This window comes from Hordeum vulgare, chromosome 1H, assembly GCF_904849725.1.
Source record: "Hordeum vulgare subsp. vulgare chromosome 1H, MorexV3_pseudomolecules_assembly, whole genome shotgun sequence".
Taxonomy (NCBI): domain Eukaryota; kingdom Viridiplantae; phylum Streptophyta; class Magnoliopsida; order Poales; family Poaceae; genus Hordeum; species Hordeum vulgare.
In genome coordinates this window covers 503,809,643-503,881,731 of record NC_058518.1, presented here as the reverse complement: position 1 = coordinate 503,881,731, position 72,089 = coordinate 503,809,643, and the positions used below count along the sequence as shown (strand labels likewise).

The 72,089-nt window shown below is 43.6% G+C and overlaps 4 pseudogenes; all 4 read right to left on the bottom strand.

Moving 5' to 3' along the window:
- Window positions 1–13,069: 13,069 nt before the first annotated feature.
- LOC123402397 lies at window positions 13,070–16,414 on the bottom strand (annotated as a pseudogene).
- A 321-nt stretch (window positions 16,415–16,735) lies between these two features.
- Window positions 16,736–24,312, bottom strand: LOC123402390 (annotated as a pseudogene).
- A 10,271-nt stretch (window positions 24,313–34,583) lies between these two features.
- LOC123402379 lies at window positions 34,584–53,170 on the bottom strand (annotated as a pseudogene).
- A 3,859-nt stretch (window positions 53,171–57,029) lies between these two features.
- Window positions 57,030–61,251, bottom strand: LOC123402370 (annotated as a pseudogene).
- Between the last annotated feature and the right edge of the window lie 10,838 nt (window positions 61,252–72,089).

The window sequence follows — 72,089 nt, the reverse complement described above, 5'->3', positions numbered from 1 at the left end:
AGAAGAAGAAGAAATCAAGAAGAAGGAGGAGGAGGAGGAGGAGGAGGAGGAGGAGAAGGCCAGGGGCCTTCTCCTCCTCCTCCGCCTCCTCCTCCTCCTCCTTCTCTTCTTCTTCATCTCTTCTTCTTCTTTCTTTTCATTTTTCCTATTTCTTCTCCTCTTCTCCTCTTGTTGGAGCTAAATTACCTAATTATGTCTTTTTTGAGCTAAATATTCCAATTATGTCCTTTTAGAGGAAAAGAAGCTAAGTATATAATATTCATGAGCTAACCAAGGTTCTTATGCCATTTTGAGGTTATTACGGTATTTTGGAGCTAAATGGGCTAACTATGTCATTGTTGGGTTAATTAAAGCAAGGATAATATGAAATAGGAGAAGAAAGAGGAGGAGGAGGAGGAGAAGAAGAAGAAATCAAGAAGAAGGAGGAGGAGGAGGAGGAGGAGGAGGAGAAGGATAGAAGGTCCTTGGCCTTCTCCTCCTCCTCCTCCTCCTCCTCCTCCTCCTCCTTCTCCTTCTTCTCTTCTTCTTCATCTCTTCTTCTTCTTTCTTTTCATTTTGAGCTTATTATGGTAGAAGAAGAAGAAGAAAGAGGAGGAGAAGAAGAAGAAAGAGGAGGAAGAGGAGAAGAAGAAGAAATCAAGAAGGAGGAGGAGGAGGAGGAGGAGGAGAAGAAGAAGAAAGAGGAGGAGCTTATTATGGCATATTTTCTAATGTTTCTAATCTTCAAGTGCATTGCATTCATCTTGATCTTGTGATCGTCACGCACCTCGGCAACATCCAACTCCAATATCATCTTCTCCTCATCAAGGCTTTTACGGACCTTCGACAACTTATATATAAGCTAATAATAGATCTTTTGCGTCTTTCGATATGCGAAGAGAAGTAAGAAGGTTTACTATTGGGATAACGAAGATATGACCATATTTCTGATCAATTGAACAGACGAGATCGGATAGTAGAATAGAGAGAAGGATCTTCTACTTTCTGAAAATGATAGAGAGTCAGGAGAGGGTCTATGTTAATAGTGCTCTTTAGATAGGGAGAGGAAAGACGTAACTAGACCGTGAAAATAATATAATCTTTTACCGCTACATCCGCTGGAGAAGAAAACTCAGCAAAGGATATTTCTATCCTTTCTCTAGTTGAAGACTAATCTGGATATTCCCTAACATGCTTGACTTCGAGTTCTTGGAGTGACAACTTTCTTTGTACACAAGGGTCCCTTACTTTATTACTTTTCCACTTCATTGATCTGAAAGAAGTCACAGAAGAAAGCTACATGCATATACCCCTGCCCTGGGGGAACAAGTGCCACCTCAACAGTTATATTCTAAATTGTTAAGCCTTGCAACCCTTTCTTTTGTATCAGACCTTTCCCGATTTCCTTACTTTCCTTGTTCACTCAAAGTTCAAAAATTCCTTCCATGAATCTAGGGACGGAAAACCACCTGTGACTTCGCCAAGTCTCCCTTTCTTTGGTCGAAGGCCTGAGGTCAAGATCCTTTTTCCTATCTATTGAAAATGCATAGAGAGATGCTTCTTCCTCTTCAAGTTGGAAGTGTAAGAAGAAATGCGGTAAATAGGAGTTCCATCTACCACGCACTCGACCCACACTCCAGCTAACTTCAGCATCCATACTCAGCTATGAGGAAGGTGCCGGGGACACTATGAACACACACGTACTTGGTTGACTTGACGTCCCGTCTCACAACCGTGTAAGATCTAATAAACAAACAACTTGCTTGCCCAATCCCTATTGAGAGGATTTCTTGAGCTTGAACTTCCTTTTGTAGCTCCGCACAAAAGGACTTCTTTTCATCCGCAATGAAGCTTATACCACCACTTGGTGAGTAAGGCCTGATTTCGTCCCGTCCATAGCACTTCAGAAGTCACTTTGGCGTGGCGCTGCTGGATACTTCTGTTCAATAGGAATAGGAGGAAAAAAAGCTATTGATGAGCATCTATTGGAGTCGATCATTTCCAAGATCTAATTCTAGTTTCTTATTATGTAGTTGAAATACCTCACAATCTTCAGTTTTACGCTTACGCTTAAGGGATGAAATGTTCTTGGTGGATGCAGGACCTAGTACTACAAAAATTTGCATGCAAGATGAGCTTACATGAGTGCCAATCAAGGGAGCCACCAGGCTTGAGAATAAGGTGGTATCAAAGAATTAGTGGCTGGTGAATGACTCATCAAAAAGCGGATTTCTGAGAGGTTCTTTATCGATCTAGTGGCCAATGAATCACTTATCAAAGAGCGAGCAGCCGCCAGGTTTAATGATTTTGTGGACCCTGGATGTACCGGCTGGTGAACCGCGTCTTCTTCCACAAAGATTCAGACAAAACCAAGCTTGGATAGAACTAAAGAAGATTTGGCGAACGAAGAAAAATGTCAAAGGGTTTAGTATAAAAAAATCAAAGGAGGTTATTCAGTAGCCATCGCGGGTTTCATTACTTTTCTTCCATTCAAAAAAGCTCTTCACAAAAAAAGGATAGCGAATGATCGATTCACCATTGATAGCATTAAGCCTACAAGGAGGGATATTGTGATAATAGTGACCTCCGGACTACCATGTCAATTGTAAAAAGTAGTTGATTCGTGTCTTGCAGGAGCAATAATAGTGAAGTGAGGACGTAAGCCCCCTAGGTCTTCCTCTTCCTTCTAAACTAATTGCTTTCGCTTGACTCTTCCAGGAGAAAAGTATAATAAGTGGTTGAAGAAAAGCGAAAAGGAATGGCTTTTTCATGTACCAGATCCGTGATCTAGACATCAAGCAAAAATGTACATACAATCAAAGAGAGCAGTTATTTGTAGTGACTGGTGTATTGGTTAGAGATGCAAGGAGAGACTCGGTTATGGTGTGGTAAAGATCCCGTGTGTGCTCTGATCGGATGATTGCCGCTTGTGTGAATTTCATTGTTGTGGGTCCCGTGTGTGCTCGAATAATATTATTTTAGGATTCGATTTAGTTGAATTTCTTGACTCCGCGGTGCTGGTTATCGAGTTTATGGCGCCGCCGACCATCCAAAAAGTCAAAGATGGCGCCGGCATTTACTTATTATGGTCTCTTCTAATAGTGGTCCCTTGGTATTCAGGTTGTAAAATCCTCATAGGAACGTCGATTGTTATACCTTGTTTTTGTAATGGTCTATCTTATTTAAAAAGCCGAAAGATAAACAAGCTCTTGGAACCGAAGGTATGTCTGAGCATTCTGGGCAGGTCGCAAGAAGCCGCTTTTAGAAGGTTTGGAGCAACCGCAATTTTTCACCATATTACCCGCTTCCAATTTTTCACCATGCCACCGTGGGACCGCTTTCGCGAGCTCTGCCTTCTCCGGTTTGGCCCCCCCATCCGTGGCAGCCGACTGGCAGCCCTCGGCCGCTTACCGATTACCTCAATGGTCCAGGACTACGCCGACTGATTCCAAGCCCTGGCATGCCACGCGCCAGGCATATCCGGGACTTCGACGCCCTCACGATAACATTCTGGCGGCTGGGACGCCAAATTGGCCTTGGCCTCCTCCTCCTCCTCCTCCTCCTCTTTATGTCTTTTTTGAGCTAAATTACCTAATTATGTCTTTTTTGAGCTAAATTACCTAATTATGTCTTCTTGGAGCTAAATTGGCTAATTATCTCATTTTAGAGGAAAACAAGCTAAGTTTGGAGGAGAAACTTACCGTAGTGGTCATCAAGGAGGAGAAACACCACGGTTGCTCGCGCCGGCTTCGTTTGGAGACGGTTGCCTTGGAGAAGGGTCGTGCGATGCCGCTCGGGAGTTATTCTGCAGAAAAGATATTTTGCAATGCCTCAGTTAGCATGATGACACTCAATTATTAATACTAGTTTATAATGAAACTCACCGTGCCAATCGAAGAGAAGACGGGCATCGGCGGAGGGACTTGACCGCTCTTCTCGCACAGACCCTGAAGAGTGGGTCGTATTAGTTAGTATTGAAACAGACATTACACACATGATTTGGCTAATGTGAAAAAAAAACATACCACAAAAAGCTCGTACAGGGCCCGTTGACCCGCCTCATTCCGGGCCCTCTCCTCCTCAAGCAATCGTGCCGTGCTCTGGTCCCTCTCATCAAGAGCAGCCTGAAGAGCATCCTGGCTTGCCAATCTCTCTTTCTCAAGAGCAGCCTGGTTTGCCGCTCTCTCTTTCTGAAGAGCAGCCTGAAAAACCATTCCTCGTTACCACAGTAATGATCTATGGTGACACACATAATGAAATGGATGAAAGTGTTCTTAGTCCGTACAACTAACCTCGATGGCAAGTTCGACTGGCCGTGGACGACGCGTTATCTTAGGACAGTTGCTCGACTAGCGTGCCTTGATCTCCGGAAGAGTGAGTGGACAACGTATTATCCCATCTCCAATGGCTATCGAGCCATGGGGCCTCCCGCCACCAGATATCATCACCAGCTCTGGATCCAAAGGTTCCTGGCTAGGGTTAAAGTCATCTCCTTTTGTAGCCTTCCCCGCGTCCCTGTATGCCACGAGCTTCTGGTGGGATGATATGTTAGTGAAGTTACTGGGATCATCCAGGTCAGACTCAGAGAATGCCTTCGCTTCTTGTACGAGGCAGTATGGGCCATGCCATAAACGTCGTACAAGTGTGGCATCTCAGTCTTATTGTGATGCGCCTAAAAGAGAGGAACAAAATATTAGCATAAGAATGAATTGCATGAATCATGAAGCAAATCACATACCCAGTTTCGTCCAAACTGAAGTAAGTTGGCGCTGCCTTGATGGTGTGGCACACCAACCATTTGGCTACGCCGATCCTTCGCATTATCGTGGACGGCTCGCCAGCTGCCTGTGCACCACTCATCAACCAACGCCTCCCAACAATCCATCTTATCCGCACACCATCTCGGGGGCACCTGTAAGTTATTAGAAAGAATTTTCAGCGCTACGCCTATGAATGAAATCAAGAAAACTACGTAGAAGGACTTAAGAATAGGTAATTACCTTCATGTATTGCTCCTTCTTCAGAAACTTTCCGCGGCAATCCTTCTTCTCCTTCTTAATACCACGCGTGGCGTAGTAATCTCGAATAGCCTGCGGCCGAGCCTCGTTACGCAAGTTCTGTAGTAACCGCCTACACTCGACCTCGAGAACCCTGGCCGCCGCCTCCTCATATCCATCCTCACACCTATAGAAGGTCTGCAATCAAACGTGAAAACACCGATTAGTACAATAATGAGGTATATGCTTAATTTTAGATTCTGTAAAAGGATAATTTACCCAAAAGCTCCTGATCACCATCTCGGCCCTCGTGTGGCACAAGACACCATCTATAATCTCCTCCGGCGGGGCCTGCGCAGCCTGGTAGTGCTCCCAGGTAAATCCTAGTGTAGGAACCTGACCCTCACCAGGCAACGTGACAAACCCCGGGAAATTTGTCCGGCAAAGCACACCAAGGACGGAGTTCGGCCTGCGGACTCCAAGAGGGTGCACCCATCCCCTGTAGTATGATAAGGTCAGCGCATTAGATATTTGAACAAACTTGAAGGCAAAAGCTAAAAAAAGGGTAAATGTACTTACCTATCTCCTTCAGGTTTTTCACCGGCCTCTGCTCGCGGGTAGCCGGGGCGATCGGGAGACGTGTACTACCACGCTTGTACACGGTAGCCGGGGCCCCGTCCACCTACACATTGCCCTCGCTATCCGTAAGCTCATCCCCACCATCCCCGCACCCTGAGCCACCCAGACCCTCGGTCCAATCCGGCAACTCGGTACGATCCGGCCAAGGCTCCCATCCGGACCTCTCCACGTCGGGTGAAGCCTCCGGAACCGTAGTCTCCTCCGGCTGCTCCTGGGCTGAATGCACCTCGACCCGAGGCTGCTCCTGGACCGGAGTCTCATGGGACGAATGCCCGTGAACACCAGGCTCCTGGACCGGAGTCCCCGTAGCCTGCTCCGCAAACGGGTCGACCATACTAGTCCTATGCTCGGGTGAATGAGCTGGTGGTGGTGGCGACGACGGCTCAACAGTCCTCCTGGATCTTCCGCAGCCACCACCTCTCCATGTACCCTTCCCCTTCTTCCCTACCCGACCAGCGCCTCTACCAGCGGGCAATGCCGCCGACGAAGAAGAACCCCCGGCTGGTGTCGAAAGACTGTCTGCCAAGGCTCTACGGAGAGATAGGGATGGAAGGGAAGTACCACCCCTCGTGCGGGGCGCCTGGGAAGAACCCGTCGAGCGCTCTGGACCCGCGCCCACCATCTTTCAACACCCGCGCCCACCATAAAAAAATTGAATGACTGACATGAATAATAATATGTACATGAATAATAAATATTAAAATATATAGATATTATCTTTTGTTGCCCGGCTCTCCAAGGAGCCGGAACCCTAGCCTCCGCCGCACCTAACCCTAGCCGCGACGGCGCCATCTCACCGGCGCGTCCGCTCCAACCCTCGCTCCCCTCCTCCCTGCCCTTACAACCTACGGCGGAGGCCCGGTAGGAACCCTAGTCCTACCAATTTGGTATCCACAGATTCCAGGCTGATCATGTCGCTCCCTCCACCACCGCCGCCGCTCAACACCACCACCGCCCCACTGCCGCAAACCACCACCACCGCCTCGCTGGGACCCAACCCCCGCCGACGAGCGTCGCCCCCACTACCTACGGGCCGCCGTCGCTGCCGTGGGCCACCCCGGCCTTCCAGCCACTCCACGGAGGGGCGCCGCCACTGCCGCCGCAGCTGCTGCTGCAGCACTACCACGCCGTGGGCACTCCCTGGCCGGTGTGGCCGGCCACCACCGCGCCGCTGGGGGGGCTGCCCCAACAGTCGCTACCGGCCACCACGGCGCAGGCGTCGGGGATCGGGGTAGGGGGTTGGGGGTCGAGGGTGAGTGTTGTCGGGGGTCGGGGGTCGGGGGTCGAGGTTACCTATAAAACTTTCTAGGTTACCTATAAAACTTTCCAGGTTACCTATACTACTTTATAAAACTTTCCAGGTTCCATAAAAAAATATTTCATGCCGGGGTGTCGTCGAGATGTCGTGTCGGGGCGTCGTGTCGGGGTTTCGGGGCATCGTGTCGGGTGTCAGGGGTGTCGTCGAGATGTCGTGTCGGGGCGTCGTGTCGGGGTTTCGGGGCATCGTGACGGGTGTCAGGGGTGTCGTCGAGATGTCGTGTCGGTGCGACAACTACTATTGCGAGCTGTTGTAATATCCTCGGTGTTGAAGTCGAATATCACCGGTGCCTGAAGGGGGTGGTCCCAACAGTAATGTTTCTGCACCGACCTGCATGGGGGTGGTTGCAGCAGCATCGTTGTTGCAGCACGTGAGCTCGATGGCATAGTAGCCATGGCAGGTGCGTGACAAGCTCACCGACGTTCCCCAACGTTGTGGCTAGTGCAAGCATAGGCGGCGACCGGAGGGCTCTACACGGTCAACTACAAACCTAACAACTAACCTAACACACAGTAGGTAATTAACAACTAACCTAACAACTAACCTAGCTCGAGGGGTAATACCACTAACAACTAACCTAATTACCACTAACAACTAACAAGTAACCTAATAACCTAATTACCAGTACGTAACCACTAACAACTAACCTAACTAACCTAACTAACAATAGGTAATTAACAACTAACCTAACTAACCTAATTAATGAATTAAACGAAAAAAGGAAAAAAGGACTCACCGAGCTCCGGCGGTGGAGGAGAGGGCGGTGGAGGGGGGGGCGCAGGGCGGCGGTGGGGTGTGTAGGTGGGGAGGTGGGGGGGGGAGGCGGCGGCGGTGCGGCGGCGGCGGCGGTGGGGCGGCGGCGGCGCTGGGGGCGCAGGGAGGAGGAGGAGGCCCGCAGGGGGGGGGGGTCGCAGGGCGGCGATGGGGAGGTGGGGGGGAGGCGGCGGCGGTGGGGCGGCGGCGCTGGGGGCGCATGGAGGAGGAGGAGGCCCGCAGGAGGGGGGGCGCAGGGCGTGCGTGGGAGAGAGAGAGAGCGCGTGGGAGAGAGAGAGAGTGCGTGGGAGAGAGGAGAGAGGTAGGCGCGCGGCGACCGTTAACTTTTCGGGGGTCCATCTCCTTTGCCGTATGCCACTGATCCCCTTTGCCGTCAGCCACGGACGACAAAGCTACTCAGGCAGACGGCAAAGGGGTGGGTGGGGCCGGGGTGGGATGGGGAGAGAGGAGGGGAGGGGTGGGACAGCAATGCCGTCGGCCATCCGTACCTTTGCCGTCTGTCAGCAGACGGCAAAGAGGTGGCTGATGGCAAATATTTATTTTGCCATCAGCCTCCTCTTTACCGTCTGTTTTTTGCCAACACACGGTAAAGAGGTTCTTCGCCGTCCGCTGGCTGACGGCAAAGATTTGGCGGACGGCAAATATAGGAATTCCAGTAGTGACATGTGACCTGAATTGTCTACCAAAAGATATAAGTGAAGCTCGACAAAATCACGGTGTGTGCATGTCTCTCTCTAGGTGTGCACCAAGGATGATTGTGACACAACAAAAATAAAATACTCCTACTATACAAGACGCTCCAAGCAAAAACACATAACATGTGGTGAATAAAAATATAGCCCCAAGTAACGTTATCGATGGATTGAAGACGAGAGAGGGGATGCCTTCCCGGGGCATCCCCAAGCTTAGGCTTTTAAGGCATCCTTGAATCTCTTGGGGTGCCTTGGGCATCCCCAATCTTGAGCTCTTTCCACTCTTTATCTCTTTGTCCATAAGAACTTCACCCAAAACTTGAAAACTTGACAACACGAAACTTAAACAGAAACTCGTGATAACATTAGTATGAGAAAGAAAACCACCACTTCCTTTAGGTACTGTAGCAAACTTAAATTCTACTTGTGTTGATGTTGATCCAGCTTGGCTTTCTCTCGGGCAGCAACTCTCGTGTTACCCGTCTGCTTGAGAAGCAGCTCTTGAATATGAGGGTCCTGCACCCAGCCCATCGATGGTCCATCGTCGTCTGCTCCGGCATCTTCATCTTCATGATCATGCCCTTTGTCTTGATCTTCCTCATCATCATGTCCGACATCTTCTACATGATAACTGTGTCCTGCATCTACTTCGTGATCATGTCCTGGAGATTCTTCGTCTTCTCGCCCGCCCTCGCCCCTATTGTATTGCAGCCCTTCCTTTTTTCTTGCCCGGCCCCCATGGACGACTTCATAATCATCTTCATCACCTTGCCACCGATAGCCATCCATGAAACCACGCACGAGGAGGTGGTCCCGCACCTATCTGGAATCCGGGTCCATAAGGCTCTTCAGCTTGCAACTTCAACACGAACATCTTATCTCCGTCTCGTTCTTTTGAAGCATCTCGGCCTTAGCGGAGCTCAAAAACCTATTCACGATGCCTTCGGTCATCGTGTGGAGCATGGTCTCCTGCGGGGTAGAGAAAAACGATATGTTAGAACCAAAATAAAATTTCGCATGACTTTGCCTAAAAATAAAACCAAGAAGAAAGCATAGTGCCAAATTCTCGCCGAAACGGAAATGAATCAACATTCCGGCAAAATATTGGCAACTATCGCATTTCAAATACCGGTACGTGCAAACACAAACATATGCAACACCACAAACATAGTACACTACTAAAATTCAAAAATTTGTCGTCTGCCATGGCGGACGGCAAAGGGGGGAACCACTGACGGCAAAGGTTTTGCCATCGGTCAGCAGACAGCAAACTAGACAGCAAAAAAAATCCGGTGAAGAGGTTCTTTGTCGTCTGCTTTTTTAAAGCGGACGACAAAGAATCTTTGCCACGAGGGGGCAGACGGCAAATTAAATGGGACGGCACATACACCAACGGCCCCGTTAAGTGTTAATAGGAGGCCTCCTCCCTTTGCCGTCTGCCATCCCCCCTTTGCCATGTGGGGGCAGACGGCAAAGGGGGGAACCAGCCCCCTCTCTCTCCCCTCTTTGTCGTCTGCCATCCCACCTTTGCCATGTGGGGGCAGACGGCAAAGAGGGGAGAGAGAGGGGGTTGGTTCCCCCCTTTGCCATGTGGGGCAGACGGCAAATAGGGGGAACCAGCCCCTCTCTCTCCCCTCTTTGTCGTCTGCCCCACATGGCAAAGAGGGGGAACCAGCCCCACTCTCTCCCCTCTTTGTCGTCTGTCGTCCCCCCTTTGCCATGTGGGGGCAGGCGGCAAAGGGGGGAACCAGCCCCCTCTCTCCCCCCTTTGTCGTCTGCCATCCCACCTTTGCCATGTGGGGGCAGACGGCAAAGGGGGGAACGAGCCCCTTTTTAATTTATTTCTTATTATATCCAGCATTTTTCACAATAATCAGGATATATATATATATATTTGACATAAATAAATTTCTTTCCGTACTCATAACCATATTAAAATAACTTTCATCCATAGTACATACATATTATGCAAGTTGCATCCGTACCAAACCATATATTACACCAGTTCCATCCACATGCATACAATTATATATCCATATACTATAATAGTTTCAATACAAGCTTCCGTGAAGCCATGGTACAAGAAATCATCTTCAAGCATTCCATCAATATAATCCAAGCTTCCCATGAAGTGAATGTAATCTGCAAAATGACAAATAAGAAAGTTAGAAGAATAATACTAGATGAAGAAGTATATAGGTTATTCGGAGAGAAATTAGCTAAGTATAGGCCATTTAATAGCTAAGTTAGGTGGAATATGTCATCTTGGAGCTACATAGCGTTACTATGTCATTTAGGAGAGAACTTAGCTAAGTATAGGTCATTCTAGAGCGAACTTGGATAAAATATGTCATTTTGTAGCCAACTATGATTATTAATCCATTTTGACCTTATTATGTCATTTTGGAGCTAAATTAGTCATTTTAACGAGCTAACCAAGGTTCTTATGATGTTTTTACTTAACTATGCTAATTATGTCATTTTGGAGGATAATTAGCTAAGTATGTCTTTGTTGGGGAAAATAACCTACGTAGAGGAAGAAAGAGAAGAAGCAAGAAGAGAAGAAGCAAGAAGAGAAGAAGAATGAGAAGAAAAAGAAGAATAAGGAGCAGGAGGAGGAGAAGGAGGAGGAGAAGGAGAAGAAGAAGAAAAGAAGAAGGACAAGAAGAAGGAGAAGGAGCTTCTCTCCTCCTTCTCCTTCTCCTTCTTCTTCCTCCTTCTCCTACTTCTTCTCTTCTTCTTCTTCTTCTTCTTCCTTCCTTCCATTTTTCCTCTTTCTTCTCCTCTTGTCCCCTTCTTCGGGCTAACTTAGCTAAGAATGCCTTTTTGGAGCTAATTATGTAATTTCGAGGATAATTAGCTAACTATAGGTCATGTTTCATTAAATAGACCATTTTGGAGCTAACTAAGCTAATTATGTCATTTAGGTGGAAGCCTAGCTAACTATAGGTCATTTCAGAGCTAACTTGGGTAAAATAGGTCATTCCGGAGCAAACGATGCTTATTAAGCCATTTTGGAGCTACCTAGGCTAATTATAGGCCATTTAATACCTAAGTTAGGGGGAATAGGTCATCTTGCAGCTACGTCAGCCTTATTATGTCATTTAGGAGAGAACTTAACTAACTATAGGTCATTTTTTATTAAATAGGTCATTTTGGAGCTAACTAAGCTAATTATGTCATTTTGTAGGATAATTAGCCAATTTAGTCTTTCTTGGATGAGTCTAAGCTACGTAGAAGAAGAGAAGGAGAAGAAGCAAGAAGAGAAGAAGAAGTAAAAGAAGTAGGAGGAGGAGGAGGAGAAGGAGAAGGAAGAGGAGAAAAGAAGAAAAGAAGAAGGAGAAGGAGAAGGAGGAAGAAGGAGGAAGAAGAAGCAGGAGGAGGAACTCCTTCTCCTTCTTCTACTCCTTCTTCTCCTTCTTCTTATCCTCCTCCTTCTCTTCTTCTTCTTCTTCTTCCTTCCTTTCATTTTTCCTCTTTCTTCTCCTCTTGTCCCCTTCTTCGGGCTAAATTAGCTAAGAATACCTTTTTGGAGCTAATTATGTCATTTCGAGGATAATTAGCTACGTATAGGTCATGTTTTATTAAATAGACCATTTTGGAGATAACTAAGCTAATTATGTCATTTAGGTGGAAGCCTAGCTAACTATAGGTCGTTTCGGAGCTAACTTGGGAAAAATAGGTTATTCCGGAGCAAACTATGCTTATTAAGCCATTTTGGAGCTACCTAGGCTAATTATAGGTCATTTAATACCTAACTTACGGGGAATAGGTCATCTTGCAGCTACGTAAGCCTTATTATGTCATTTAGGAGAGAACTTAGCTAACAATAGGTCATTTTTTATTAAATAGGCCATCTTGGAGCTAACTAAGATAATTATGTCATTTTGTAGGATAATTAGCCAATTTAGTCTTTCTTGGATGAGTCTAAGATACGTAGAAGAAGAGAAAGAGAAGAAGCAAGAATAGAAGAAGAAGTAAAAGAAGGAGGAGGAGGAGGAAGAGGAGAAGGAGAAGGAAGAGGAGAAGAAGAAGAAAAGAAGAAGGAGAAGGAGGAAGAAGGAGGAAGAAGAAGGAGAAGGAGAAGCTCCTTCTCCTTCTTCTAATCCTTCTTCTCCTTCTTCTTATCCTCCTCCTTCTCTTCTTCTTCTTCTCTTCTTCTTCTTCTTCCTTCCTTTCATTTTTCCTCTTTCTTCTCCTCTTGTCCCCTTCTTCGGGCTAAATTAGCTAAGAATGCCTTTTTGGAGCTAATTATGTCATTTTGAGGATAATTAGTTAAGTACAGGTCATGTTTTATTAAATAGACCATTTTGGAGCTAACTAAGCTAATTATGTCATTTAGGTGGAAGCCTAGCTAACTATAGGTCGTTTCGGAGCTAACTTGGGTAAAATAGGTCATTCGGGAGCAAACTATGCTTATTAAGCCATTTTGGAGCTACCTAGGCTAATTATAGGCCATTTAATACCTAAGTTACCCTACAGGAATCGAGCATTTTGCCGTCAAGACGCTACAGACGGCAAAGAGCGAATTACAGTCGGCAAAAATTTTGCCGTGAGCCCATGTCGGCAAATAATGTCGTCAGACCATGTGCCCGCAAAGGGTATCTTTGCCGTCAGCGTCCGGCAGTGCAGACGGCAAAATGTTTGCCGTCAGTGAAACTATTTTGCCGTCAGCTTGTCTGGTAGACGGTAAAAAATGGTCAGAAGACGGAACGGCCTAACTAACGGTCGATGTTAGCCCTGTTGCCGTCTTCCTCACCCGTACATGACAGCAAAATATGGAGTATTTTTTGCCGTCTTCTGAAGTTACACCAGACGGCAAACCACATGTTGAGGGCGCCACATTTTTTTGCGGTCATGAACATGACAGCAAAGAGCATAAATATACAATGTATATATATAACATAATCCATACAACATATATATATATATAACATAATTCATACAGCATATATATACATATATAACATAATCCATACAACATATATATAAATATAACATAATCCATACAACATATATATAACATCCGTAATCCATACAGTACATAACACATCCGTAATCCATACATCATATATATAACATCCTTAATCCATACATCATAATCCATAGCACATCCATGTATATAAGGAGCGACTGTGTGGTATTGTCAACCTCAGATAAAGCATCTACATGAAGTGTCTGCCCATCCAGTAGAAAACAATCCCAGTCAGTCCGGTAGCTGCAGTCTGTCTAAAGCAAATAAGGGAAAGTTGAAGAATCAAATAGAACCTGGCCCAGGTCGAGTGTTCGGATTTTTGAGAACTCAAGCAGGTCGTCTTCTGTAGCCTCCTCTACTTCAGCCTTGCAAAGGGGCATCGAAAATCAAACACCCTGCAACAATGCAGCCACATGGTCACACAATATGATTGTAAGTGACAATGATATTTTAACCTAGTACAAAGATTTAAATCAACACAGCTTGGATTAGCTTGGAGCAATTCAATGCCCTAGAGACCAATATACCAAGTCAATATTTCATTCCTATTATGGTACCAAATAAGGGTAGAAAATTGACTTCAACAACCAAAAAGATATTTCTTTCAGCAAAATGGGCAAAAAATAGAATAAGCATTGGGTTAATCACAAAAGTATTAAAGATGCTTTATTCATATGTGAAACCAATATGATGTTGTAACTCATATGTCGTAAGTCCCCAAAAAATGAAAGAGGGAAATGAAGAAATCTAGAATATACTCTTTTGCATGAAGAAATGAAGAAATGAGTGCTTGTCAACCAATAAGTTTATCTACTTAATTGAAATAATTAGAACTTAGAAGTTGCACGCAGTAATGTACATAATTGTTGGTCCGTAACAGAAATGTGGCACTTTAATAGGGATTTTAAATAGAAATGTGAAAACGATGATGAGGTCGGAAAAACAAAATGAAGGACAGACATGTTTCCGTAGTAGTGACCTCATGCCACGTGTAGATTGTGACAAGTAGGCATTACAGGACTGCTTCTCCAAACAGTTTCCGCTGATAAATAGAGCAACAAATTGTGCCGTATAAACTATAGTAACAAAAGTGATGTTCAGTAAGATGAACGAGGGTGAGTCATAGAATAACAGTCTAGTAAAACCCAAAGATTCAATACTTCCAAGGAAAATGAAATATAACTGCAAGCGAAGGTGATCATGAGACAAATGTGGAATCTTAACGAGTTCAGAATTCTTTGTACATGTACAAAAACAGTTAAATTTTCCACATACTTATCAAATTATTACGAAGGATCGATTTCTGAGGAGCAAGAAGATACCATAGAAGATATTCAACAGATTCTTCCGGAACATGTAGTAAAGATTCTAAAAAGAATCTTCCCAATCCTAATACCTTTTGTCAATGTACTCTCTTTCTACATGCCAGAAGGAGAAAAGGTAAAGAGATACATCCACGAAAGTACGGGGATATTTTATCTTCAAAAGCAAACAATAGTGCAGGTCTAGTAATTACCTCCTTGTGCAGCTGATGACAGCATAGCAGATACGATGGGAGGAGGTAACATGGATTGTGGATATACCCATGACTGCAGTGCCTTTGAGAATAAGAATTCCTTGATGCTCTCTTGCCTCATGCGTCCTGAACTTTGAGGCCTACCATTATAACTTTGAGCAAGGGGCTCGGCAACACTGCCCCTACAACTTGTACTCAAATTGTGACACCTGTTCGAGGCAAGAGTTATTATACTTTGGGCCTTTGAGACAGAAAATCTAAGCAAAACTAAACAAAGAAGAGAGGGTTCAATTTGCAAGTAATTTTCAATTATTTTTCCTAGTGACCGTATGCTATACTAGACATGATATCACTTGGAGCACTGGATCATACAGACATCAATACCTAATTGAAATATCTGGAAAAAAATTGCAGGTGCAGTAAGCATCCAATGAGACTGAATGACTGACTGACACATACCATTTACATATCTGATTTTCAGAGTGTCAATCTAAGTTATGCCACCAAATCAAGATACTCATGAAATTTCTCTGGGAAGGGTGCATTTTCTAAATGAAAACTAGAAAGAAATGTAAGAGAAGCTAATGAATACGGACCACTTCACAGAAGATGATGAAACAAACTGCAGGGTAGTCTTCAAGGTGAGATCCAAAGGAGCTTTTTTTCCTGGTATTGTGATCTTGGAAGGGCACATCTCTGAAGACTTCAAAGGAACATCACCAGCCTGGATGTTAGTGCCACTAGAAGCTCCGGAAGCACGACGAGCTCCGAACCCTTTCAGCACTTTGTCCTACACAAAGCAGTAGACAGATTACAGGATGAGGTAATATATACATATATAGTAGTGCATTAGGTAGATATTCCTTACCATATCGAATTTGCTAGAGCTAGCCAGTTTCTCATCGCCAATGTGAAGCGCTGATACACTCCGCAGAGAATTCTTGCTGTGTTTCTCAGCTTTGCTAAAACCTGGTTTTGCTGCTTCCGCAAGCGATGGAACAGAAGAATCCAACTGGGCAGATTCGCCATCGCTGCTGAATTTTGGAAAAAGAAATGCAAATAAGAGCATGGATAACATAGTAACTAGATAATGCCCCGCGCGTTGCTGCGAGATTTTTTTGTGGGTTTTCAGAGTAACATCCACATGCCAAAGAAGATAACAATATGAATAAATAATATGGCAAATTTCATATTCAAAGATGTTACTACACTATAGATTGCCAGTGTACAATTTGATGAATTGCATTTTTTAATTCTTCTTGGGTATGTTATGTACACAACTCAGATTGCATGGAAGATAAATATTGTATTGCAGAAATTAAAATACAAAGATGCAGCAGAAAAATAGTGGCAATTGTCTTAGAAACATATCAGTTGAAAACATTGGATTTCAAAACCGAACCTGATCTGTGGACTATCTTGTCTTTCATCTTCAACAAAAACCTGGATGGGTGGGGCAGAATCAAGGGACACCTTGAGAAAGTGGTTGCATGGAGAATCTGGTACAGAAAATAGAGGCCACATCGAGGGCTGCAGATCTGTCAGGGCCAACACACACGGTACCAGCAAGCGATATTTGTCAAATATCAAAATCGCTAATGATGGAAGATCACAACACTGAGCTCAGTTGCTCTGCATAGATCCCTTCAGTAGTACTCCAACACTCGAGATATCACTATCACAAACAGGGGATCATCGTTGTTTTGTCGTAACTGAGCGAGCGGCAAGTTACAAAAAATCAAATAATAAGAAAGTGTGCACATATGTCATTCATATATGGTTCCAAGAAGAATGAAAAAAAATCTTATCGATCTTTGCTTTGGGATAACACCACAAAACTTCTGATTACATGATATCAAAAGGATGAATAACTGTTAAAGATCAGTGGCAAACAAATAATTCAAACAAAAATATGTTCAAGCACTGAATTAATCAAACAATGAAGACTACATGCACTTCTACTATAAACAATTGATAAATCACGAGTTCCATTGTTAAATAAGGGAGGTGTAATACAAAAAAAATCAAGAACCACTTTATTGTAAACTAAGATCACTGGCAAAAAACTAAGATCAGTGAGAAAAAAATAACTGAAATAAATGTACCTTCCAGGATTGAACCAATCAACTGAAGACCTGCTACTTGATAAATCATGTGGAGCTTTTCTTGTGGACCTCGGTGCTGGTCAGCCAACGTCTGAAGAACCGATTGGGAAGACGTGCCGTGGTGAACAGCAGAGACCTGGAAGTTATGGAAACGACGGGAACGTTGCACCTCCGATGCTTAATTGGATAGGAACTGCATACCCTGCAGGAGGAATTGGATATAGATCTACCGGTCTCTGTTGCAAGAAAATACTGGAATCTGTTGGAGATTTGGAAAGGTGAAAAGGGGGAGGTGCTGAGGAGGCGGTGATAGGGATCCTTGGGAATCAAACTAGCACTGCCATGGTCCGTGGAGAAGATGGGAATCAAAATAGCACTGCCATGGTCCGTGGTAGGGAGGTCCGACGGCGGCTGGGCACCAACGGCGTCAGCCGGGGAGGGCACTGGCGGTGGTCGAGGGAGGCCCGACCGGAGGTGTGGTGGAGGGAGGCCCGACCGGAGGTGGCCTACCCTCCCACCATGTCGCGTAGACGGACGACGGCGGCCGGGGAGGGCACTGGCGGCGGCGGCCGGGGAGGGCACTGGCGGCGGCGGCCGGGAGGGCCCGACGGCGGCAGCTGGGAGGCTCGCTGTGAACCCTAGAGGCGGGAACCACCAGTCATGAGAGGGAGGGCCTGTTGCGCTCAATTTTTTATCCGGTATGTTCTTTTTCCACTCGCGGGAGGTAGGGCAGCTGTGTTTTTACTCTTTGTCGTCTTCTATACGACGTAACTGACGGCAAAGACTAATTTTTGCCGTCTTCTCTTGCTAACCCAAGACGGCAAAACTGCCTGCCGTTTGGGTCAGTTAACAAGAGCGTGGACATCTTGTTTTGCCGTCATCCGTAGCATAAGTAGATGGCAAAAATCGTGCCTTTGCCGTCATCTACCCAAATAGTTGACGGCAAAACTATTTTTTGCCGTGTGGTTTTTTTTGACGTCTGTTTTTCCTGATTTTTTACGATAGTAACTCTTTGCCGTCTGCCCATGACGGCAAACTTCCCATTTACCGTCTGCCCCGACGATTTGCTGACATCAAAGATTATACCTATCATCAAAATAGCTGATTCCTGTAGTGTTAGGGGGAATAGGTCATCTTGAAGCTTTCTCAGCCTTATTATGTCATTTAGGAGAGAACTTAGCTAACTATAGGTCATTTTTTATTAAATAGGTCATTTTGGAGCTAACTAAGGTAATTATGTCATTTTGTAGGATAATTAGCCAAATTAGTCTTTCTTGGATGAGTCTAAGCTACGTAGAAGAAGAGAAAGAGAAGAAGCAAGAAGAGAAGAAGAAGTAAAAGAATAAGGAGGAGGAGGAGGAGGAGGAGAAGGAGAAGGAAGAGGAGAAGAAGAAGAAAAGGAGAAGGAGAAGGAGAAGGAGGAAGAAGGAAGAAGGAGGAAGAAGAAGGAGAAGGAGGTCCTTCTCCTTCTTCTACTCCTTCTTCTCCTTCTTCTTATCCTCCTCCCTCTCTTCTTCTTCTTCTCTTCTTCTTCTTCTTCTTCTTCCTTCCTTTCATTTTTTCTCTTTCTTCTCCTCTTGTCCCCTTCTTCGGGCTAAATTAGTTAAGAATGCCTTTTTGGAGCTAATTATGTCATTTCAAGGATAATTAGCTAAGTATAGGTCATGTTTTATTAAATAGACCATTTTGGAGCTAACTAAGCTAATTATGTCATTTAGGTGGAAGCCTAGCTAACTATAGGTCGTTTCGGGGCTAACTTGGGTAAAATAGGTCATTCCGGAGCAAACTATGCTTATTAAGCCATTTTGAATCTAGCTAGGCTAATTATAGGCCATTTAATACCTAAGTTAGGGGGAATAGGTCATCTTGCAGCTACGTAAGCCTTATTGTGTCATTTAGGAGAGAACTTAGCGAACTATAGGTCATTTTTTATTAAATAGGTCATTTTGGAGCTAACTAAGCTAATTATGTCATTTTGTCGGATAATTAGCCAATTTAGTCTTTCTTGGATGAGTGTAAGCCACATAGAAGAAGAGAAAGAGAAGAAGAAGTAAAAGAAGAAGGTGGAGGAGGAGGAGGAGGAGAAGGAGAAGGAAGAGGAGAAGAAGAAGAAAATAAGAATGAGAAGGAGAAGGAGGAAGAAGAAGGAGAAGGAGGAGCTCCTTCTCCTTCTTCTCCTCCTTCTTCTCCTTCTTCTTATCCTCCTCCTTCTCTTCTTCTTCTTCTCTTCTTCTTCTTCTTCCTTCCTTTCATTTTTCCTCTTTCTTCTCCTCTTGTCCCCTTCTTCGGGCTAAATTAGCTAAGAATGCCTTTTTGGAGCTAATTATGTCATTTTGAGGATAATTAGCTAAGTACAGGTCATGTTTTATTAAATAGACCATTTTGGAGGTAACTAAGCTAATTATGTCATTTAGGTGGAAGCCTAGCTAATTATAGGTTGTTTCGGAGCTAACTTTGGTAAAATAGGTCATTCCGGAGCAAACTATGCTTATTAAGCCATTTTGGATCTAGCTATGCTAATTATAGGCCATTTAATACCTAAGTTACACTACACGAATCGAGCATTTTGCCGTCAAGACGCTACAAAGGGCAAAGAGAGAATTAGAGTCGGCAAAATTTTTGCCGTGAGCCCATGTTGGCAAATAATGTCATCAGACCATGCGCCCGCAAAGGGTATCTTTGCTGTCAGCGTCCGGCAGTGCACACGGCAAAATGTTTGCCGTGAGTGAAACTATTTTGCCGTCAGCTTGTCTGGTAGACGGCAAAAAATGGTCAGAAGACGGAACGGCCTAACTAACGGTCGACATTAGCCCTTTTGCCGTCTTCCTCACCTGTACATGACAGCAAAATATGGAATATTTTTTGCCGTCTTCTGAAGTTACACAAGACGGCAAACCACATGTTGAGGGCGCCACATTTTTTTGCCGTCCTGAACATGACAGCAAACAGCATAAATATACAATGTATATATATAACATAATCCATACAGCATATATATATATATATATATATAACATAATTCATACAACATATATATACATATATAACATAATCCATACAACATATATATAAATATAACATAATCCATACAACATATATATAACATACGTAATCCATACAGTACATAACACATCCGTAATCCATACATCATATATATAACATCCTTAATCCATACATCATATATATAACATCCTTAGTCCATACAGCATATAACACATCGATAATCCATACATCATATATATAACATCCTTAATCCATAGCACATCCATATATATATATATATAGCATAATACATAGAACATCTATATATATATATATATATATATATATATATATATATATATAATCAATAGCACATCCATGTATATAAGGAGCGACTGTGTGGTATTGTCAACCTCAGATAAAGCATCTACATGAAGTGTCTGCCCATCCAATAGAAAACAATCCCAGTCAGTCCGGTAGCTGCAGTCTGTCTAAAGCAAATAAGGGAAAGTTGAAGAATCAAATAGAACCTGGCCCAGGTCGAGTGTTCGAATTTTTGAGAACTCAAGCAGGTCATCTTCTGTAGCCTCCTCTACTTCAGCCTTGCAAAGGGGCATAGAAAATCAAACACCCTGCAACAATGCAGCCACATGGTCACACAATATGATTTTAAGTGACAATGATATTTTAACCTAGTACAAAGATTTAAATCAACACAGCTTGGATTAGCTTGGAGCAATTCAATGCCCTAGAGACCAATATACCAAGTCAATATTTCATTCCTATTATGGTACCAAATAAAGGTAGAAAATTGACTTCAACAACCAAAAAGATATTTCTTTCAGCAAAATGGGCAAAAAAATAGAATAAGCATTGGGTTAATCACAAAAGTATTAAAGATGCTTTATTCACATGTGAAACCAGTATGATGTTGTAACTCATATGTCGTAAGTCCCCAAAAAATGAAAGAGGGAAATGAAGAAATCTAGAATACACTCTTTTACATCAAGAAATGAAGAAATGAGTGCTTGTCAACCAATAAGTAGATCTACTTAATTGAAATAATTAGAACTTAGAAGTTGCAGGCAGTAATGTACATAATTGTTGGTCCGTAACCGTGATGTGGCACTTTAATAGGGATTTTAAATAGAAATGTGAAAACGATGATGAGGTCGAAAAACAAAATGAAGGACTGACCTGTCTCCGTAGTAGTGACCTCATGCCATGTGTAGATTGTGACAAGTAGGCATTACAGAATGCTTCTCCAAACAGTTTCCGCTGATAAATAGAGCAACAAATTGTGTCGTATAAACTACAGTAACAAAAGTGATGTTCAGTAAGATGAACGAGGGTGAGTCATAGAATAACAGTCTAGTAAAACCCAAAGATTCAATACTTCCAAGGAAAATGAAATATAACTGCAAGCGAAGGTGATCATGAGACAAATGTGGAATCTTAACGTGTTCAGAATTCTTTGTACATGTACAAAAACAGTTAAATTTTCCATATACTTATCAAATTATTACGAAGGATCGATTTCTGAGGAGCAAGAAGATACCATAGAAGATATTCAAGAAATTCTTCCGGAACATGTAGTAAAGATTCTAAAAAGAATCTTCCCAATCCTGATACCTTTTGTCAATGTACTCTCTTTCTACATGCCAGAAGGAGAAAAGGTAAAGAGATACATCCACGAAAGTACGGGGATATTTTATCTTCAAAAGCAAACAATAGTGCAGGTCTAGTAATTACCTCCTTGTGCATCTGATGAGAGCATAGCAGATACGATGGGAGGAGGTAACATGGATTGTGGATATACCCATGACTGCAGTGCCTTTGAGAATAAGAATTCCTTGTTGCTCTCTTGCCTCATGCGTCCTGAACTTTGAGGCCTACCATTATAACTCTGAGCAAGGGGCTCGGCAACACTGCCCCTACAACTTGTACTCAAATTGTGACACCTGTTCCAGGCAAGAGTTATTATACTTTGGGCCTTTGAGACAGAAAATCGAAGCAAAACTAAACAAAGAAGAGAGGGTTCAATTTGCAAGTAATTTTCAATTATTTTTCCTAGTGACCGTATGTTGTACTAGACATCATATCACTTGGAGCACTGGATCATACACACATCAATACCTAATTGAAATATCTGGAAAAAATTTGCAGGTGCAGTAAGCATCCAATGAGACTGAATGACTGACTGACTCATACCATTTACATATCTTATTTTCAGAGTGTCAATCTAAGTTATGGCACCAAATCAAGATACTCATGAAATTTCTCTGGGAAGGGTGCATTTTCTAAATGAAAACTAGAAAGAAATGCAAGAGAAGCTAATGCATACGGACCACTTCACAGAAGATGATGAAACAAACTGCAGGGTAGTCTTCAAGGTGAGATCCAAAGGAGCTTTTTTTCCTGGTATTGTGATCTTGGAAGGGCACATCTCTGAAGACTTCAAAGGTACATCACCAGCCTGGATGTTAGTGCCACTGGAAGCTCCGGAAGCACGACGAGCTCCGAACCCTTTCAGCACTTTGTCCTACACAAAGCAGTAGACAGATTGCAGGATGAGGTAATATATACATATATAGTAGTGCATTAGGTAGATATTCCTTACCATATCGAATTTGCTAGAGCCAGCCAGCTTCTCATCGCCAATGTGAAGCTCTGATACACTCCGCAGAGCATTCTAGCTGTGTTTCTCAGCTTTCCTAAAACCTGGTTTTGCTGCTTCCGCAAGCGATGGAACAGAAGAGTCCAACTGGGGAGAGTCGCCATCGCTGCTGAATTTTGGAAAAAGAAATGCAAATAAGAGCATGTATAACATAGTAACTAGATAATGCCCCGCGCGTTGCTGCGGGATTTTTTTGTGGGTTTTCAGAGTAACATCCACATGCCAAAGAAGATAACAATATGAATAAATAATATGACAAATTTCATATTCAAAGATGTTACTACACTACAGATTGCCAGTGTACAATTTGATGAACTGCATTTTTTAATTCTTCTTGGGTATGTTATGTACACAACTCAGATTGCATGGAAGATAAATATTGTATTGCAAAAATTAAAATAAAAAGATGCAGCAGAAAAATAGTGGCAATTGTCTTAGAAACATATGAGTTGAAAACATTGGATTTCAAAACCGAACCTGATCTGTGGACTATCTTGTCTTTCATCTTCAACAAAACCTGGATGGGTGGGGCAGAATCAAGGGACACCTTGAGAAAGTGGTTGCATGGAGAATCTGGTACAGAAAATAGAGGCCACATCGAGGGCTGCAGATCTGTCAGGGCCAACACACACGGTACCAGCAAGCGATATTTGTCAAATATCAAAATCGCTAATGATGGCAGATCACAACACTGAGCTCAATTGCTCTGCATAGATCCCTTCAGTAGTACTCCAACACTCGAGATATCACTATCACAAACAGGGGATCATCATTGTTTTGTCGTAACTGAGCGAGCGGCAAGTTACAAAAAATCAAATAATAAGAAAGTGTGCACATATGTCATTCATATATGGTTCCAAGAAGAATGAAAAAAAAATCTTATCGATCTTTGCTTTGGGATAACACCACAAAACTTCTGATTACATGATATCAAAAGGATGAATAATTGTTAAAGATCAGTGGCAAACAAATAATTCAAACAAAAATATGTTCAAGCACTGAATTAATCAAACTATGAAGACTACATGCACTTCTACTATAAACAATTGATAAATCACGAGTTCCATTGTTAAATAAGGGAGGTGTAATACGAAAAAAATCAAGAACCAGTTTACTGTAAACTAAGATCACTCGCAAAAAAACTAAGATCAGTGATAAACAAATAACTGAAATAAATGTACCTTGATAAATCAGGTGGAGCTTTTCTTGTGGACCTCAGTGCTGGTCAGCCAACGTCTGAAGAACCGACTGGGAAGACGTGCAGTGGTGAACAGCAGAGACCTGGAAGTTATGGAGACGACGGGAACGTTGCACCTCCGCTGCTTAATTGGATAGGAACTGCATACCCTGCAGGAGGAAGGGGATATAGATCTACCGGTCTCTGTTGCAAGAAAATACTGGAATCTGTTGGAGATTTGGAAAGGTGAAAAGGGGGAGGTGCTGAGGAGGCGGTGATAGGGATCCTTGGGAATCAAGATAGCACTGCCATGGTCCGTGGAGAAGATGGGAATCAAAATAGCACTGCCATGGTCCGTGGTAGGGAGGTCCGACGGCGGCTGGGCACCGGAGGCATCAGCCGGGGAGGGCACTAGCGGTGGTGGAGGGAGGCCCGACTGGAGGTGTGGTGGAGGGAGACCCGACCGGACGTGGCCTACCATCCCGCCATGTCGCGTAGACGGACGACGCCCGCCGGGGAGGGCACTGGCGGCGGCGGCCGGGGAGGGCCCGACGGCGGCGGCTGGGAGGCTCGCTGTGAACCCTAGAGGAGGGAACCACCAGTCACGAGAGGGAGGGGCTGTTGCGCTCATTTTTTTATCCGGTATGTTCTTTTTCCACTCGCGGGAGGTAGGGCAGGTGTGTTTTTACTCTTTGGCGTCTTCTATACTACGTAACTCACGGCAAAGACTAATTTTTGCCGTCTTCTCTTGCTAATCCAAGACGGCAAAACTGCCTGCCGTTTGGGTCAGTTAACAAGAGCGTGGACATCTTGTTTTGCCGTCATCCGTAGCATAAGTAGATGGCAAAAATCGTGCCTTTGCCGTCATCTACCCAAATAGTTGACGGCAAAACTATTTTTTGCCGTGTGGTTTTTTTTTACGTCTGTTTTTCGTGATTTTTGACGATAGTAACTCTTTGCCGTGTGCCCATGACAGCAAACTTCCCATTTTCCGTCTGCCCCGACGATTTGCTGACGTCAAAGATTATACCTATCATCAAAATAGCTGATTCCTGTAGTGTTAGGGGGAATAGGTCATCTTGAAGCTTCGTCAGCCTTATTATGTCATTAAGGAGAGAACTTAGCTAACTATAGGTCATTTTTTATTAAATAGGTCATTTTGGAGCTAACTAAGCTAATTATGTCATTTTGTAGGATAATTAGCCAAATTAGTCTTTCTTGGATGAGTCTAAGCTACGTAGAAGAAGAGAAAGAGAAGAAGCAAGAAGAGAAGAAGAAGTAAAAGAATAAGGAGGAGGAGGAGAAGGAGAAGGAAGAGGAGAAGAAGAAGAAAAGGAGAAGGAGAAGGAGAAGGAGGAAGAAGGAAGAAGGAGGAATAAGAAGGAGAAGGAGGTCCTTCTCCTTCTTCTACTCCTTCTCCTTCTTCTTATCCTCCTCCTTCTCTTCTTCCTCTTCTCTTCTTCTTCTTCTTCTTCTTCCTTCCTTTCCTTTTTTCTCTTTCTTATCCTCTTGTCCCCTTCTTCGGGCTAAATTAGCTAAGAATGCCTTTTTGGAGCTAATTATGTCATTTCGAGGATAATTAGCTAAGTATAGGTCATGTTTTATTAAATAGACTATTTTGGAGCTAACTAAGCTAATTATGTCATTTAGGTGGAAGCCTAGCTAACTATAGGTCGTTTCGGAGCTAACTTTGGTAAAATAGGTCATTCCGGAGCAAACTATGCTCATTAAGCCATTTTGGATCTAGCTAGGCTAATTATAGGCCATTTAATACCTAAGTTAGGGGGAATAGGTCATCTTGCAGCTACGTAAGCCTTATTATGTCATTTAGGAGAGAACTTAGCGAACTATAGGTCATTTTTTATTAAATAGGTCATTTTGAAGCTAAATAAGCTTATTAAGCCATTTTGGAGCTAACTAAGCTTATTAAGCCATTCCGGAGCAAACTATGCTTATTAAGCCATTTTGGAGCTAACTAAGCTAATTATGCCATTTAGATGGAAATCTATCTAATTTTTATTAAAACACTAGAAATAAAATACCATTGTCGTCCTCACGGCGGTGAAGCACGATGGCTCTCGCTTGTTTCACCTCGAGAAGGCTGCCCTGGAGAAGGCTCCACCGTAGAAGGGTCGTGCGATGCGTTTCCGGAGATATTCTGCACCAAACATCGTTTGCAATGTGTCGTTAGCATGAGGACACTCTTAAGATCACTTCACTGAAATGAAACTCACCGTCCCCACCACGTTAATGACTAGCATCGGCGGAGGGACTTGGTCGCTCTTCTCGCACATAGACTGTACATTTGGTTTCGACAAGTCAAACTTTTTATTTATTAATGAAACGGACATTCAAATGCAAGATTTGAAATAACATGAAGAAGAAACTTACCACGAAGAGCTCATATATGGCCCTGTTAGACGCATCATTCCGTGCCCTCTCCGCCTCCACCACTGAAGTCGTCCTCTCCTCCAGCTCCCTAATCTCCTTATCCTTCTCCGCCATAGCCGCCTGCATTGCCTCTCTCTCTTTCTGAATAGCAGCCTTCACCACAACTCATTGTTAGCAATGTAATCATATTGGTTCCAACGCATAACATAATGCGGACAGATAGTTGAGTCCATTAAACTAACCTCGATGGCGAGCTCGACTGGCCGTGGACGACGTGTTATCTCCGGACAGGAGCTTGTTTGGCGTGCCTTTATCTGCCGGAGAGTGCTAGGACAACGTATAAGGCCGTCTCCAATGGCGATCGAGCCATGGGGCCTCCCGTTGCCAGCTATCATCACCAGCTCTGGATCAATAGGCCCCTCGCTCGGGTTAAAGTCCTCCCCTTTCCTCACCTTCCCGTGATCTCTGGACTTCACGAGCTTGTGATGGGAGGAGATGTTGGTGAAGTTTTCTGGATGCTCAAGGTCAGACTCAGAGAATGCCTTGACCTTCTTGTACGAGGCAGTATGGGCCATCGCATACAGGTTGTACATCTGTGGCACCTCCATCTTATTGTGACGCGCCTAAAAGAGAGAGGGAGGAAAATTGTATTAGTAAAGGGCTCAAGATAGCATTAAGAATGAATTGCATGAGGCATGAAGCAAACCACATACCCAGTTCTCGCCAAATTGGATTAAGTTAACGCTCTCTTGATGGTGTGGCACACCAACCATTTTGCCACGCCTCTCCTTGGCATTGTTGTGGCTGGCCTCCCACGTTTCGGAGCACCACTGATCCACCAAGACCTCCCAACAATCCATCTTATCCACACACTATCTCGGGGGCACCTAAGTTAATAAAGAGAAATTTGAGCGCGTAAGAACCAAATCAAGGAAACTAACCACAAAGCCTTAATAATATGTAATTACCTTCATGTAATGCTCCTTCTCCATCTTAGCATCACGACACTTTGCCTTGTCAATCCTAATACGCCGCGTGGCATAGTAGTCTCGAACAGCCTGCACCCGAGCCTTCTGCCGAAAGTTCTGAAGTAGGCAGCAACATTCGGTTTCGATAACCTTTGCCGCGTCCTCCTCGTATCGCTCCTCACACTTGTAGTAGGTCTGCAAACGAGACAACACCGATTAGTACAATAAATAGCTATGGTTGATTTATAATTGTGTGAAGGACAAATTACCCAGAACTGTCATATCACCATGTCGGCCCTCGTGTGGCACAAAACACCGTCGATCTCCACCTCCGGTGGGGTCGGGGCACCCAAGTAGTGCTCCCAGGTCATTCCTACCTCTCGCTCCCGACCGGGCAACGTAACAAACCCTGGGAAGTATTTACGGCAAAGCACACCAAGGACGTTGTTGGGCTTGCGGACACCCTTGGCAACAATCCAACCCCTACGGTATGACAAATTAAAGCCAAAACATTAGATATTTCAGAAAACGCGAAGGCAAAAGGTTAAATAAGAGTAAATTAACTTACTTGTCCCCATTTGGCCTAATCGACCACCTCTGCTCGGGGGTCGCCGGCACGAGCGGGAGCCCCGAACTACCATGCTTGTAGACGGTAGCCCCCTCACCCAGCTCCTCGTCGCTACCAGCATGACCACTTGGCTCAGCCCAAGTATCCCACTGGGTCTCTTGGGACGTACCCTCATCCCTGCTTTACTCCGGAGTCGCCTGGAACGAAGCCTCTGGGACACGAGTCTCGTGGTTCGAAGGCTCGTCCACCTGAGGCTCGTCGACCCGAGGCTCGTGAACCGGAGACCATGTAGCCTCCACCTCAGACGAATCCACCCTAGAAGTCCTGTGCTGAGGTGAATCAGCTTGGGGTGGTGGCGGAGATCGTGTAGCCTCCACCTTAGAAGGTGTGGCAGCCACCGCCCTACCTCTCCCGTGGCCACGTGTACCTTTAGTACAACATAAATACCAACATGAGTAATAAAATGTATATAAATACCAATGTGCATACAACATGAGTACAACATAAATAACAACATGAATACAACGTGTACCTTTAGTACCTCTCGGCTTCGCGGGGGGTCGACCTCCTCTCACGGGGGGCGCTCCATGCAGAGTAGAGAGAAACGCTCTCCGAAGAGGCAAGGCAGGAATGGAAGTACCTATCCCATCACCCGCAGACGAAGAAGGAGCCACGGAGTGCTCTCGGCCCTTTCCCACCATCTTTCAACACCTGTCATGACAAAGAGTAAATGAAATTAGTACAACATAAATACCAACAGGAGTAATAAAATTTATATAATTTAAGTGTATCATCGTCATAAATGCCAACATGGCTAATAAAAATTGAATACCTAACATGAACTCAAAATTTGTATATAGTATAATAGTTGAATACCTGACATGAACTAATAACAATCGTGCTAGTCTATATATGCTTCGGGGTCAATAAATGCATCATGATCATCACTATCATCAATAAATGCATCATCATCATCACTATCACAAAGAACATGTGGAAGGCCACCATTATTTAATCGGTCAAGAAGTGACAGGTCATCCGCAGCAGTAACCTCTTCTTCTTCCAGCTCTTCCTGTTCGGGCTCAGGGGTTAAGACGGATTCACTGTTGATGTCTACTTCAATGTTCTGGGGTGAAGTAGAGCGGTTCTTGAAACATTTCTTGGACATACGTGTTTCTTGGAAGAATTCTCCTTCATATGTGTCTGGGTTAATATGAGGTTTGTAATCCTCTTCATTGAGGGTAGGTGCTCTAAAATGTGGTGGCACTTCATAAACGACATCCCAACCTTTGAGATTTGGATCAGTTTGGCAGGCACACGATAGATAGAAAACTTGTGTCGCCTATTGAGCCGTAATATAGACATCGGGAACATCTAAGTGGGTGTTTTGGTTGATTTCGACTAGTCCTATATGTTCATGAGTCTTTCTAGTCTCCCTCGGCTCAAACCAATAACATTTGAAGACTACAACGGTCGGTGGGTTTTCACCATAGAATAGAAGTTCATTAATTGCTTCAACTCTTCCATAATACTCGGTGTCTCCTTCGCCGATAGCAGAGACGAAACAATTTGTAGTCTTTAGGTCGGACATAGATAGCTCTTTGCCAAAGGTATGAAAGTGATACCCGTTGATGTTGTATTTGTCAAATGAACGGACCTTATAGTCAAAACCATTAGCGACTTGTCTCAACTCGGCGTCCATAGACTCTGCATCAGCCTACAAGTTTAATACGAAAGAATGGATGAATTAGCCGCAAATTAGACCAAGAAATCAAATGGGCCCTTAATGGTAGTTAATTACCCTTTGTTTGAACCTAGAGATGAAACCGGGATAGTCGCCTCCATGCTTTGCGAGAAGCTCATACTCTTTGACGGAATCCTTTTCGATGACCGCTCCATCCGAGAATTTGGCGATGTATCGACTATATCAAATATTCGGGAATAAAAGTAGTTCAAAGCAATTAGAAGTTGAGGAATAATAAATTACCGAGAACTTACTCGATGTACGGCCGCACTTCTGTTAGGTTGGTGAAGATATACAATGAAATGGTTCGCCATTCTTCGACATCCAATGATTTCCCTTTCGAAGCACCGGATGGTGCGAGCTTACCTTTGAATAGGCTGAGGTTGGATCGAACTTTTTTTGCATCGCCATCATTGTACCGAGGCTTCGGGTTATGCAAATGATGATTTTTGGCTTCGTAGTGTGCTGTGACGAAATTTGTCGCCTCCTCGGTAATGAATGCCTCGGCCATTGATGCTTCAATTCTACGTTTATTTTTACACCTAGCTCGAAGCGTCTTCTGCATGCTCTGAGTTGAGTAGCACCATCGATTTTGAATGGGCCCCCCATTCTTGCCTCGGTCGGGAGATGCAAAATCAAATGTTGCATTGGATTAAAGAAGCCCGGTGGAAAGATCTTTTCTAATTTGCAGATCAACTCCGGCGCCAACTCTTCCATTTCATCTAGCACGCCAGGCGATAGTTCTTTCGCACAAATAGAACAGAAGAAATAGCTCAGCTCTGCCAGTACTAGCCATTCATCCTCAAGGATAAAGCCACGCAGCATCACCGGCATTACCCGCTCAATACATATGTGCCAATCATGACTCTTGAGACCAAATATTTTCAATTTCTCAAGACTCGCTCCCATCTTTAGATTCGCAGCATACCCATCGGGGAACATCAACCACATTTTCACCCACAATAGCATTTCCCTCATAGCTGGCCTTTCAAGATTGAACCATGCCTATGGATTCGCTATGCTTTCCTTTCCTTTCCGTTGTCGCAAGTTTTGCAACGGTCTATCACATAGAGCCTCCAGATCGATTCTAGCCTTAGGATTATCTTTTGACTTCCCCTCTATGCCGAACAATGTACCAAAAATGGCCTCCGCAATATTCTTTTCAGTGTGCATCACGTTGATGTTGTGTGGGAAAAGGAGGTCTTTGAAGTAAGGCAGATCCCATAAGCATGACTTGTGAGTCCAAGCGTGTTCCGTATTATACCCTTTGAAGTATCCTGGACGCAAAGGATCAGGCTCGAGAGCGTTTAACTGATCAAGGGTCTGTTGGCCTGTCAACACAGCTGGTGCAGTGTTTTTGACAACTCTACCTTTGATGAAATTCTTCTTGTCTTTTCTGAACTTATGGTAAGGATCCAGGAATTGTCTATGCATGTCGAAGCAAGAATACTTGCGACCAGCCTGCAGCCAACGGAAGTGAAGAGCTGCCTTGCATGTGGTGCACGGGAACCTTCCATGCACACACCAGCCAGATAGCGCAAACGTCGGATAATCATGCATCGAGTACATGTACCACACATGCATTTTGAAATTTGTTTTGGTAGTCGCGTCGTAGGTCTTGATCCCATTATCCCAGGATTCTTGCAACTCATCCTTAAGCGGCTGCATCTACACATTCATATTCTTCCCCGGATAGTTGGACCCTGGAATTATCAACATCAAGAAAATGTTCTTTCTTTTCCTAATCTCTCCGGGTGGCAAATTTAGTGGAATGACAAATACAGGCCAACAAATGTATTGTGCTGCCGTCATACCATACACATTCAACCCATGCGTGCTGATAGCAACTCTAGGTTGCCTTGGATCTTTTGATTTATCCTTATGTAATGCATCGAAGTGCCTCCACGCAAAACCATCTGAAGTGTGTACCAGCATCTTGTTCCCATCCGCATATAGTTCGGTTCTTTTGCCCAATTTGTGCCATGTCATCTGTCTGGCCGTCTCTTCGACCATGAAAATACGTTGAAGTCTTGGTATGATTGGCAGATACTGAAGAACACTAATGGGGATTTTGGTCTGATTCTTCTCACCCATACCGTTGTCTACCACAATATACCTGGAAAAATTGCAAATGGGGCAATAGTTCAAGGCCCCATACTCAAGCCTAAATAAGGCACATCCATTCTCACAGGCATGTATCTTCTCATAGGGCATCTTAAGTACACGGAGGATTTTCTCTGACTGGTACAGGTTTGCAGGCAGTACATGGCCTTTGGGTAGAAAGTGTCCAAATATCGTCATCATCACGTCGTAGCATTCTCTGTCTAGGTTGAATTGAGCCTTCAGAGCCATTACTTGCGCGCTGGCATCCAGCTGACAAACCTCAGTCTGCTCGTGGAGAGGACGTTTTGAACACTCCAACATTTCATAGAAGGCCTTTGCAGATTCCTCCATCTCATCATCCGAATCCCGAGCATCATCAAAGTCTTGCATCATGTCTTCAATCCCGGTACCTTGCTCGTCGGTGCAACGACGAATCACCTCAGCTCTGGCATGTTGGTCAGACTCACCATGAAAAGTCCACACTGTATAATTAGGCGTTTACCCATTTCAAACTATGTCTTCTTTTTCCAGTTGTCGCAGTTGGGACAGGGGCACCATGTTTTTTGCTGGCCATTTGCAAATGCGGCTCGCACAAACCCCCTGGTTTTTGTTAACCATTCATGGGTCATGTCTTTCTGACTAGGGTGACCAGTGTACATCCAAGCACGACCACTCATGTTGCCTAGCTACCTATGGGGGCACAAGAAGTAAATATATAATTCATCATCTATATTCATACGCTAATCAAGTTTGTCAGTTTTATTACGTCCATGCAACCTACACGCTAATAAGTAAAGATAGGTCCTAATCTCACCGAGTATGTGTAGATTGGGTTCGTTTTCCCATTCTCTGCTCCAGATGCAACGCAGAATTTCGGCAGCACCTCCCCGCTGTTCTCCTGATACACGTCTCAGCAATAAGCAGAGAGGATGTGTACCCGGAGAACAACAGGGAGGCACTAACAAAATTCCGCATTGGATCCGGAGCACAGCATACGGGAAAACAAACCCAATCTACATATACTTGGGTTGTCCATGGATAATGTTGGACAATTCGAAAGGATGGCGGTTATAAATATGCAAAGAAATGCATATTTATAGATGTCGCCCTTTCGAACGGGAGACACATAATGGTCACGCATACTCATGATTGAAGAAACCTATAACTAGCAAGTTTCATCGGCACGAACACCGGGACAAAGCAAATTAAGGGGGTAGGAGGAGAAGTCATTTGTGCTCACCAACAAACGCAAGGGCGGAGCTCGTCCAATGCACGTGGAGGTCGTCAAACAACTGCACATTGAAATTCACACGATCAACACAAATACGATGTTTTTATAATTAACATAATCGAAAAATATGTGACCTAACTCATAATTTACAAAACTATGACCACCGTCGGGGTTTAGTAGCGATGGGAGTCATTGCCGTCGAGGGTCGGCGGTGTCGGGTGTCGGTGGCGTCGGGGGTTGGGGGTTAGTGGCGTCTATGTCGGGGGTCAGTGTCGTCGGGGGTCGAGGGTCACTGGTGTCGGTGGTCGGGGGTCTTTTTTGTTAACAAGAGGCCGAAGAGGTGTCGGGCGTCGGGGGTCGGGGTTTGGGGGTTAGTGGCGTCGGATCGGGGGTTGGGGGTTAGTGGTGTCGGGGGTTGGGGTTAGTGGCGTCGGGGGGTCAGGGGTAGGGTGTCGGGGGTCGGGGTTCGGGGGTTGGGGTTAGTGGCGTCAGGGGTCAGGGGTAGGGGGTCGTGGTTCGGTAAGCAGTATCTACAATTATCAACTAGAGCCCAACTGGAGACCTAGAAAACACAACTAAATCAAATGTCTACACAACCACTACAAGGAATATGCTAATACACGACGCTATATTTGCGTCGCTACATCATCACGGTTTTTAGTTTACGACAATCTCGCGACCAAAAACCAAGCGTCGAAAACGGAGCGTCACAAATGAACAGCAGCGACGTTTTGATCAAAATCGTCGTAACTTTTACGATGATTCATGGATCGTCGTAACCTTTACAACGATCATAAATCGTCGTTGACAATCTAACCCAGTCCTACATGGCAGTCCTACGTGGCAAAATTACGACGAAATCAAAACGTCATAGTTGAAATCAACCCAACCCATTTCAATTTATCACATGGGCTGGTTTTATTTTTTTTGGGCTTCTTTTTGTGCCTTAGCCCATTTATAGCCACTTTTAGTTTTTATTTTTTGAATTTTTTTGGGCCCTGGCCTTTTAGTGACCAAATACATTTGGTCCAGTTTCAGTTTTGGCCTTTTTTCATTTTTGAATTCAACAAAAAAAATTCCAGAACTTGATTTCATTTCTATTTATTGGGCCTTTTCAACCAATTATTTGTCAAATATTAAATGCAGCACTATTTCATATTCAAATCAATAAAACTCCAAGTCAAATTAAAATCATCCATCATATAACATCACATAATACATCTCCAGGTTTACATAATACAATAACTCATCTGATTCACAGTTGACAATCAGATACCAGTTTTCACAGCTGAAGCATCAACCGAGATGAATCTCAAAAGAAAATACAGAAATTAGCACTCGCTGTGAAGAAGTCATCCTGCTCTTGCTTCCCCACTCCTAGTTTTGCATCCCTGATACCAGCTTTTATGGGATCTAGTATACCTCCATACAAACAAAGTAATGTATTGTTGAGGCGCAGGAACTAGATGGCAATGCTAAATTGTAAAACGTCTTTCGAAGAACAAAATATCATCTCAAGTGTAACAATAACAGTGAGTAGCTAGATGAGGTGCAAGCTAGCTGAAACACCATTCGTTAAGTACCAAAACTACTCACTTGGATAATAAGTGACCACCATGAACTACCCATACATATATTCAGCAAGTTTGCATCAGGTAGGCTAGTGTTAGCTAGCATGGTAAGCAGAGAAACGAGCAAACTTTAAAAACAAACAGTGGCATGATGATTATGAAAGGACTCTAGCAGCCTAACCAGACAGCCATGGAACGATGGCCATAGACCCACGCCATGACCGTGGCTCGAAGGCCACGAGGATCATCAGAGCAACCGGGGACAGGAGGCACGGAGCAGAGGAGGGAGAGGAGCTCACCGTGCCGATGCCAAACAGCGTCCCCGGCAGCAGCGGGGCAGTCCAATGGAAGACGCCGAAGCTGAGCCTACCTCCATGCACCTTGCATGTAAGAGATGGTAAAGTAGTTTCAGATATCACATTATTGAATTGCTTGCAGTGTGACATGAGCTAGCCAAAAGTATGTAAGGGACTAAAAAGTTTTAGAAGTGTAGAATCATATATGCCCCTAGCATGCATCTCTCAAATAGTTAATTAATCAGACTTGCACTGTTGTACTAACAAGCATGAGCGTTTAATTTGTACTCAAAACTAAACCTAGAGGATATATATGATAAATCTCACTCACAGCTAGCGAAATCAACAACTAGAAATTGGTGGTGTGCTATTTATAAGGTCAACAATGAAGACATGTTTGTGTCTTTCAAAAGAAACATGTGTGTGGTGTTTTTCCCAACAAAATATAATTAAGCGGTCCAAGTAAATATACTGTAGCAATAATTATCTGAAAAAATGATGTTTTCCTGCTGCACTTAGCCTCATTGTACAAAAAACAAATGTGACTAAGAGAAGTAGGAGCAGTAGGTTGTGATCCTATATGAATGATACTGAGAAAATTTGAGAGAAGTAGGACATCAGCAGCAGCAGGAAAATCTGAAGTAGGACACCAGCAGCAGCAGGAAAATCGTGGGAAAACAGACTGAGAGAAGTAGGACACGAGCAGCAGCAGGAAAATCTGAATTTATACTGAGAAAATTTATTTACAAGCATATGAATAGGTGACTACAACCCCACACATGTCACCCCCTTTGCCCCACAAAAGCATCTCCGGCGAACTACTAGAGAAGCAAACGTGGTTGGATTATTTTGTGCTTTGTTGGAGAAGAGATAAAATTTACTTCAGATATACTAGTGATCGCTACCTTCAACTTTCTTGTCTGCACTTTCTGGCCTCGTACCGAATGGCACAGAGGTATCATTTCAATTATGACAGGAACTGTTCTAAGTTCTGACCTAGCTTTGAAACAATCTCTTGTGTTGCTGTGCATAATTGAGTAGTAGATAGCTAAAGATAACAAGAAAAAGTAAACAAGCATGCCAAAACAAAACCCATGTGTTTCGGAGCTCTAATCGTGTTATACTAAAGGGCTAACATTTACATTCTGTTTTGCTGCATTTTTGGGTTGATGCTATGCTTCAGAAATTAGAGAAAGAAATTTTTAGGTTGATGCGGAAAGGCCCCTCTGATTGTTTGAAGTGGAGAAGAACGTGGCCATCCGATCCTTTTCAGATGCAAATGAAGTCTATCATCAGAAGGGTACCACTATCGACGCTTGGGAAGGTTCAAGTTCTGTCTTGAGTGTGTCGAACTCAAGAAATAGAGGATTGGAAACTGTCACTAAATCCTGCCTACTATTGTCAGAAAAGGATTTCATCTTACTCCTAAATTCAAATCACAGTAGCAAATAGCATAATTAGGCACGACGCGCAAGTGCAACTGTACTGAATTAGGTAGAAGTGTGATATGAGTGGACTAGGCAAGAATAACTGCAAATTCATTCAGAAAATTACAAGAGAAAAGTGGAAGAATTCTACTGCAAGTGAAGTAAATCAAAAGGATGGAATGGATCCAACAGAATTGAAAGCATGCATCTACCTGGGAGAACAAAGTTCAGATCACCATACTTCCTCAACAAACAATCCCTCAGTCTTCTTCCTAAGGTACAACCTGCGTACAAAAAGAAACAGAAGCATTTCCACTCAGCTGATGAAACCAGCATATAATTTTAGGAAAACACCAGTCCAAATCAGTAGTACCTATCAAGAGTCAAAAAAGCCTAACTGGACTAGACTTGACTTGAGAGAAACTAAGAGCAGGCAAAAATATCAGTCACTAGACTACCACTTAGCAATTCAGAGACCGAACTTGTCGAGAATCAGCTAAAACACGAAGCAGCTTATCGAGTTGGTATGGTGTTGTGCTGCTGCACCAGCCAAGGCGCCAACCACAAGTAGGTAAGCAGGAACAGAGAGCTCAACAAGCAAGAAAAGAAGCCACAACCACACCAAGAATCCACACAGAAACACTAAAAGTCACAGTAGCACTATCATCATTATTTTCTGATGGGTGCCACAGCCTGCATGTATTTGGCTATCTGCACATGATAAACCATCTAAACTGCATCAAGATTCATGTTGTTGATGTTGTTTGTTTTGTTGCACTGTAATCGCAACTAAGACTGGAGTATTTGAATTAATAATTTGATTTTGGTTGGTAGCATAATCTGGAATACAGTAGTTAAAGTCCACAAACATGTCCTGATACACAGCAAACTTCTAAAAGGAAAATAAACCTTTTTAAGCGTGAAAAGAAACAATTAAAGTTAAAGAGAACCAGGAGAAACGCGGTGAGATGTTTTCATATGACATATTTCACAAAAGATATGCAGATTCAAAGAATAATCTCCCATACTAGATCCACCAAATTCACTTTTTACTTTTGAGTAGGAAGAAATAAAGGACTCTAGCAGCCTAACCAGACAACCATGGAACGATGGCCATAGACCCACACCATGACCGTGGCTCGAAGGCCACGGGGATCATCAGAGCAACCGGGGACAGAAGGCACGGAGCAGAGGAGGGAGAGGAGCTCACCGTGCCGATGCCAAACAGTGTCGCCGGCAGCAGCGGGGCAGTCTAATGGAAGACGCCGAAGCTGAGCCTACCTCCATGCACCTTGCCTGTAAGAGATGGCAAAGTAGTTTCAGATATCACATTATTGAATTGCTTGCAGTGTGACATGAGCTAGCCAAAAGTATGTAAGGGACTAAAAAGTTTTAGGAGTCTAGAATCATATATGCCCCTAGCATGCATCTCTCAAATAGTTGGCATTCAGCATTAAATTTCAACTTTCATCTGCCTAATATTTAACTTAAACACATAACTAAAAGCAAAACACATAAAAGTGACTCAGACAAATCGTATTATCAGAATTCCACCCATAAAGCCAAGCAGCTGACGTAGATGGGATTACATTAGCTTTGTCTAAATTATTTTCATTTTCATTGTATACTTCAATTTTTCTGCCGAAATAAAGTACATAGTTATGTAACCGAAATTATTCTAACTTCATAGTTTACCTTAAATAATTACAAAGGTAAATAGAGGACGGTGCCCCTGCATTTGGAAAAGAAAAACGCTACAAGCATTATGTTTCTGTGATGACGAAGCACATGGACTACGTGGAGTGTTGCAACTAATTTTGTTGATACCTTATTGCACATCCATCCGAACCGCCGGCAAATGCCACAGACTCATCCTTGAAGCAGCAGTCCAGAAGTGTTGCCTCCGAATTCGCCTCCAGACGGAGAATGGATTTGTGTGCATCGTACAGCCGCAGCCCGTGCAGAACAAAATTCCAATCGAAGCCCTGTCAGCCATCTCTTCCACAAAGATAAAGTGCCCTGGTTTCGTCTCAAATAAATGCAGCTGTGAATGGACTGCAGCATCTCTCGTGGGAACATGCACAGATTAGTCACTAGTCACAGCTATCAAGTCACCCTAAGTTGCTACTAATACAGTATATTATACTTATTAATTTAGGGATGCTACCAGAGTTGATACTCCTAGAAAATGCAGTACTTGTTACGTTATCATTGACGCTATTCCTTGCAGTGTGACGGCTTTACAATGAACGACTCTGAATGGTAGTAGTAGTATATTTTACTAATCAAGACTTAAGACTGAAATGAATGCAGAGGATACGACCAGGGAGGCGAAGCGCTGGTAACAAAGAGAATGAGTGGAGCACATCTGGAGAGCGTGAGATTGGATCTCATACCGAAGATGAAGCCAAGGGCACTCATGAGCGACTTGTTGCAGATGACAATGAAGACCGAGGAGACCACGGAGAGGCTGAGTGCCCCCATTGTTCCCAACTGGAACTTCTCCCCCGCCACCCCCATCTCTGTCGGCCGGGTTTGCTATTGAGCACCCGAAGCAAGAAGCAGCAGCAGCCGACGAGCTTCCAGACGCGGACCCCCACCGGCAGGACCTGCGCAACAGGAAGAACATCACATTTCGATCAAGAAACCGCGACAAGAGACGGGCTTCCCGCTCGTCAAAGCAACCGAGTGGCAGCAGCAGCAGCAGCACCGTGGTGCCACCAACCTCTATGTCGAAAATCTGAGCGCGTGGGGAGATCTGAGGAGGGCGGGCGGTGAGGGATCTGATCGGATCGGGGTCAGCTCCGCCAGGACTGGCGGTTGCACGGTTCAGGGTGCGTTCCTGGATCTGGATCCTGCGGGAGAGGGAGGGAGCTCTCGTGGATCTGGATCCTGCATGAGAAGTAGAAAATGGAGGGGAACGGGGAACGGGGAGGTATGTTGAATGGGGAATGATGGGTGAGGAGGATGGCGAGGTGGGTGATGGGTGGGAGTGGCGGGGAAAGGACATGATTCGAAGGGGGCGGGGACGGGGAGGAGGTGGCGGCGGCGAGGAGATGGGGAGGAGGGAGGGGTCTGAGCTAGGGTTTGGGCTGTGGGTGGGGTTTTCTTTTTTTTCTGTGGGTGGAGCGATGGATGGATGTGAGATGGTGAGATAGATGGATGGATGGATGGATGCGTGCCATGTCATTGATCCGTGGGAAGAGTTCTGATTGGTTGGAACATGTTACGACATTTTTGTAATCGTCGTAAAAGTTATGACGATCTCATCTTATGCGGTTACGACGATTTTGACTCACATCGTCGTAATTTATATGTAGATTTGATCCCCACAAACGGTTTATGATGATTTTGGATGAAATCGTCATGGATTTATGACGAATTCATCAACGACATCTTCAAAAATGTCATGTATGAGCATATTTCTTGTAGTGAACTAGATCCCATTTTCCCAGAGAGAAAATGCAAGCATTCTCTACAATTATCAACAATATGGGGAGTCATGTGCTCATACTTACACCACTTAACATTTTATATCAGCGGCCTACATTAATAAAAACAAGCATAGCAATCATAAGAATGTCAAAACGGACACATACGCAGCCTTTACACATGTTCTATGAAAATGTTGCAAAACAATATTATGCTTAATCCTACAATACACAACAGGACAAAATATGCAAGCCGATAGTTCTACTCCCTATGCTAAAACGATTACTAGTGCCTACATGAACGGACTATTTGATAGTCATTAACAAGTAAAAACCCTATCATAGAGATCCTACTATTAAAGATTGTAGAAAATCTGAGAAAGAGAGAGAGAGCGAGGACTGACCTGAACCAAGGAAGAGGCGGTCACCACTGTCGCAGTTGAGGAGGCGAGGAGCGGGTCTGGCCGGCAATGTGAGGGCTAGGGCGAGGGCGAGGGAGGCGGGGAGGGAGGACGGCGAGGAGGGCAAGGGCGCGGGCGCGGGCTGAGGGTGGACGGCGAGGGAGGCCGAGGGCGACGGCGCGGGCGGAGTGAGGACGGCGAGGAGGGCGAGGGCGTGAGCCGAGGAAGGACGGCGAGGAGGGAAAGGGCGAGGGCGCGGGCGATGCGGGGCAGGCGGCGCGGGGAGGAGGTGGTGCGGGGCAGCGGCGTGGGGTAGGCTGCGACGCGCGCGGTGGGGGATTCGAGCAGGGGTGGGCGGGAAGTGTCGGTTGGAGAGGGGCGGGCTTGAGTGTATTTGGTGGGCCTTTGCCGTCCGCCACGCTCCCAGGCAGACGACAACGGTCCCGGGGTGGAACGGGTGGGGGTTGGGTTGGTGGGTCGTCGTCCCCTTTGCCGTCCGTTGCGCTCCCAGGCGGACGGCAAAGGCCCCCAGGCAGACGGCAAAGGGGAGGGGTGGGTGGGGTGGGGTTTCGGCCGTTTGGGGGGAACTTTGCCGTCCCACCTCCCTTTGCCGTCCGCGCAAGGCTTCTTTGCCGTCCGCTAGCTGACGGCAAAGAGGTGGCCGACGGCAAAATAAAGTTTTGCCATCAGCCACCTCTTTGCCGTCAGAACTGTGTCAGCTGACGGCAAAGAGTACCTTTGCCATGTGTCAGCAGACGGCAAAGGCCAAGCAGACGGCAAAATTCTGAAATCCAGTAGTGGTAGATCTAGGCCATAAAAAGTGTGTACACGTTTGAGGGAGAAAAAAGTAGATCTAGATCAAAAAGAAAGCTTTCCCCTTACTTACCTATGGTGCAAATGAGGTGAGGAGGAGGAGGCAGCCGAGACCAGCAAGGTTAGTAGAGGTGGAGAGAGTGAAGTGGGGGGAAGTGAGTGTGAAGTGGGGCTGTAAAAAATATCTACTACTCACAGGTTACTAATGGCGCACCTTGTAAGAATGCGCCATTAGTAACCAGGGTTACTAATGCACTTGGTAAGAACGCGCCATTATTAGTTTTGAAAAAAACTGAAAACCATTACTAGTTAAAACTAGTAATGGCGCACTTTCCATGGTGCGCCACTGATAAGTGTAGGAATGGGTGTCGGGCCAGGACAAAATAGTAATTGCGCATCACACACAAGGTGCGCCATTAGTAATATGGACATTAATGGCGCACCAGTATGTGGTGCGCCACTGCTATATAGTAGTGGCGCACCACATACATGGTGCGCCATTCATGCGATCTATGATGTCTCTTACCGATTTGTTGTTATCGTTTTGGGGTTATGCATTAGAGACAGTTGCATTCACTTTAAATAGGGCACCATCAAAATCCGTTGAGACGACACCATACGAGCTATGGTATGGCAAAATACCAAAGTTGTCGTTTCTTAAAGTTTGGGGATGTGATGCTTATGTCAAAAAGCTTCAGCCTGAAAAGCTGGAACCCAAAGCGGAAAGGTGTGTCTTCATAGGTTACCCAAAGGAGACAGTTGGGTACACCTTCTATCTCAAATCCGAGGGCAAAGTATTTGTTGCTAAGAACGGAGCTTTTCTTGAGAAGGAGTTTCTCTCGAAAGAATTGAGTGGGAGGAAGATAGAACTTGATGAGGTTGTCGATCCTCTAATCCCTCTAGATGGTGGCGCAGGGCAAGGGGAAACCCCTATCGAAGCGACGCCGGTTGAGGAGGAAGTTCATGATGATTATCATGAAACTTCGGATCAAGTTCCTATCGGACCTCGCAGGTCGACAAGATCACGTACTACTCCTGAGTGGTATGGTAGTCCTGTCTTATCAATCATGTTTTTGGACAACAATGAACCTCTGAATTATGAAGAAGCAATGGTGGACCCGGATTCCAACAAATGGCTGGAGGCCATGAAGTCTGAGATAGGATCTATGTACGAAAACAAAGTGTGGACTTTTGAAGTATTACCTGAAGGTCGTAAGTCTATTCAGAACAAATGGATATTTAAGAAGAAGACGGACGCGGACGGTAATGTGACCGTTTATAAAGCTCGACTTGTGGCAAAGGGTTTTTCACAAGTTCAAGGAGTTGACTACGACGAGACGTTCTCACCGGTAGCGATTCTTATGTCCGTCCGAATCATGTTAGCAATAACTGCATTTTTTGATTATGAAATCTGGCACATGGATGTCAAAACAGCGTTCCTTAATGATTTTCTTAAGAAAGAGTTATATATGATGCAACCCGAAGGTTTTGTCGATCCAAAGAATGCTAACAAAGTATGCAAGCTCCGGCGATCCATTTATGGACTCGTGCAAGCATCTCGGAGTTGGAATAAGCGCTTTGATGAGGTGATCAAAGCATTTGGGTTTATACAAGTGGTTGGAGAATCTTGTATTTACAAGAAAGTGAGTGGGAGCTCTGTGGTGTTTCTAATATTATATGTGGATGACATATTGCTGATTGGAAACAATGTGGAGTTTTTGGAGAGTGTTAAGGATTACTTGAATAAAAGTTTCTCTATGAAGGACCTAGGAGAAGCTGCTTACATTCTAGGCATTATGATCTATAGGGATAGATCGAGACGCCTAATAGGACTTCCACAAAGCACATACCTTGATAAAGTTTTGAAGAAGTTAAAAATTGAACAGTCCAAGAAGGGGTTCTTGCGAGTGTTACAAGGTATAAAATTGGGTAAGACTCAATGCCCAGCAACTGCGGAAGATAGAGAACAAGTGAGTTCCGTCCCTGATGGGGTTATAGTCCTAGGGTAGGGTCATAGGCCTGCCCTGCAGGCGTCCTACCCAAGGACTACCCCTCGCATAGGACTAGACCCTTAGTCAGCTCCGACTGAATTAAGGAGTCCCTGTCATCCAGTCGGTAACATACCCTCGATCATCCAGTCGGGAACTAGCATTCGGAGCATATCAGGTTAACCGACTCGATACCACTCGGTACATCGTAACCCCCCTGGAGGGAAACGGTCGTACGTTTCCAGGTGCATTTATTAGCATTTAGGGCGTACGTTACCTGTAACGTACGCATTCAATCGCCACTACTCCACCCCTGTACCGGAACCGTTGTGGAGGGCAGCGCACTCTATATAAGCCACCCTCCCCCGCTGGTAAAGGGGTTAGCAACTCATGGTATTCCCTATTCCACTCGACAACAAGCTCCCTGAGCACTGAGACGTAGGGCTATTACCTCCACCGCAGAGGGGCCTGAACTCATACATCCTCGCCGTAGCTAGGACTCTGCCCATCCTTTTCGTACCCTACACATCTACTGTCAGGCTTATACCCATGACAGTTGGCGCCCACCGTGGGGCAGGCGTCTAAGCGACTTCCGGTGAGTTTGCGACTACTTCCTTTCGTCATGTCGTCCGATGGAGGTTCGAGCATGGGTCACATGATCTTCTTCGGCGCTCTCTCCTTCATCATCGATGATTCGGCGTGGCTTCGGGATGCTCCTCTCGACGTCGAGGCGCTTCCTCATCGTGGGGCTACGCACTTCCGTGCCGGGGCCCGTGGCATTCTTCTTCTCCAACAGTCGGCTCCGGTATCGACCTGCACCGCCGTCACGCGCCGCAGCAAGCGGTCTCGCAGTCCGCGGCTCCAGTGTTGGGTGCAACACGCCCAGGCGTGCCAGAACACATTTTCACAAGTGGCGGTTCTAGAGTCCGTTGTGGTTGCCCCGCTGTCCCGGCACTCGGACTCGGTTCTGAATGAGTTTCCTTCCGAGTATGCAGGTCACGGGCCCGCAGCAGAAGTTTACATGGCCAACTCCCATCCCACCTTTTCCATGTGGGGGCAGACGGCAAAGAGGGGAGAGAGAGGGGGTTGGTTCCCCCCTTTGCCATGTGGGGCAGACGGCAAATAGGGGGAACGAGCCCCTCTCTCTCCCTTCTTTGTCGTCTGCCCCACATGGCAAAGAGGGGGAACCAGCCCCACTCTCTCCCCTCTTTGTCGTATGTCGTCCCCCCTTTGCCATGTGGGGGCAGGCGGCAAAGGGGGGAACCAGCCCCCTCTTTCTCCCCCTTTGTCGGCTGCCATCCCACCTTTGCCATGTGGGGGCAGACGGCAAAGGGGGGAACGAGCCCCTTTTTAATTTATTTCTTATTATATCCAGCATTTTTCACAATAATCAGGATATATATATATATATATATATATTTGACATAAATAAATTTCTTTCCGTACTCATAACCATATTAAAATAACTTTCATCCATAGTACATACATATTATGCAAGTTGCATCGGTACCAAACCATATATTACACCAGTTTCATCCACATGCATACAATTATATATCCATATACTATAATAGTTTCAATACAAGCTTCCGTGAAGCCATGGTACAAGAAATCATCTTCAAGCATTCCATCAATATAATCCAAGCTTCCCATGAAGTGAATGTAATCTGCAAAATGACAAATAAGAAAGTTAGAAGAATAATACTAGATGAAGAAGTATATAGGTTATTCGGAGAGAAATTAGCTAAGTATAGGCCATTTAATAGCTAAGTTAGGTGGAATATGTCATCTTGGAGCTACATAGCCTTACTATGTCATTTAGGAGAGAACTTAGCTAAGTATAGGTCATTCTAGAGCTAACATGGATAAAATATGTCATTTTGTAGCGAACTATGATTATTAATCCATTTTGACCTTATTATGTCATTTTGGAGCTAAATTAGTCATTTTAACGAGCTAACCAAGGTTCTTATCATGTTTTTACTTAACTGTGCTAATTATGTCATTTTGGAGGATAATTAGCTAAGTATGTCTTTGTTGGGGAAAATAACCTACGTAGAGGAAGAAAGAGAAGAAGCAAGAAGAGAAGAAGCAAGAAGAGAATAAGAATGAGAAGAAAAAGAAGAATAAGGAGCAGGAGGAGGAGAAGGAGGAGGAGAAGGAGAAGAAGAAGAAAAGAAGAAGGACAAGAAGAAGGAGAAGAAGAAGGAGAAGGAGCTTCTCTCCTCCTTCTCCTTCTCCTTCTTCTTCCTCCTTCTCTCCTTCTTCTTCTCTTCTTCTTCTTCTTCCTTCCTTTCATTTTTCCTCTTTCTTCTCCTCTTGTCCCATTCTTCGGGCTAAATTAGCTAAGAATGCCTTTTTGGAGCTAATTATGTCATTTCGAGGATAATTAGCTAAGTATAGGTCATGTTTTATTAAATAGACCATTTTGGAGCTAACTAAGCTAATTATGTCATTTAGGTGGAAGCCTAATTAACTATAGGTCGTTTCGGAGCTAACTTGGGTAAAATAGGTCATTCCAGAGAAAACTATGCTTATTAAGCCATTTTGGAGCTACCTAGGCTAATTATAGGCCATTTAATACCTAAGTTAGGGGGAATAGGTCATTTTGCAGCTACGTAAGCCTTATTATGTCATTTAGGAAAGAACTTAGCTAATTATAGGTCATTTTTTATTAAATAGGTCATTTTGGAGCTAACTAAGCTAATTATGTCATTTTGTAGGATAATTAGCCAATTTAGTCTTTTTTGGATGAGTCTAAGCTACATAGAAGAAGAGAAGGAGAAGAAGCAAGAAGAGAAGAAGAAGTAAAAGAAGTAGGAGGAGGAGGAGGAGGAGGAGAAGGAGAAGGAAGAGGAGAAAAGAAGAAAAGAAGAAGGAGAAGGAGAAGGAGGAGGAAGGAGGAAGAAGAAGCAGAAGGAGGAGCTCCTTCTCCTTCTTCTACTCCTTCTTCTCCTTCTTCTTATCCTCCTCCTTATCTTCTTCTTCTTCTTCTTCCTTCCTTTCATTTTTCCTCTTTCTTCTCCTCTCGTCCCCTTCTTCGGGCTAAATTAGCTAATAATACCTTTTTGGAGCTAATTATGTCATTTCGAGGATAATTAGCTACGTATAGGTCATGTTTTATTAAATAGACCATTTTGCAGATAACTAAGCTAATTATGTCATTTAGGTGGAAGCCTAGCTAACTATAGGTCGTTTCGGAGCTAACTTGGGAAAAATAGGTTATTCCGGAGCAAACTATGCTTATTAAGCCATTTTGGAGCTACCTAGGCTAATTATAGGTCATTTAATACCTAACTTACGGGGAATAGGTCATCTTGCAGCTATGTAAGCCTTATTATGTCATTTAGGAGAGAACTTAGCTAACTATAGGTCATTTTTTATTAAATAGGCCATCTTGGAGCTAACTAAGCTAATTATGTCATTTTGTGGGATAATTAGCCAATTTAGTCTTTCTTGGATGAGTCCAAGCTACGTAGAAGAAGAGAAAGAGAAGAAGCAAGAATAGAAGAAGAAGTAAAAGAAGGAGGAGGAGGAGGAGGAGGAGGAGGAGGAGAAGGAGAAGGAAGAGGAGAAGAAGAAGAAAAGAAGAAGGAGAAGGAGAAGGAGGAAGAAGGAGGAAGAAGAAGGAGAAGGAGAAGCTCCTTCTCCTTCTTCTAATCCTTCTTCTCCTTCTTCTTATCCTCCCCCTTCTCTTCTTCTTCTTCTCTTCTTCTTCTTCTTCCTGCCTTTCATTTTTCCTCTTTCTTCTCCTCTTGTCCCCTTCTTCGGACTAAATTAGCTCAGAATGCCTTTTTGGAGGTAACTATGTCATTTCGAGGATAATTAGCTAACTATAGGTCATGTTTTATTAAATAGACCATTTTGGAGCTAACTAAGCTAATTATGTCATTTAGGTGGAAACCTAGCTAACTATAGGTCGTTTCGGAGCTAACTTGTGTAAAATAGTTCATTCCGGAGCAAACGATGCTTATTAAGCCATTTTGGAGCTACCTAGGCTAATTATAGCCCATTTAATACCTAAGTTAGGGGGAATAGGTCATCTTGCAGCTACGTAAGCCTTATTATGTCATTTAGGAGAGAACTTAACTAACTATAGGTCATTTTTTATTAAATAGGTCATTTTGGAGCTAACTAAGCTAATTATGTCATTTTGTAGGATAATTAGCCAATTTAGTCTTTCTTGGATGAGTCTAAGCTACATAGAAGAAGAGAAAGAGAAGAAGAAGTAAAAGAAGAAGGTGGAGGAGGAGGAGGAGGAGAAGGAGAAGGAACAGGAGAAGAAGAAGAAAAGAAGAAGGAGAAGGAGAAGGAGGAAGAAGGAGCAAGAAGAAGGAGAAGGAGGAGCTCGTTCTCCTTCTTCTACTACTTCTTCTTCTTCTTCTTCTTATCCTCCTCCTTCTCTCCTTCTTCTTCTCTTCTTCTTCTTCTTCCTTCCTTTCATTTTTCCTCTTTCTTCTCCTCTTGTCCCGTTCTTCGGGCTAAATTAGCTAAGAATGCCTTTTTGGAGCTAATTATGTCATTTCGAGGATAATTAGCTAAGTATAGGTCATGTTTTATTAAATAGACCATTTTGGAGCTAACTAAGCTAATTATGTCATTTAGGTGGAAGCCTAATTAACTATAGGTCGTTTCGGAGCTAACTTGGGTAAAATAGGTCATTCCAGAGAAAACTATGCTTATTAAGCCATTTTGGAGCTACCTAGGCTAATTATAGGCCATTTAATACCTAAGTTAGGGGGAATAGGTCATTTTGCAGCTACGTAAGCCTTATTATGTCATTTAGGAAAGAACTTAGCTAATTATAGGTCATTTTTTATTAAATAGGTCATTTTGGAGCTAACTAAGCTAATTATGTCATTTTGTATCATAATTAGCCAATTTAGTCTTTTTTGGATGAGTCTAAGCTACATAGAAGAAGAGAAGGAGAAGAAGCAAGAAGAGAAGAAGAAGTAAAAGAAGTAGGAGGAGGAGGAGGAGGAGGAGAAGGAGAAGGAAGAGGAGAAAAGAAGAAAAGAAGAAGGAGAAGGAGAAGGAGGAGGAAGGAGGAAGAAGAAGCAGAAGGAGGAGCTCCTTCTCCTTCTTCTACTCCTTCTTCTCCTTCTTCTTATCCTCCTCCTTATCTTCTTCTTCTTCTTCTTCCTTCCTTTCATTTTTCCTCTTTCTTCTCCTCTCGTCCCCTTCTTCGGGCTAAATTAGCTAATAATACCTTTTTGGAGCTAATTATGTCATTTCGAGGATAATTAGCTACGTATAGGTCATGTTTTATTAAATAGACCATTTTGCAGATAACTAAGCTAATTATGTCATTTAGGTGGAAGCCTAGCTAACTATAGGTCGTTTCGGAGCTAACTTGGGAAAAATAGGTTATTCCGGAGCAAACTATGCTTATTAAGCCATTTTGGAGCTACCTAGGCTAATTATAGGTCATTTAATACCTAACTTACGGGGAATAGGTCATCTTGCAGCTATGTAAGCCTTATTATGTCATTTAGGAGAGAACTTAGCTAACTATAGGTCATTTTTTATTAAATAGGCCATCTTGGAGCTAACTAAGCTAATTATGTCATTTTGTGGGATAATTAGCCAATTTAGTCTTTCTTGGATGAGTCCAAGCTACGTAGAAGAAGAGAAAGAGAAGAAGCAAGAATAGAAGAAGAAGTAAAAGAAGGAGGAGGAGGAGGAGGAGGAGGAGGAGGAGGAGAAGGAGAAGGAAGAGGAGAAGAAGAAGAAAAGAAGAAGGAGAAGGAGAAGGAGGAAGAAGGAGGAAGAAGAAGGAGAAGGAGAAGCTCCTTCTCCTTCTTCTAATCCTTCTTCTCCTTCTTCTTATCCTCCCCCTTCTCTTCTTCTTCTTCTCTTCTTCTTCTTCTTCCTGCCTTTCATTTTTCCTCTTTCTTCTCCTCTTGTCCCCTTCTTCGGACTAAATTAGCTCAGAATGCCTTTTTGGAGGTAACTATGTCATTTTGAGGATAATTAGCTAAATATAGGTCATGTTTTATTAAATAGACCATTTTGGAGCTAACTAAGGTAATTATGTCATTTAGGTGGAAGCCTAGCTAACTATAGGTCGTTTCGGAGCTAACTTGGGTAAAATAGGTCATTCTGGAGCAAACGATGCTTATTAAGCCATTTTGGAGCTACCTAGGCTAATTATAGGCCATTTAATACCTAAGTTAGGGGGAATAGATCATCTTGGAGCTACGTAAGCCTTATTATGTCATCTAGGAGAGAACTTAACTAACTATAGGTCATTTTTTATTGAATAGGTCATTTTGGAGCTAACTATGCTCATTATGTCATTTTGTAGGATAATTAGCCAGTTTAGTCTTTCTTGGATGAGTCTAAGCTACATAGAAGAAGAGAAAGAGAAGAAGAAGTAAAAGAAGAAGGTGGAGGAGGAGGAGGAGGAGAAGGAGAAGGAAGAGGAGAAGAAGAAGAGAATAAGAAGGAGAAGGAGAAGGAGGAAGAAGAAGGAGAAGGAGGAGCTCCTTCTCCTTCTTCTCCTCCTTCTTCTCCTTCTTCTTATCCTCCTCCGTCTCTTCTTCTTCTTCTTCCTTCCTTTCATTTTTCCTCTTTCTTCTCCTCTTGTCCCCTTCTTCGGGCTAAATTAGCTAAGAATGCCTTTTTGGAGCTAATTATGTCATTTTGAGGATAATTAGTTAAGTACGGGTCATGTTTTATTAAATAGACCATTTTGGAGCTAACTAAGCTAATTATGTCATTTAGGTGGAAGCCTAGCTAACTATAGGTCCTTTCGGATCTAACTTGGGTAAAATAGGTTATTTCGGAGCAAACTATGCTTATTAAGCCATTTTGGATCTAGCTAGGCTAATTATAGGCCATTTAATACCTAAGTTACACTACAGGAATCGAGCATTTTGCCGTCAAGACGCTACAGACGGCGAAGAGCGAATTACAGTCGCCAAAAATTTTGCCGTGAGCCCATGTCGGCAAATAATGTCGTCAGATCATGTGCCCGCAAAGGGTATCTTTGCCGTCAGCGTCCGGCAGTGCAGACGGCAAAATGTTTGCCGTCAATGAAACTATTTTGCCGTCAGCTTGTCTGGTAGACGATAAAAAATGGTCAGAAGACGGAACGGCCTAACTAACGGTCGACGTTAGCCCTGTTGCCGTCTTCCTCACCCGTACATGACAGCAAAATATGGAATATTTTTTGTCGTCTTCTGAAGTTACACAAGACGGCAAACCACATGTTGAGGGCGCCACATTTTTTTGCCGTCATGAACATGACAGCAAAGAGCATAAATGTACAATGTATATATATAACATAATCCATACAATATATATATATATATATATATATATATATATATATAACATAATTCATACAGCATATATATACATATATAACATAATCCATACAACATATATATAAATATAACATAATCCATACAACATATATATAACATCCGTAATCCATACAGTACATAACACATCCGTAATCCATACATCATATATATAACATCCTTAATCCATACATCATATATATAACATCCTTAGTCCATACAGCATATAACACATCCATAATCCGTACATCATATATATAACATCCTTAATCCATAGCACATCAATATATATATATATAGCATAATACATAGAACATCTATATATATATAGCATAATCCATAGCACATCCATGTATATAAGGAGCGACTGTATGGTATTGTCAACCTCAGATAAAGCATCTACATGAAGTGTCTGCCCATCCAATAGAAAACAATCCCAGTCAGTCCGGTAGCTGCAGTTTGTCTAAAGCAAATAAGGGAAAGTTGAAGAATCAAATAGAACCTGGCCCAGGTCGAGTGTTCGGATTTTTGAGAACTCAAGCAGGTCGTCTTCGGTAGCCTCCTCTACTTCAGCCTTGCAAAGGGGCATAGAAAAGCAAACACCCTGCAACAATGCAGCCACATGGTCACACAATATGATTGTAAGTGACAATGATATTTTAACCCAGTACAAAGATTTAAATCAACACAGCTTGGATTAGCTTGGAGAAATTCAATGCCATAGAGACCAATATACCAAGTCAATATTTCATTCCTATTATGGTACCAAATAAGGGTAGAAAATTGACTTCAACAACCAAAAAGATATTTCTTTCAGCAAAATGGGCAAAAAAATAGAATAAGCATTGGGTTAATCACAAAAGTATTAAAGATACTTTATTCACATGTGAAACCAGTATGATGTTGTAACTCCTATGTCGTATGTCCCCAAAAAATGAAAGAGGGAAATGAAGAAATCTAGAATATACTCTTTTACATGAAGAAATGAAGAAATGAGTGCTTGTCAACCAATAAGTTTATCTACTTAATTGAAATAATTAGAACTTAGAAGTTGCAGGCACTAATGTACATAATTGTTGGTCCGTAACAGAAATGTGGCACTTTAATAGGGATTTTAAATAGAAATGTGAAAACGATGATGAGGTCGGAAAAACAAAATGAAGGACTGACCTGTTTCCGTAGTAGTGACCTCATGCCACGTGTAGATTGTGACAAGTAGGCATTACAGGACTGCTTCTCCAAACAATTTCCGCTGATAAATAGAGCAACAAATTGTGCTGTATAAACTACAGTAACAAAAGTGATGTTCAGTAAGATGAACGAGGGTGAGTCATAGAATAACAGTCTAGTAAAACCCAAAGATTCAATACTTCCAAGGAAAATGAAATATAACTGCAAGCGAAGGTGATCATGAGACAAATGTGGAATCTTAACGAGTTCAGAATTCTTTGTACATGTACAAAAACAGTTAAATTTTCCATATACTTATCAAATTATTTCGAAGGATCGATTTCTGAGGAGCAAGAAGATACCACAGAAGATATTCAACAGATTCTTCCGGAACATGTAGTAAAGATTCTAAAAAGAATCTTCCCAATCCTGATACCTTTTGTCAATGTACTCTCTTTCTACATGCCAGAAGGAGAAAAGGTAAAGAGATACATCCACGATAGTACGGGGATATTTTATCTTCAAAAGAAAACAATAGTGCAAGTCTAGTAATTACCTCCTTGTGCAGCTGATGAGAGCATAGCAGATACGATGGGAGGAGATAACATGGATTGTGGATATACCCATGACTGCAGTGCCTTTGAGAATAAGAATTCCTTGATGCTCTCTTGCCTCATGCGTCCTGAACTTTGAGGCCTACCATTATAACTCTGAGCAAGGGGCTCGGCAACACTGCCCCTATACTAGACATGATATCACTTGGAGCACTGGATCATACAGACATCAATACCTATTTGAAATATCTGGAAAAAAATTGCAGGTGCAGTAAGCATCCAATGAGACTGAATGACTGACTGACACATACCATTTACATATCTGATTTTCAGAGTGTCAATCTAAGTTATGCCACCAAATCAAGATACTCATGAAATTTCTCTGGGAAGGGTGCATTTTCTAAATGAAAACTAGAAAAAAATGCAAGAGAAGCTAATGCATACGGACCACTTCACAGAAGATGATGAAACAAACTGCAGGGTAGTCTTCAAGGTGAGATCCAAAGGAGCTTTTTTTCGTGGTATTGTGATCTTAGAAGGGCACATCTCTGAAGACTTCAAAGGAACATCACCAGCCTGGATGTTAGTGCCACTGGAAGATCCGGAAGCACAACGAGCTTCGAACCCTTTCAGCACTTTGTCCTACACAAAGCAGTAGACAGATTACAGGATGAGGTAATATATACATATATGGTAGTGCATTAGGTAGATATTCCTTACCATATCGAATTTGCTAGAGCCAGCCAGTTTCTCATCGCCAATGAGAAGCGCTGATACACTCCGCAGAGCATTCTTGTTGTGTTTCTCAGCTTTGCTAAAAAATGGTTTTTCTACTTCCGCAAGCGATGGAACAGAAGAATCCAACTGGGCAGATTCGCCATTGCTGCTGAATTTTGGAAAAAGAAATGCAAATAAGAGCATGGATAACGTAGTAACTAGATAATGCCCCGTGCGTTGCTGCGGGATTTTTTTGTGGGTTTTCAGAGTAACATCCACATGCCAAAGAAGATAACAATATGAATAAATAATATGACAAATTTCATATTCAAAGATGTTACTACACTATAGATTGCCAGTGTACAATTTGATGAACTGCATTTTTTAATTCTTCTTGGGTATGTTATGTACACAACTCAGATTGCATGGAAGATAAATATTGTATTGCAGAAATTAAAATACAAAGATGCAGCAGAAAAATAGTGGCAATTGTCTTAGAAACATATGAGTTGAAAACCTTGGATTTCAAAACCGAACCTGATCTGTGGACTATCTTGTCTTTCATCTTCAACAAAAACCTGGATGGGTGGGGCAGAATCAAGGGACACCTTGAGAAAGTGGTTACATGGAGAATCTGGTACAGAAAATAGAGGCCACATCGAGGGCTGCAGATCTGTCAGGGCCAACACACACGGTACCAACAAGCGATATTTGTCAAATATCAAAATCGCTAATGATGGAAGATCACAACACTGAGCTCAATTGCTCTGCATAGATCCCTTCAGTAGTACTCCAACACTCGAGATATCACTATCACAAACAGGGGATCATCGTTGTTTTGTCGTAACTGAGCGAGCGGCAAGTTACAAAAAATCAAATAATAAGAAAGTGTGCACATATGTCATTCATATATGGTTCCAAGAAGAATGAAAAAAAATCTTATCGATCTTTGCTTTGGGATAACACCACAAAACTTCTGATTACATGATATCAAAAGGATGAATAACTGTTAAAGATCAGTGGCAAACAAATAATTCAAACAAAAATATGTTCAAGCACTGAATTAATCAAACTATGAAGACTACATGCACTTCTACTATAAACAATTGATAAATCACGAGTTCCATTGTTAAATAAGGGAGGTGTAATACAAAAAAAAAAGAACCACTTTACTGTAAACTAAGATCACTCGCAAAAAACTAAGATCAGTGATAAACAAATAACTGAAATAAATGTACCTTCCAGGATTGAACCAATCAACTGAAGACCTGCTACTTGATAAATCATGTGGAGCTTTTCTTGTGGACCTCGGTGCTGGTCAGCCAACGTCTGAAGAACCGACTGGGAAGACGTGTAGTGGTGAACAGCAGAGACCTGGAAGTTATGGAGACGAAGGGAACGTTGCACCTCCGCTGCTTAATTGGATAGGAACTGCATACCCTGCAGGAGGAAGGGGATATAGATCTACCGGTCTTTGTTGCAAGAAAATACTGGAATCTGTTGGAGATTTGGAAAGGTGAAAAGGGGGAGGTGCTGAGGAGGCGGTGATAGGGATCCTTGGGAATCAAAATAGCACTGCCATGGTCCATGGAGAAGATGGGAATCAAAATAGCACTGCCATGGTCCGTGGTAGGGAGGTCCGACGGCGGCTGGGCACCGGCGGCGTCAGCCGGGGAGGGCACTGGCGGTGGTGGAGGGAGGCCCGACCGGAGGTGTGGTGGAGGGAGGCCCGACCGGAGGTGGCCTACCCTCCCACCATGTCGCGTAGACGAACGACGGCGGCCGGGGAGGGCACTGGCGGCAGCGGTCGGGGAGGGCACTGGCGGCGGCGGTCGGGGAGGGCCCGACGGCGGCAGCTGGGAGGCTCGCTGTGAACCCTAGAGGAGGGAACCACCAGTCATGAGAGGGAGGGGCTGCTGCGCTCATTTTTTTATCCGGTATGTTCTTTTTCCACTCGCGGGAGGTAGGGCAGCTGTGTTTTTACTCTTTGTCGTCTTCTATACGACGTAACTGACGGCAAAGACTAATTTTTGCCGTCTTCTCTTGCTAATCCAAGACGGCAAAACTACCTGCCGTTTGGGTCAGTTAACAAGAGCGTGGACATCTTGTTTTGCCGTCATCCGTAGCATAAGTAGATGGCAAAAATCGTGCCTTTGCCGTCATCTACCCAAATAGTTGACGGCAAAACTATTTTTTGCCATGTGGTTTTTTTTACGTCTGTTTTTCATGATTTTTGACGATAGTAACTCTTTGCTGTCTGCCCATGACAGCAAACTTCCCATTTACCGTCTGCCCCGACGATTTGCTGACGTCAAAGATTATACCTATCATCAAAATAGTTGATTCCTGTAGTGTTAGGGGGAATAGGTCATCTTGAAGCTTTCTCGGCCTTATTATGTCATTTAGGAGAGAACTTAGCTAACTATAGGTCATTTTTTATTAAATAGGTCATTTTGGAGCTAACTAAGCTAATTATGTCATTTTGTAGAATAATTAGCCAAATTAGTCTTTCTTGGATTAGTCTAAGCTACGTAGAAGAAGAGAAAGAGAAGAAGCAAGAAGAGAAGAAGAAGTAAAAGAATAAGGAGGAGGAGGAGGAGGAGGAGGAGAAGGAGAAGCAAGAGGATAAGGAGAAGAAAAGGAGAAGGAGAAGGAGAAGGAGGACGAAGGAAGGAGGAAGAAGAAGGAGAAGGAGGTCCTTCTCCTTCTTCTACTCCTTCTTCTCCTTCTTCTTATCCTCCTCCTTCTCTTCTTCTTCTTCTCTTCTTCTTCTTCTTCTTCCTTCCTTTCATTTTTTCTCTTTCTTCTCCTCTTGTCCCCTTCTTCGGGCTAAATTAGTGAAGAATGCCTTTTTGGAGCTAATTATGTCATTTCAAGGATAATTAGCTAAGTATAGGTCATGTTTTATTAAACAGACCATTTTGGAGCTAACTAAGCTAATTATGTCATTTAGGTGGAAGCCTAGCTAACTATAGGTCATTTCGGGGCTAACTTGGGTAAAATAGGTCATTCCGGAGCAAACTATGCTTATTAAGCCATTTTGGATCTACCTAGGCTAATTATAGGCCATTTAATACCTAAGTTAGGGGGAATAGGTCATCTTGCAGCTACGTAAGCCTTATTATGTCATTTAGGAGAGAACTTAGCGAACTATAGGTCATTTTTTATTAAATAGGTCATTTTGGAGCTAACTAAGCTAATTTTGTCATTTTTTCGGATAATTAGCCAATTTAGTCTTTCTTGGATGAGTGTAAGCTACATAGAAGAAGAGAAAGAGAAGAAGAAGTAAAAGAAGAAGGTGGAGGAGGAGGAGGAGGAGAAGGAAGAGGAGAAGAAGAAGAAAATAAGAATGAGAAGGAGAAGGAGGAAGAAGAAGGAGAAGGAGGAGCTCCTTCTCCTTCTTCTCCTCCTTCTTCTCCTTCTTCTTATCCTCCTCCTTCTCTTCTTCTTCTTCTCTTCTTCTTCTTCTTCCTTCCTTTCATTTTTCCTCTTTCTTCTCCTCTTGTCCCCTTCTTCGGGCTAAATTAGCTAAGAACGCCTTTTTGGAGCTAATAATGTCATTTTGGGGATAATTAGCTAAGTACAGGTCATGTTTTATTACATAGACCATTTTGGAGCTAACTAAGCTAATTATGTCATTTAGGTGGAAGCCTAGCTAACTATAGGTTGTTTCAGAGCTAACTTTGGTAAAATACGTTATTCCGGAGCAAACTATGCTTATTAAGCCATTTTGGATCTAGCTATGCTAATTATAGGTCATTTAATACCTAAGTTACACTACAGGAATCGAGCATTTTGCCGTCAAGATGTAACAGAGGGCAAAGAGCGAATTGAGTCGGCAAAAATTTTGCCGTGAGACCATGTTGGCAAATAATGTCGTCAGACCATGCGCCCGCAAAGGGTATCTTTGCCGTCAGCGTCCGGCAGTGCAGACGGCAAAATGTTTGCCGTCAGTGAAACTATTTTGCCGTCAGCTTGTGTGGTAGACGGCAAAAAATGGTCAGAAAACGGAACGGCCTAACTAACGGTCGACATTAGCCCTTTTGCCGTCTTCCTCACCCGTACATGACAGCAAAATATGGAATATTTGTTGCCGTCTTCTGAAGTTACACAAGACGGCAAACCACATGTTGAGGGCGCCACATTTTTTTGCCGTCATGAACATGACAGCAAAGAGCATAAATATACAATGTATATATATAACATAATCCATACAGCATATATATATATATAACATAATTCATACAGCATATATATACATATATAACATAATCCATACAACATATATATAAATATAACATAATCCATACAACATATATATAACATCCGTAATCCATACAGTACATAACACATCCGTAATCCATACATCATATATATAACATCCTTAATCCATACATCATATATAACATCCTTAGTCCATACAACATATAACACATCCATAATCCATACATCATATGTATAACATCCTTAATCCATAGCACATCCATATATATATATATAGCATAATTCATAGAACATCTATTTATATAGCATAATCCATAGCACATCCATGTATATAAGGAGCGACTGTGTGGTATTGTCAAACTCATATAAAGCATCTACATGAAGTGTCTGCCCATCCAATAGAAAACAATCCCAGTCAGTCCGGTAGCTGCAGTCTGTCTAAAGCAAATAAGGGAAAGTTGAAGAATCAAATAGAACCTGGTCCAGGTCGAGTGTTCGGATTTTTGAAAACTCAAGCATGTCGTCTTCGGTAGCCTCCTCTACTTCAGCCTTGCAAAGGGGCATAGAAAAGCAAACACCCTGCAACAATGCAGCCACATGGTCACACAATATGATTTTAAGTGACAATGATATTTTAACCTAGTACAAAGATTTAAATCAACACAGCTTGGATTAGCTTGGAGCAATTCAATGCCCTAGAGACCAATATACCAAGTCAATATTTCATTCCTATTATGGTACCAAATAAGGGTAGAAAATTGACTTCAACAACCAAAAAGATATTTCTTTCAGCAAAATGGGCAAAAAAATAGAATAAGCATTGGGTTAATCACAAAAGTATTAAAGATGCTTTATTCACATGTGAAACCAGTATGATGTTGTAACTCATATGTCGTAAGTCCCCAAAAAATGAAAGAGGGAAATGAAGAAATCTAGAATATACTCTTTTACGTGAAGAAATGAAGAAATGAGTGCTTTTCAACCAATAAGTTGATCTACTTAATTGAAATAATTAGAACTTAGAAGTTGCAGGCAGTAATGTACATAATTTTTGGTCCATAACAGAAATGTGGCACTTTAATAGGTATTTTAAATAATTTTTGGTCCGTAACAGAAATGTGGCACTTTAATAGGTATTTTAAATAGAAATGTGAAAACGATGATGAGGTCGGAAAAACAAGATGAAGGACTCACCTATTTCCGTAGTAGTGACCTCATGCCATGTGTAGATTGTGACAAGTAGGCATTACAGAATGCTTCTCCAAACAGTTTCCGCTGATAAATAGAGCAACAAATTGTGTCGTATAAACTACAGTAACAAAAGTGATGTTCAGTAAGATGAACGAGGGTGAGTCATAGAATAACAGTCTAGTAAAACCCAAAGATTCAATACTTCCAAGGAAAATGAAATATAACTGCAAGCGAAGGTGATCATGAGACAAATGTGGAATCTTAACGAGTTCAGAATTCTTTGTACATGTACAAAAACAGTTAAATTTTCCATATACTGATCAAATTATTACGAAGGATCGATTTCTGAGGACCAAGAAGATACCATAGAAGATATTCAGCAGATTCTTCCGGAACATGTAGTAAAGATTCTAAAAAGAATCTTCCCAATCCTGATACCTTTTGTCAATGTACTCTCCTTCTACATGCCAGAAGGAGAAAAGATAAAGAGATACATCCACGAAAGTACGGGGATATTTTATCTTTAAAAGCAAACAATAGTGCAGGTCTAGTAATTACCTCCTTGTGCAGCTGATGAGAGCATAGCAGATACGATGGGAGGAGGTAACATGGATTGTGGATATACCCATGACTGCAGTGCCTTTGAGAATAAGAATTACTTGTTGCTCTCTTGCCTCATGCGTCCTGAACTTTGAGGCCTACCATTATAACTCTGAGCAAGGGGCTCGGCAACACTGCCCCTACAACTTGTACTCAAATTGTGACACCTGTTCCAGGCAAGAGTTATTATACTTTGGGCCTTTGAGACAGAAAATCTAAGCAAAACTAAACAAAGAAGAGAGGGTTCAATTTGCAAGTAATTTTCAATTATTTTTCCTAGTGACCGTATGTTGTACTAGACATGATATCACTTGGAGCACTTGATCATACAGACATCAATACCTAATTGAAATATCTGGAAAAAAATTGCAGGTGCAGTAAGCATCCAATGAGACTAAATGACTCACTCACAGATACCATTTACATATCTTATTTTCAGAGTGTCAATCTAAGTTATGCCACCAAATCAAGATACTCATGAAATTTCTCTGGGAAGGGTGCATTTTCTAAATGAAAACTAGAAAGAAATGCAAGAGAAGCTAATGCATACGGACCACTTCACAGAAGATAATGAAACAAACTGCAGGGTAGTCTTCAAGGTGAGATCCAAAGGAGCTTTTTTCCTGGTATTGTGATCTTGGAAGGGCACATCTCTGAAGACTTCAAAGGAACATCACCAGCCTGGATGTTAGTGCCACTAGAAGCTCCGGAAGCACGACGAGCTCCGAACCCTTTCAGCACTTTGTCCTACACAAAGCAGTAGACATATTACAGGATGAGGTAATATATACATATATAGTAGTGCATTAGGTAGATATTCCTTACCATATCGAATTTGCTAGAGCCAGCCAGCTTCTCATCGCCAATGTGAAGCTCTGATACACTCCGCAGAGCATTCTTGCTGTGTTTCTCAGCTTTCCTAAAACCTGGTTTTGCTGCTTCCGCAAGCGATGGAACAGAAGAGTCCAACTGGGCAGAGTCGCCATCGCTGCTGAATTTTGGAAAAAGAAATGCAAATAAGAGCATGGATAACATAGTAACTAGATAATGCCCCGCGCGTTGCTGCGGTATTTTTTTGTGGGTTTTCAGAGTAACATCCACATGCCAAAGAAGATAACAATATGAATAAATAATATGACAAATTTCATATTCAAAGATGTTACTACACTATAGATTGCGAGTGTACAATTTGATGAACTGCATTTTTTAATTCTTCTTGGGTATGTTATGTACACAACTTAGATTGCATGGAAGATAAATATTGTATTGCAGAAATTAAAATACAAAGATGCAGCAGAAAAATAGTGGCAATTGTCTTAGAAACATATGAGTTGAAAACATTGGATTTCAAAACCGAACCTGATCTGTGGACTATCTTGTCTTTCATCTTCAACAAAAACCTGGATGGGTGGGGCAGAATCAAGGGACACCTTGAGAAAGTGGTTGCATGGAGAATCTGGTATAGAAAATAGAGGCCACATCGAGGGCTGCAGATCTGTCAGGGCCAACACACACGGTACCAGCAAGCGATATTTGTCAAATATCAAAATCGCTAATGATGGAAGATCACAACACTGAGCTCAATTGCTCTGCATAGATCCCTTCAGTAGTACTCCAACACTCGAGATATCACTATCACAAACAGGGGATCATCATTGTTTTGTCGTAACTGAGCGAGCGGCAAGTTACAAAAAATCAAATAATAAGAAAGTGTGCACATATGTCACTCATATATGGTTCCAAGAAGAATGAAAAAAAATCTTATCGATCTTTGCTTTGGGATAACACCACAAAACTGATGATTACATGATATCAAAAGGATGAATAATTGTTAAAGATCAGTGGCAAACAAATAATTCAAACAAAAATATGTTCAAGCACTGAATTAATCAAACTATGAAGACTACATGCACTTCTACTATAAATAATTGATAAATCACGAGTTCCATTGTTAAATAAGGGAGGTGTAATACAAAAAAATCAAGAACCACTTTACTATAAACTAAGATCACTCGCAAAAAAACTAAGATCAGTGATAAACAAATAACTGAAATAAATGTACCTTCCAGGATTGAACCAATCAACTGAAGACCTGCTACTTGATAAATCATGTGGAGCTTTTCTTGTGGACCTCGGTGCTGGTCAGCCAACGTCTGAAGAACCGACTAGGAAGACGTGTAGTGGTGAACAGCAGAGACCTGGAAGTTATGGAGACGACGGGAATGTTGCACCTCCGCTGCTTAATTGGATAGGAACTGCATACCCTGCAGGAGGAAGGGGATATAGATCTACCGGTCTCTGTTGCAAGAAAATACTGGAATCTGTTGGAGATTTGGAAAGGTGAAAAGGGGGAGGTGCTGAGGAGGCGGTGATAGGGATCCTTGGGAATCAAAATAGCACTGCCATGGTCCGTGGAGAAGATGGGAATCAAAATATCACTGCCATGGTCCGTGGTAGGGAGGTCCGACGGCGGCTGGGCACCGGCGGCGTCAGCTGGGGAGGGCACTGGCGGTGGTGGAGGGAGGCCCGACCGGAGGTGTGGTAGAGGGAGACCCGACCGGAGGTGGCCTACCCTCCTGCCCTGTCGCGTAGACGGACGACGGCCGTCGGGGAGGGCACTAGCGGCGGCGGCCGGGGAGGGCCCGACGGCGGCGGCTGGGAGGCTCGCTGTGAACCCTAGAGGAGGGAACCACCAGTCACGAGAGGGAGGGGCTGTTGCGCTCATTTTTTTATCCGGTATGTTCTCTTTCCACTCGCGGGAGGTAGGGCAGCTGTGTTTTTACTCTTTGCCGTCTTCTATACGACGGAACTGACGGCAAAGACTAATTTTTGTCGTCTTCTCTTCCTAATCCAAGACGGCAAAACTGCCTGCCGTTTGGGTCAGTTAACAAGAGCGTGGACATCTTGTTTTGCCGTCATCCGTAGCATAAGTAGATGGCAAAAATCCTGCCTTTGCCGTCATCTACCCAAATAGTTGACGGCAAAACTATTTTTTGCCGTGTGGTTTTTTTTGACGTCTGTTTTTCGTGATTTTTGACGATAGTAACTCTTTGCCGTCTGCCCAGGACGGCAAACTTCCCATTTGCCGTCTGCCCCGACGATTTGCTGACGTCAAAGATTATACCTATCATCAATATAGCTGATTCCTGTAGTGTTAGGGGGAATAGGTCATCTTGAAGCTTCGTCAGCCTTATTATGTCATTTAGGAGAGAACTTAGCTAACTATAGGTCATTTTTTATTAAATAGGTCATTTTGGAGCTAACTAAGCTAATTATGTCATTTTGTAGGATAATTAGCCAAATTAGTCTTTCTTGGATGAGTCTAAGCTACGTAGAAGAAGAGAAAGAGAAGAAGCAAGAAGAGAAGAAGAAGTAAAAGAATAAGGAGGAGGAGGAGAAGGAGAAGGAAGAGGAGAAGAAGAAGAAAAGGAGAAGGAGAAGGAGAAGGAGGAAGAAGGAAGAAGGAGGAAGAAGAAGGAGAAGGAGGTCCTTCTCCTTCTTCTACTCCTTCTCCTTCTTCTTATCCTCATCCTTCTCTTCTTCCTCTTCTCTTCTTCTTCTTCTTCTTCCTTCCTTTCATTTTTGCTCTTTCTCATCCTCTTGTCCCCTTCTTCGGGCTAAATTAGCTAAGAATGCCTTTTTGGAGCTAATTATGTCATTTCGAGGATAATTAGCTAAGTATAGGTCATGTTTTATTAAATAGACTATTTTGGAGCTAACTAAGCTAATTATGTCATTTAGGTGGAAGCCTAGCTAACTATAGGTCGTTTCGGAGCTAACTTTGGTAAAATAGGTCATTCCGGAGCAAACTATGCTTATTAAGCCATTTTGGATCTAGCTAGGCTAATTATAGGCCATTTAATACCTAAGTTAGGGGGAATAGGTCATCTTGCAGCTACGTAAGCCTTATTATGTCATTTAGGAGAGAACTTAGCGAACTATAGGTCATTTTTTATTAAATAGGTCATTTTGAAGCTAAATAAGCTTATTAAGCCATTTTGGAGCTAACTAGGCTTTTTAAGCCATTCCGGAGCAAACTATGCTTATTAAGCCATTTTGGAGCTAACTAAGCTAATTATGCCATTTAGATGGAACTCTATCTAATTTTTATTAAAACACTAGAAATAAAATACCATTATCGTCCTCACGGCGGTGAAGCACGATGGCTCTGGCTTGTTTCACCTCGAGAAGGCTGCCCTGGAGAAGGCTCCACCGTAGAAGGGTCGTGCGATGCGTTTCGGGAGATATTCTGCACCAAACATCGTTTGCAATGTGTCGTTAGCATGAGGACACTCTTAAGATCACTGCACTGAAATGAAACTCACCGTCCCCACCACGTTAATGACTAGCATCGGCGGAGGGACTTGGTCGCTCTTCTCGCACATAGACTGTACATTTGGTTTCGACAAGTCAAACTTTTTATTTATTAATGAAACGGACATTCAAATGCAAGATTTGAAATAACATGAAGAAGAAACTTACCACAAAGAGCTCATATATGGCCCTGTTAGACGCATCATTCCGTGCCCTCTCCGCCTCCACCACTGAAGTCGTCCTCTCCTCCAGCTCCCTAATCTCCTTATCCTTCTCCGCCATAGCCGCCTGCATTGCCTCTCTCTCTTTCTGAATAGCAGCCTTCAACACAACTCATTGTTAGCAATGTAATCATATTGGTTCCAACGCATAACATAATGCGGACAGATAGTTGAGTCCATTAAACTAACCTCGATGGCGAGCTCGACTGGCCGTGGACGACGTGTTATCTCCGGACAGGAGCTTGTTTGGCGTGCCTTTATCTGCCGGAGAGTGCTAGGACAACGTATAAGGCCGTCTCCAATTGCGATCGAGCCATGGCACCTCCATCTTATTGTGACGCGCCTAAAAGAGAGAGGGAGGAAAATTGTATTAGTAAAGGGCTCAAGATAGCATTAAGAATGAATTGCATGAGGCATGAAGCAAACCACATACCCAGTTCTCGCCAAATTGGATTAAGTTGACGCTCTCTTGATGGTGTGGCACACCAACCATTTTGCCACGCCTCTCCTTGGCATTGTTGTGGCTGGCCTCCCACGTTTCGGAGCACCACTGATCCACCAAGACCTCCCAACAATCCATCTTATCCACACACTATCTCGGGGGCACCTAAGTTAATAAAGAGAAATTTGAGCGTGTAAGAACCAAATCAAGGAAACTAACCACAAAGCCTTAATAATATGTAATTACCTTCATGTAATGCTCCTTCTCCATCTTAGCATCACGGCACTTCGCCTTGTCAATCCTAATACGCCGCGTGGCATAGTAGTCTCGAACAGCCTGCACCCGAGCCTTCTGCCGAAAGTTCTGAAGTAGGAAGCAACATTCGGTTTCGATAACCTTTGCCGCGTCCTCCTCGTATCCCTCCTCACACTTGTAGTAGGTCTGCAAACGAGACAACACCGATTAGTACAATAAATAGCTATGGTTGATTTATAATTGTGTGAAGGACAAATTACCCAGAACTGTCAGATCACCATGTCGGCCCTCATGTGGCACAAAACACCGTCGATCTCCACCTCTGATGGGGTCGGGGCACCCAAGTAGTGCTCCCAGGTCATTCCTACCTCTCGCTCCCGATCGGGCAACGTAACAAACCCTGGGAAGTTTTTACGGCAAAGCACACCAAGGACGTTGTTGGGCTTGCGGACACCCTTGGCAACAATCCAACCCCTACGGTATGACAAATTAAAGCCAAAACATTAGATATTTCAGAAAACGCGAAGGCAAAAGGTTAAATAAGAGTAAATTAACTTACTTGTCCCCATTTGGCCTAATCGGGGGTCGCCGGCACGAGCGGGAGCCCCGAACTACCATGCTCGTAGACGGTAGCCCCCTCACCCAGCTCCTCGTCGCTACCAGCATGACCACTTGGCTCAGCCCAAGTATCCCACCGGGTCTCTTGGGACGTACCCTCATCCCTGCTTTACTCCGGAGTCGCCTGGAACGAAGCCTCTGGGACACGAGTCTCGTGGGTCGAAGGCTCGTCCACCTGAGGCTCGTCGAACCGAGGCTCGTGAACCGGAGACCATGTAGCCTCCACCTCAGATGAATCCACCCTAGAAGTCCTGTGCTGAGGTGAATCAGCTTGGGGTGGTGGCGGAGATTGTGTAGCCTCCACCTTAGAAGGTGTGGCAGCCACCGCCCTACCTCTCCCGCGGCCACGTGTACCTTTGTACAACATAAATACCAACATGACTAATAAAATGTATATAAATACCAATGTGCATACAACATGAGTACAACATAAATAAGAACATGAATACAACGTGTACCTTTAGTACCTCTCGGCTTCGCGGGGGGTCAACCTCCTCTCACGGGGGGCGCTCCATGCAGAGTAGAGAGAAACGCTCTCCGAAGAGGCAAGGCAGGAATGGAAGTACCCATCCCATCACCCGCCGACGAAGAAGGAGTTAAATAAGAGTAAATTAACTTACTTGTCCCCATTTGGCCTAATCGACCACCTCTGCTCGGGGGTCGCCGGCACGAGCGGGAGCCCCGAACTACCATGCTCGTAGACGGTAGCCCCCTCACCCAGCTCCTCGTCGCTACCAGCATGACCACTTGGCTCAGCCCAAGTATCCCACTGGGTCTCTTGGGACGTACCCTCATCCCTGCTTTACTCCGGAGTCGCCTGGAACGAAGCCTCTGGGACACGAGTCTCGTGGGTTGAAGGCTCGTCCACCTGAGGCTCGTCGACCCGAGGCTCGTGAACCGGAGACCATGTAGCCTCCACCTCAGATGAATCCACCCTAGAAGTCATGTGCTGAGGTGAATCAGCTTGGGGTGGTGGCGGAGATTGTGTAGCCTCCACCTTAGAAGGTGTGGCAGCCACCGCCCTACCTCTCCCGCGGCCACGTGTACCTTTGTACAACATAAATACCAACATGACTAATAAAATGTATATAAATACCAATGTGCATACAACATGAGTACAACATAAATAACAACATGAATACAACGTGTACCTTTAGTACCTCTCGGCTTCGCGGGGGGTCGACCTCCTCTCACGGGGGGCGCTCCATGCAGAGTAGAGAGAAACGCTCTCCGAAGAGGCAAGGCAGGAATGGAAGTACCCATCCCATCACCCGCCGACGAAGAAGGAGCCGCGGAGTGCTCTCGGCCCTTTCCCACCATCTTTCAACACCTGTCATGACAAAGAGTAAATGAAATTAGTACAACATAAATACCAACAGGAGTAATAAAATTTATATAATTTAAGTGTATCATCGTCATAAATACCAACATGGCTAATAAAAATTGAATACCTAACATGAACTCAAAATTTATATATAGTATAATAGTTGAATACCTGACATGAACTAATAACAATTGTGCTAGTCTATATATGCTTCGAGGTCAATAAATGCATCATGATCATCACTATCATCAATAAATGCATCATCATCATCACTATCACGAAGAACATGTGGAAGGCCACCATTATTTAATCGGTCAAGAAGTGGCAGGTCATCCGTAGCAGTAACCTCTTCTTCTTCCAGCTCTTCCTGTTCGGGCTCAGGGGTTAAGACGGATTCACTGTTGATGTCTACTTCAATGTTCTGGGGTGAAGTAGAGCGGTTCTTGAAACATTTCTTGGACATACGTGTTTCTTGGAAGAATTCTCCTTCATATGTGTCTGGGTTAATATGAGGTTTGTAATCCTCTTCATTGAGGGTAGGTGCTCTAAAATGTGGTGGCACTTCATAAACGACATCCCAACCTTTGAGATTTGGATCAGTTTGGCAGGCATACGGTAGATAGAAAACTTGTGTCGCCTGTTGAGCCGTAATATAGACATCGGGAACATCTAAGTGGGTGTTTTGGTTGATTTCGACTAGTCCTATATGTTCATGAGTCCTTCTAGTCTCCCTCGGCTCAAACCAATAACATTTGAAGACTATGACGGTCAGTGTGTTTTCACCATAGAATAGAAGTTCATAAATTGCTTCAACTCTTCCATAATACTCGGTGGCTCCTTCGCCGATAGCAGAGACGGAACAATTTGTAGTCTTTAGGTCGGACATGGATAGCTCTTTGCCAAAGGTATGAAAGTGATACCGTTGGCGTTGTATTTGTCAAATGAATGGACCTTACAGTCAAAACCATTAGCGACTTGTCTCAATCAGCCTACAAGTTTAATACGAAAGAATGGATGAATTAGCCGCAAATTAGACCAAGAAATCAAATGGGCCCTTAATGGTAGTTAATTACCCTTTGTTTGAACCAAGAGATGAAACCGGGATAGTCGCCTCCATGCTTTGCGAGAAGCTCATACTCTTCGACGGAATCCTTTTCGATGACCGCTCCATCCGAGAATTTGGCGATGTATCGACTATATCAAATATTCGGGAATAAGAGTAGTTCAAAGCAATTAGAAGTTGCGGAATAATAAATTACCGAGAACTTACTCGATGTACGGCCGCACTTCTGTTAGGTTGGTGAAGATATACAATGAAATGGTCCGCCATTCTTCGACATCCAATGATTTCCCTTTCGAAGCACCGGATGGTGCGAGCTTACCTTTGAATAGGCTGAGGTTGGATCAAACTTTTTTTGGATCGCCATCATTGTACCGAGGCTTCGAGTTATGCAAATGATGATTTTTGGCTTCGTAGTGTGCTGTGACGAAATTTGTCGCCTCCTCAGTAATGAATGCCTCGGCCATTGATGCTTCAATTCTACGTTTATTTTTACACTTAGCTCGAAGCGTCTTCTGCATCCTCTGAGTTGAGTAGCACCATCGATTTTGAATGGGCCCCCCCCATTCTTGCCTCGGTCGGGACATGCAAAATCAAATGTTGCATTGGATTAAAGAAGCCCAGTGGAAAGATCTTTTCTAATTTGCAGATCAACTCCGGCGCCAACTCTTCCATTTCATCTAGCACGCCAGGCGATAGTTCTTTCGCACAAATAGAACGGAAGAAATAGCTCAGCTCTGCCAGTACTAGCCATTCATCCTCAAGGATAAAGCCACGCAGCATCACCGGCATTACCCGCTCAATCCATATGTGCCAATCATGACTCTTGAGACCAAATATTTTCAATTTCTCAAGACTCGCTCCCCTCTTTAGATTCGCAGCATACCCATCGGGGAACATCAACCACATTTTCACCCACAATAGCATTTCCCTCATAGCTGGCCTTTCAAGATTGAACCATGCCTTTGGCTTCGCTATGCTTTCCTTTCCTTTCCGTTGTCGCAAGTTTTGCAACGGTCTATCACATAGAGCCTCCAGATCGATTCTAGCCTTAGGATTATCTTTTGACTTCCCCTCTATGCCGAACAATGTACCAAAAATGGCCTCCGCAATATTCTTTTCAGTGTGCATCACGTTGATGTTGTGTGGGCAAAGGAGGTCTTTGAAGTAAGGCAGATCCCATAAGCATGACTTGTGAGTCCAAGCGTGTTCCGTATTATACCCTTTGAAGTATCTTGGACGCATAGGATCAGGCTCGAGAGCGTTTAACTGATCAAGGGTCTGTTGGCCTGTCAACACAGCTGGTGCAGTGTTTTTGACAACTCTACCTTTGATGAAATTCTTCTTGTCTTTTCTGAACTTATGGTAAGGATCCAGGAATTGTCTATGCATGTCGAAGCAAGAATACTTGCAACCAGCCTGCAGCCAACGGAAGTGAAGAGCTGCCTTGCATGTGGTGCACGGGAACCTTCCATGCACACACCAGCCAGATAGCGCAAACGTCGGATAATCATGCGTCGAGTACATGTACCACACATGCATTTTGAAATTTGTTTTGGTAGTCGCGTCGTAGGTCTTGATCCCATTATCCCAGGATTCTTGCAACTCATCCTTAAGCGGCTGCATGTACACATTCATATTCTTCCCCGGATAGTTGGACCCTGGAATTATCAACATCAGGAAAATGTTCTTTCTTTTCCTAATCTCTTCGGGTGGCAAATTTAGTGGAATGACAAATACAGGCCAACAACTGTATTGTGATGCCGTCATACCATACACATTCAACCCATCTGTGCTGATAGCAACTCTAGGTTTCCTTGGATCTTCTGATTTATCCTTATGTAATGCATCGAAGTGCCTCCACGCAAAACCATCTGAAGTGTGTACCAGCATCTTGTTCCCATCCGCATATAGTTCGGTTCTTTTGCCCAATTTGTGCCATGTCATCTGTCTGGCCGTCTCTTCGACCATGAAAAGACGTTGAAGTCTTGGTATGATTGGCAGATACTGAAGAACACTAATGGGGATTTTGGTCTGATTCTTCTCACCCATACCGTTGTCTACCACAATATACCTGGAAAAATTGCAAATGGGGCAATAGTTCAAGGCCGCATACTCAAGCCTAAATAAGGCACATCCATTCTCACAGGCATGTATCTTCTCATAGGGCATCTTAAGTACACGGAGGATTTTCTCTGACTGGTACAGGTTTGCAGGCAGTACATGGCCTTTGGGTAGAAAGTGTCCAAATATCGTCATCATCACGTCGTAGCATTCTCTGTCTAGGTTGAATTGAGCCTTCAGAGCCATTACTTGCGCGATGGCATCCAGCTGACAAACCTCAGTCTGCTCGTGGAGAGGACGTTTTGAACACTCCAACATTTCATAGAAGGCCTTTGCAGATTCCTCCATCTCATCATCCGAATCCCGAGCATCATCAAATTCTTGCATTATGTCTTCAATCCCGGTACCTTGCTCGTCGGTGCAACGACGAATCACCTCAGCTCTGGCACGTTGGTCAGACTCACCATGAAAAGTCCACACTGTATAATTAGGCGTAAAACCCCACTTCTGTAGGTGTTTACCCATTTCAAACTATGTCTTCTTTTTCCAGTTGTCGTAGTTGGGACAGGGGCACCATGTTTTTTGCTGGCCATTTGCAAATGCGGCTCTCACAAACCCCCTGGTTTTTGTTAACCATTCATGGGTCATGTCGTTCTGACTAGGGTGACCAGTGTACATCCAAGCACGACCACTCATGTTGCCTAGCTACCTATGGGGGCACAAGAAATAAATATATAATTCATCATCTATATTCATACGCTAATCAAGTTTGTCAGTTTTATTACGTCCATGCAACCTACACGCTAATAAGTAAAGATAGGTCCTAATCTCACCGAGTATGTGTAGATTGGGTTCGTTTTCCCATTCTCTGCTCCAGATGCAACGCAGAATTTCGGCAGCACCTCCCCGCTGTTCTCCTGATACACGTCTCGGCAATAAGCAGAGAGGATGTGTACCCGGAGAACAACAGGGAGGCACTGACGAAATTCCGCATCGGATCCGGAGCACAGCATACGGGAAAACAAACCCAATCTACACATACTTGGGTTGTCCATGGATAATGTTGGACAATTCGAAAGGATGGCGGTTATAAATATGCAAAGAAATGCATATTTATAGATGTCGCCCTTTCGAACGGGAGACACATAATGGTCACGCATACTCATGATTGAAGAAACCTATAACTAGCAAGTTTCATCGGCACGAACACCGGGACAGAGCAAATTAAGGGGGTAGGAGGAGAAGTCATTTGTGCTCACCAGCAAACGCAAGGGCGGAGCTCGTCCAACGCACGTGGAGGTCGTCAAACAACTGCACATTGAAATTCACACGATCAACACAAATACTATGTTTTTATAATTAACATAATCGAAAAATATGTGACCTAACTCATAATTTACAAAACTATGACCACCGTCGGGGTTTAGTAGCGATGGGAGTCATTGCCGTCGAGGGTCGGCGGTGTCGGGTGTCGGTGGCGTCGGGGGTTGGGGGTTAGTGGCGTCTATGTCGGGGGTCAGTGTCGTCGGGGGTCGAGGGTCACTGGTGTCGGTGGTCGGGGGTCTTTTTGGTTAACAAGAGGCCGAAGAGGTGTCGGGCGTCGGGGGTCGGGGTTTGGGGGTTAGTGGCGTCCGATCGGGGGTTGGGGGTTAGTGGTGTCGGGGGTTGGGGTTAGTGGCGTCGGGGGGTCAGGGGTAGGGTGTCGGGGGTCGGGGTTCGGGGGTTGGGGTTAGTGGCGTCAGGGGTCAGGGGTAGGGGGTCGGGGCTCGGTAAGCAGTATCTACAATTATCAACTAGAGCCCAACTAGAGACCTAGAAAACACAACTAAATCAAATGTCTACACAACCACTACAAGGAATATGCTAATACACGACGCTATATTTGCGTCGCTACATCATCACGGTTTTTAGTTTACGACAATGTCACGACCAAAAACCAAGCGTCGAAAACGGAGCGTCACAAATGAACAGCAGCGACGTTTTGATCAAAATCGTCGTAACTTTTACGATGATTCATGGATCGTCGTAACCTTTACAACGATCATAAATCGTCGTTGACAATCTAACCCAGTCCTACATGGCAGTCCTACGTGGCAAAATTACGACGAAATCAAAACGTCATAGTTGAAATCAACCCAACCCATTTCAATTTATCACATGGGCTGGTTTTATTTTTTTTGGGCTTCTTTTTGTGCCTTAGCCCATTTATAGCCACTTTTAGTTTTTATTTTTTGAATTTTTTTGGGCCCTGGCCTTTTAGTGACCAAATACATTTGGTCCAGTTTCAGTTTTGGCCTTTTTTCATTTTTGAATTCAACAAAAAAAATTCCAGAACTTGATTTCATTTCTATTTATTGGGCCTTTTCAACCAATTATTTGTCAAATATTAAATGCAGCACTATTTCATATTCAAATCAATAAAACTCCAAGTCAAATTAAAATCATCCATCATATAACATCACATAATACATCTCCAGGTTTACATAATACAATAACTCATCTGATTCACAGTTGACAATCAGATACCAGTTTTCACAGCTGAAGCATCAACCGAGATGAATCTCAAAAGAAAATACAGAAATTAGCACTAGCTGTGAAGAAGTCATCCTGCTCTTGCTTCCCCACTCCTAGTTTTGCATCCCTGATACCAGCTTTTATGGGATCTAGTATACCTCCATACAAACAAAGTAATGTATTGTTGAGGCGCAGGAACTAGATGGCAATGCTAAATTGTAAAACGTCTTTCGAAGAACAAAATATCATCTCAAGTGTAACAATAACAGTGAGTAGCTAGATGAGGTGCAAGCTAGCTGAAACACCATTCGTTAAGTACCAAAACTACTCACTTGGATAATAAGTGACCACCATGAACTACCCATACATATATTCAGCAAGTTTGCATCAGGTAGGCTAGTGTTAGCTAGCATGGTAAGCAGAGAAACGAGCAAACTTTAAAAACAAACAGTGGCATGATGATTATGAAAGGACTCTAGCAGCCTAACCAGACAGCCATGGAACGATGGCCATAGACCCACGCCATGACCGTGGCTCGAAGGCCACGAGGATCATCAGAGCAACCGGGGACAGGAGGCACGGAGCAGAGGAGGGAGAGGAGCTCACCGTGCCGATGCCAAACAGCGTCCCCGGCAGCAGCGGGGCAGTCCAATGGAAGACGCCGAAGCTGAGCCTACCTCCATGCACCTTGCATGTAAGAGATGGTAAAGTAGTTTCAGATATCACATTATTGAATTGCTTGCAGTGTGAC